The following is a 72,089-nucleotide window of genomic DNA, read 5'->3' on the forward strand; positions in this document are numbered from 1 at the left end:
TAAGCATTCAATCTAACGTAGATAAATTACTAATAGGATAAAAGTAAACTAAATATGCACTTGAGCCCTGATTTACCACCGTCCCAAATATTGTGTGCATGTGAACTATATAATACAGATGTTCAAGTTTAATACATCCCCTCCGGATGTATTAATCTGCACACACATTCACCATTGTCGATGTGAATTTCAGGTTTAGAAAATTGTGAAAATAATCTGTTTGCAGTGACACAGCTGTTTTCCCAAACTTTTAAGTAAAAACACATGCTAGCTAATCAGAAAATAGCGCTAAACTGTAACTTTTTTTTTATTTAAAGTACATGGAACATAATTCGTTTTTAGAGTAAAGCTTTAAAGCTACACTACATGTATCTTTCTAGGGAAAAACACACACATTAAAAGTACAAAATGAGTACCTTTTTAAGGGTAGTACCCCAGTGACAAGAAACGGTACAGTTTAGTACCTTTTTTTATTTGTTTTTTCTCTCTCCCCCTTTTCCTCTTAGGAATGCAGGATGACACATGAAATTAAATTTATTTTTCAACATTAAATTCAAAATATTTGTAGTAATATTTTATTACTGTTCACATACTTATCAATTGTTTAGTGGTTAAATGGCACACTTATATAGCGCTTTTATCCAAAGCTCTTTACACTGTCTTATTCACACCAATGGTAGCAGAGCTGCCATGCAAGGTGCTAACTTGCCATCGGGAGCAACTCGGGGTTCAGTGTCTTGCCCAAGGACACTTCGGCATGTGGAGTTATGTGGGCTGGGAATCGAAGCGCCAACCTGCTCAACCACCTGAGCCACAGCCGGTTTGGAATGAAAATGAAACAATGCCATGTGCATAAGTTTGGCTCCTGAATTGTACAATATTCTGAATATACAGTTTGTCTTCGTTATGGTACCATATAGAGTTTTGGGTGTATCATTTTTAATTTTACGAAAGCTACATGTTTACATGTACATGTTTATAATGCACGTTTATAATGCAACTAAAATAGGAATACTCCACTTCGATTTGTGTTTACTTCGAGTATGACTTTAGCTGGATTAAAGTAATCAGTAATTGTTGTTTACATGGCAGTTTCTTAATCAGAGTATTGACTTAATCGGGTTACTATCGGAATATTGTTGTCCATGTAAACGTACTGATTGTATTGCTGCATAATCCAGTTGCGCTTGAGTTTCAATTTATGGACTGAAGACCGAACATTCTCCTGTAGGATTTTCTGCTAAAGAGCGGAATTCATGTTTCCCTCAATTATGTCAAGTTGCCAGGCCCTGAAGCAGCAAAGCATCCCACACAATCACACTTCCACCACCATGCTTGACCATAGGTATGATGTTATTTTTGTAGAATTCTGTGTTTTCTTTATGCCAGATGTAACGGGACCCCTGTCTTCCAAACAGTCCCACTTTTGACACATCAGTCCACAGAGCATCTCCCAAAAGGTTTGAGGATCATCAAGGTGTATTTTGGCAAAATTCAGATGAGCCTTAATGTTCTTCAGAGTTAGCAGTGATTTTCACCTCACCACTCTTCCACTGTTGCCATTTTTGTCCAGTGCCTTTCTGATAGTGAAGTCATGAACCTTTATTGATGCAAGAGAAGCCTGTAGTTCCTTTGATGTTGTCCTTGGCTCTTTTGTGACTTCCTGGAAGATTAGTTGCTGTGGTCTTGGAGGAATTTTGGAAGGTCTGCCACTTCTGGGAAGGTTCACTACTGTGCTGAGTTCCCATTCCATTTGGAGATAATGGCTCTCACTGTGGTTCTTTGGGGTCCCAGAGCCTTTGAAATAGCTTTGTAACCCTTCCCAGACTGATGTATATCACCTTCTTCCTCATCATTTCTGGGATTTAATTAAATTTTGGCATAGTATGGGTCAAGACTGGGTAAGACCTTTTAACCAACTTCATACTCTTGTAAAAGTTCTATTTAAATGTTCACTTAATTGAACAGGGCTGGCAGTAATCAAGCTAGTCCAACTGAACCACATTATGAATGCAGTTTCATGGACTTGGGGAATTAGTAACAACAGGGGGAAATACATTTTCAAACAGGCCCAGTTGGTATTTGTACGTGAGCATCAAAGCCTTGAATTTGATGCGGGAGGCTACAGGAAACCAGCAGAGGAAAACAAAGAGGGGTGAGACGTGGGTCCTTTTCAGCTGGTTGAAAACAAGGCATGCTGCTGCATTCTGAATCACTAGTAGCTATGTGGCATGATCAGTGAGATAGGGTCTGATTTTCTTGATGTTGTACAGAATGAACCTACAGGACCATACACTTGTTGACCCCAAGATTTCTGGCTGTCCTGGTTGGCTTGAATGTGGTTGAGCCAAGCTCAACCAGTGAGGTTGTGGGTGATTGTGGGGCAGGTAGGGATGATGAGAAGCTCAGTTTTTGCCAACATTAGCTTAAGGTGGTGTTTCTTCATCCAGTCTGAGATGTCAGACAGGCAGACAGAGATGTGTACTGAGATCGATTGATCTTCAGGCTGGAATGACAAATAGAGCTGAGTGTCATCAGCATAGCAGTGATATGAGAAGCCATGAGACCCAATCACAAGCCTCAGATATGTAGTATAAATAGAAAAAAGCAGTCGACCCAGAACTGACCCCTAGGGAACCCCAATTGTGAGTTGCTGAGATTCAGATACCCCTCCCCTCAATGATACCTCAAAAGATCTGCCTGAGCGATAGGATTCCACCCCGCACAGGGTCGTTCCAGTAATGCCTAGACCGGGGAATTTACTTCAAGACTTATTCGTTCCTATACTTCTGCACAAGCAAATGAATTGGCCTTGCTGCACCAATAGTTTCAGAGGGGACTGTATATATTAACCTCTGCTTCCACACTAGATAACCAACATGCTGTCAGCTTCTGAATTCATATATCTAAATATATAATATAAAGTGGTTATTGAAAGCTTGGGAACCTTTTAGAATGTTCTATATTTTAGCATAAATATAACCTAAAACATCATCAGTCCTAAAAGTAGATAAAGAGAACCCAATAAAACAAATGAGAAAAAAATTGTATAATTGGTCATTTATATTTTGATGAAAATGATCCAATATTACATATCTGTGAGTGGAAAAAGTATGTGAACTTTTGCTATCAGTATCTGGTGTGATCCCTTTGTGCAGCAATAACTGTAATGAAACATTTCCAACAAGTTTTGATCAGTCCTGCATATCGCCTTGGAGGAATTTTAGCCCACTCTTCAGTACAGAACAGCATCATCTCTGGGATGTTGGTGGGTTTCCTCACATGAATTGCTTGCTTCAGGTCCTTCCACAACATTTCTATTAGATTAAGCTCAGGACTTTGACTTGGCCATTCCAAAATATGAACTTTATTCTTCTTTAACCAATCTTTGGTTGAATGACTTGTTGCTTAGGGTCATTGTCTTGCTTCCCCACTTTCTCTTGAGACTCAGTTCATAGATAGATGTCCTGATGCAGTGTTGTCCTTTCTCCATACATAACACTTCTCATTTAAACCAAAAATGTATATTTTTCCAATAAACTTCTGGCCTGTCCACATGAACTTTATTAAAGTGAAGATGGGCAGCAATGTTCTTTTTGGAGAACAGTGACCTTCTCCTTACAACACTGCCATGCACACCATTGTTGTTCAGTGTTCTTCTGGAACTCATGAACATTAACATTAGCCAATGTGAGAGAGGTCTTTACTTACTTAGAAGTTACCCTGTGTTCATTTGTGACCTTGTGGACTATTACACGTTTTGCTCTTGGAGTGATCTTTGTTGATCGACTACTCCCGTGGAGGGTAACAATTACCTTACATTTCCTCAATTTGTGCACAATCTGTTTAACTATGGATTGGTGGATTCCAAACTCTTTAGAAATGAGTTTGTAAACTTTTCCAGCCTGATGAGTGACAACTCGTTTTCTGAGGTCCTCAGAAATCGCTGTTTGTGCCATAGTATACTTCCACAAACACGTGTTGTGAAGATCAGACATTGATAGATCCCTGCTCTTTAAATAAAACAGGGCACTCACTCACACCTGATTGTTATGCCATTGATTGAAAACACCTGACTCTAATTTCACCTTCAATTTAACTGCTAAGCCAAGAAGTTCATATAATTGCCACTCACAGATATGTAATATTGGATCATTTTCCTCAATACATAAATGTATAAGACCAAGTATAATATTTTGTCTCATTTGTTTAATTGGGTTCTCTTTTTCTATCTGATGATGTTTTAGGTCATATTCATGCAGATATATAGACAATTCTAACTTTCAAGCACCACTGTATAAACCTTTATTGCTTTAATATACATTAGTGATCATCTTCCATATTTGAACACTGACCTGCTTAAATAATAATCTTATTTAAAATAATAATCTAATTGAAAAATATTAATCAGCTTCCACATTTATAGCAGGCCAGGTACTCATACCTTCCATACCTAAATATTAACAGCTTCCAAAGCACAATTATAAACAGTACATGTGAATATAAAGGAAAACACACCTAGCAGCAGACAGAGGCTGCATGAAACAGCTAACAGCAATCTCTTCACTTTTCTTCACTTGGTCATATGTTTGATTGCATGGTCAACTACTTGAGAAATCCACAAGTATGGAGCAAATGTAAGGTGACAGCAAATCTTTAATTCTATATGCTTGTATGTGTTTTCCAATGTGATAATTACCAATGGAGCAAGTTGTTTATATGTTTGCATATGGGTTATTTTGAGATTGAAGACACAGGAATACCTATGGCTAATGACTAATCATTATTCTTCCATATTCTTATAAATATAGTTGAGTTCTGCTACATATACGTTTTCAGTTTCAAAGGATGTTTCAGGTGGGTATACTGTTTTCCTGTCTGCACAGATAACACATGCTTCAACTCAGTTGTAAACTATAAAGTGTTTCCAAGCAGAATCAACTGTAACAAAGCAACTGTAACTGTCTCCTCTGTAACTGAGAGTGGGAAATTCATCTAGAAGACACACCACCAGACCTTGAGGAGCCTTACACTTTTCAATTAAGCATAGGCTGAGTGGCTGGTGAATTAGTAGTGGGAATTCCTTTACACTGGCGGTGAGACCACAGGGAAGAATGTGCTCATTGAGGATGGGCTCCCTTTGAGCTCCATTTGGGCTTAAAATGGGTGAGAGCAGAGAGAAGGATTAGAGAACAAAAAGATCCTTCTCTGTCATCAAAGCGGATCTTCTGCATGGCTCATCCCTGCCCTACTCCATGCCCACCAGCAAGTCTTAGTATTACTGGGGATGGAGTGTTGCCTGAGACACAAAAAGAGAGATGGGACAGAAAGGAGAGGGCATAAAGACTGAAAATAAAAATTGAGATTGAGAATATGTGTGAGAAGAAAGTAATACTGAGAAAAAGCATAGAGACCACATAAAACCAGACAGAAACAGAATGAGGAAGGAAAAGAGAGAAGTGGTTAAGAGGTGGGGTGCAGATTTCAAAGGTAATCTTTAATTCTAAGCCCTGCAGACAGACTGAATATCCCCTGCCGCTCTCTCTCTGCAGTTGTCTGGGCCAATATGTTGCTTTTTGCTCCCAGTAGTACTCCATTCTTCCTGCCCCTTTGTCCCCTAGGGCATTTTAGGAGCATTATTCATGGACTAGCTAAGCACAAGGATGGAAAAGCCTTTGAATGGACTCAAGAGAGGGCAACATCAACTCTGGACCCCTGAAAAACAAATACCTGCTTTGTGTGAACAGCTCATCATGCCGGGTCAGGGTCGCACACGTCTGGACTTGTGCAGTTATCCAATACAGTAGCATCAAATTGTAATGTGGTTACCCTTTATGTAATTCCTTCTGTAATTTCTCTTTTCTGTTTTATTAACTGGTATCATATGACTTCCTACAGATGTAAATGTTACTGGGGTCTCATTTAATATGATAGTTCTTACTATCTTGAATGAGATATAAGATTGCTCAGCTATAATGTTTCATCATGTTATGTTTCATCCTTTAGATAAGTACTAGTCCTTTTGACTTTTTTTTTTTTTTGAAGTGGAATGATTTATAAGACATCTGATTTAGTAGGAGTATGAGAGAAACATGACTGTTTTGTTCTGCTGTTCCTGACTTGTTCATAAATAGCAATACTTAAATACAATGAAGGCATAATACATTAGTCAGTAGATTCATTCATTCATTCATTCATTCATTCATTAATCTTCAGTAACTGCTTTATCTTGGGATTCCTAAGGTAATTTAGTGTAGTCAATCCACATACTGACAATGACCCAATTTCAGGATCAAACCTGGGACCTGCTGCAGAATGGTGCCACCCTAGTCAGTAGATTATTTCCATCACTGTCAGTTTTTTTCCAAGTCTTATGTTAAGAAAATTAATAGAATCAATAGAAAATGAATAGCAAAACTTTCACAGGTCTTGTGAAGCAAGAAAAGCACAGGACCTCTAAATGAGTAAACTGAAACTGAGTAATGCAGTAATATAATAATTCTGTTCTGTGCAGAAGTCACATGGAAAGCAAAGATTATTTCAAAAGAATTAAATGAAAGGTTTCTCTCTCTGTCTCTCTGTATACATACTCTTACTGTCTTTAATAGGAACAATGAAATTATATTTATATTATACAGATATATACACTCACGGTCCATTTTAATAGGAACAGCTGTACATCTGCTCATTTATGCAATTGTCCAATCAACCAATTATGTGATAGCAACACAATGCAAAAAATCATGTAGATACTGGTCAAGAGCTTCAGTTGATATTCAAATCAAACATCAGAATGGGAAACAAGTGTGATCTCTGTGACTAACCATGGTGCCAGAAGGGCTGGTTTAAGTATTTCAGAAACTGCTGATCTCCTGGGAACACATGAGCAGAACTCATGAAATCTTGAGCTGTATGAGTTACAACAGCAGAAGGCCACATCAGGTTCCACTACTGTCAGCCAAGAACAAGAATCTGAGGCTATCATCAGACTCACTGAAACTGAACAGATGAAGACTGGAAAAAAAGATTTTTCCCCTAATCTTCAACTGTCCAGTTTGGGTGAGCCTGTGCCCACAATAGCCTCCGATTCTTGTTTTTGGCTGACAGAAGTGGAACCCATGTGGTCCTCTGCTCTTGCAGCAGGTTTGAGGTTTTCTGTATACTCAGATGATTTTCTGTTCACCATGGATGTAAAGAGTGATTATATGAGTTATTATATCCTTCTGGCAGCTCAAACCAATCTGGCCAATTCACTCCGACCTCTCTTGTAAACAACTTACAGCCAAATAACTGTAGCTCACTCAATGTTTTTTGGTTTTCACACTGGTCTCAACTTAGATCAACACCGGTATAAATCAGACTACTGTGTGTGGAAATTGCAGCAGTTTATGAAATACTCAAACCAGCCCATCTGGTACCAAAAACCATGCCATGGTTAAAGTCACAGAGATCACACTCGTTCCCCATTCTGATGTTTGGGTGTGAATATTAACTGAGGCTCTTGACCAGTATCTACATGATTTTTTGCATTGTGTTGCTGCCACATGATTGGCCGATTGGATAACTGCATAAATGAGCAGGTGTAAAGCTGTTCTTCATAAAGTGAACATATATATCTGTATAATATAAATATTATATTTATGTGCTTTATCTTCATTTGAGGGAGCAAAACACAAATTTCCTATTGTAACTAAATGTTTTTACTGTTGCATTATTTTATTCCAATTAGCAAATTAGCAAAAATGTAACCCCCATCCCCACCCCTAGTACACACAAACACACAAACACACACAGGAATACAAACAATGGCCAATAATAACTGTTAAATATTAAATTCATTGAGGGATGAGGTTATGACCTTTGCTTGATACATTGTCAGAGGTGTTACTCTGTCTTCATTACACCCATCATTACAGATTCCAGTACACATTTACAGGCCACTCAAACAATGAAAACAATTTATGGCCCAATATAACTGTTAGGAATAAAGGCCTCTCAGTCTACTCAACCTCACAGTGAACTAAGCCAGAGTTCAGATCCAATTAAAGGGGTCAGTTGTGAGCACATCCTGCTCTTGGACGAAGGACACAAGCAGAAATAGGGCTAGAGAAGGGGTGGAAGTTGAAAGAAGAACAAGAGATTATCCTTGCCTGAGGCTGTGTACCAAATACTCATTTCAAAAGATTGAAATGTGTAAAATAGTAATTTAATTATTTCAAGAAGTAGTGCCTTGCTCCTAACAATAGTAATTAAACAGAAACCTGGTGCAACCTTAGTTTTTAATGGAGCTAAAATGTTTCTAAATTATATGAACATTTACAAATGTTCCATCCACTTAAGCAAATTCAACGTAAATCATATATAAAAGTATTCTGTGTCCTTTTTCATTTTACATGCCTATGCCACTTGGAACATTGACTTTCCACTTGTAGGTTTTTGAATTCTCTTAAATGTTCTTCATCACAGCACTTTCACCATCGCAATCAAATCCTGTAGGTTGCAGAACCTACAATACTTATTATTGGATTGAATTCAACTGAATTGCATTAACTATATTGGCCGTGTAAAAGCTTTATTAAACTTGATCATTTATCTGACCTTATAAATTATGAATAGGTACCTGAATAATTGTCACATCAAAGGTACTGTTAATCCCCAAAGTTCTGTATCTTATCTAAAACTATACATGACAATGTGCTGATTTTAAAGTCTTAGTAATATTTCTGATCACTGCACACTACACCCAACTTACTATTGGGAAAGGAAATGCAAAGGATTGTAGCACTAACCTTTTGTCTAGTGAATCTGCCATTGTGTTGTGTCTTGCCTCTGTGGCAGGATGTGTGTGTATCCTCTGCCTCCAAAGGCCATGTCAGATCAAAGAGCAGGTTAACTGGTCACTGTGTCATGAAAGGGGAAAGTGGGGTAAATGGTTCAGCCTGGGCATTACAGCCTGCAGCTACATCACATAGCATAGTGCTAACCTCCAGGGGAACCTAGGTTTTTATGCCTTTATGTTTTAGTCAGAGTATTTTTTATAGCTTTTTGCTCATTAATATTTTTTATTTTGTTTATCTATTATTTTAAAGCCTAATAATGAAAAAAAAAAAAAAAAAAAAAAATATATATATATATATATATATATATATATATATATATATATATATATATATATATATATATATATATATATATATATATATCTCTTTTTTAAAGTGTTCAATGGATGGTAAATGTCCTACCATATAATATACTATACACATAATATAATATCCATGGGTTATGAATTTTGTTGTTTGATTATTCTAAATTAATCCTAGCAAATATCTAAGGGTTTTTTTTTATTCAAATGGATAGTTTGTTAAGGGTGAGATTTTAACCATCATCCTACCAAAGTATTTAACATACAAGGACTACCGACTGGTGTCCCTGGGGACCCCAAGAATAAACTATTGTAATAAACAACCATCATAGCAAAATGTTAACTTATTTCTTCTTAAAACATTATTAGTTATGTAATTAATGTTATCTGAAAATAAAATCTGATTATTATTATTAATATAAATGTAATTCAAATTGAGATTTTTCAATTTGTACATAATGTAAAATGAATGTAAAATGAACTATGAACACCACATTCTACAGGCAGTTATAGCACAAGATTTGGCTCATGCTATGCTCAGTGCATACTGACATGTGACAAGAGGAGCAAACATTTGCTACCTTCCTATCTTTGTTTTGGGAGCAAAGCTTACTCCTTTTTCGAGTAGATTTTCCAGCCGATCATTGGACGTCCACAGCAGCAGGTGAAGTTTTCCTCACTCCCATGATGGTCATTGCTGCTCAGATTGGGGCTTGGAGCATGGCAGTATCAGCTCAACTCTTCATGTGTGGCATGACCATGGCATGCCCCAGCTTTCTCACGTAGATCCGGCGATGTCGGCCACGTTCTGAAAAATCTGGGAAGTCCGCCATCCAGATGATGAAGGCATCTGTGTCTGCTGCATCTGTGTCTGTCTCCTTCAAAATGACTAACAGAGTGCCCCTACCTATTTGATAGTTTCTGATACTTTAAATTATGACCTATGGGAAACATGAACTCAATAAATAGTTCCATTTATTAAAACTACGTAGGCGGAATTGAGTGCTTTTAACTGACAAAACATTGATAGGTTTAAAAAGCACTAATTAAAACAGAAACTGAAACCAATCTGATATGAAGTCATTATTAATAAATTGATTGACAAGGTCATAAAAAAATGGAATGATACAACAAAGCACCTGTAAGATATGACAAAAAGTACACCTCAGGTGTGTGCAAGTACCCCAGTCGGTAGGATGAGAGTTAAACGTCTTTAAGTTTTAAATAAGATTAAAACCTTTAACTTTTTTTCTAAACCTTTTCAAATTGATTTAATTTATGTTTAGATTGATTTATTTGGCAAATACTTTTAACAAAAGCTAGCAACAATGTATTCTACAGAATGTATTCTAAGCACAGCTGAGCAGTCGCGAGTTAAGGATTTTGCTCAAGAAGCCAACAGTTGCTCTCTGGCAGCTACAGGATCTATTTAATTATATTGTTAAAATATTATTACTTTGAATGTCATATTATTTGAATATTATTAGCACAATAGTGTTATATTTTTTGTTTTTAATTGACAATTCTTGAATAAAACTGATGACTAGTAGTTCTCCATGCGCAGCTAAAAGGCGATGTGAAGCCTGAAGGCGTGAACAAGCGGCACTGATTAGAATACAGGAGCTGTCCGTCAGCTGTAGTGCTGAAACTTTTCAGCGCACGTTATGAAGCAGTAATTAGTGGCATCTCTTCACAGTCATCTTATAAAGGTCTTGATGGGATGCACTTGATGGGGTTTTAAGTAAAATTTTTGGAATTAAAATCGCTTCTACTCAGTAAATCATGTCCACTTTTCAGTAGTTAATTCATTGGACTAGAGTTCATATTGCTATTCAGGTTGCAAACATAAACAAGACGACGTCGGCAGTTCGTCAAGATCCGAGTTTTCTAACGTTTAAAAATATCTGCGACCATATGCTTCCTTTAATACTATTTAACTCTCTACACTTACAGTTACGGTTATAAACAATGGAATGAAAACATAAAATGGGCATATTTTGGCATAATAAATATTTAGGCTATGTTGTTGATGCACAACATCAAAGCCTTTAAACCAGAAGCTTTGGGAGTTAAAAGTCAAGTCATGATTAAATACATAATTTCATGCTTGACAGAACGTTATGGCTATCTACACGTGGTGGGTTACATTTAAGATGAATACTGAATTAAAAAGTCAATTAAACATTATCATTATGAAGTATTAGACTGTTGAATAAAAAAATTCAATATTTGTACGCCACGAGCTTCATTGAGGTTGATGGCTGATTTTGAATTGACTCTTTGTGGCATGAAGGGCACCTAAGTCTTATCACTTATCTATTTCATTCATTATTTAGTCATCTCCAAATAGGTCTAATAGGGTTTGGAATAGAGGACGTGTGCCAGGCGTATGTGTCCTCCAGCGCAGTTTTGAGTTTCAAGAGGACATGTAGTCCTGTGTCAGAGATGTAAGATAGTATCATGGGAGAGGACTCAGCGTGGTAATTTAGACTTGTGTAAACTCTGTACTGTAGGTGTTAAATTAACATGAGGAGTTTTGCTGTGTATACCGCTCCTCGTTCAACTGTCTCATCGAATATTTTTCTTGTTTACACACGTCTTGGAGGAATTCGTTTTGTATACACTTCATATCGTCTGTAGGGATGTCCGTGCCTTCTTATCTACGTGTTGATCATATGGCTTCTTTTCACTTCAACAACTCTCCCCAAGTGGTCCCCTCTTCAACCACTGGCTCCAATCTATCTCTCTGTGGCAGGTGAATTAGCCTAAGTCTTGGTTAATGTATTTAAAAATAACATTCCGAGTCTTCTTTTGTAAGCAGTGGCAGTGGAAGAAATGTATAGCAAGATACAGTTTATTAATTTAAAGCCAAATTAAAATATTGATATCATAAATCATGTGCCGTATGTCATTAAAGTGTTTTAGTATGAGCTAAAATAAATATTTGTTAGTGTACATCACAACTTGCGACCTTTATTTTGTGTAATCTTTAAATTTCAATTTAGGGCCTAGGTGTTTGTCTTTGAGATATTTTCAATGCATTTCTGTGGGTTGTGGATCAGAATACCCATAAATATGGTGAAAAAGGTTCAACTTTATTTTTAATACTGCCAATATATGTAGGAGGTGTGTCTGTGGTAAGCGAATGTGTGGAATTGAAGAGAGAATCTTCTTTGTGGAGATTACTTTGGAAAAGGAGGATATTTATTCAGCCGCCGTATGCGCCCTCTACTGGTCGTAAGAGAAATTCAAGGTGTAGATCTCTTAAACTTGGGCTTTGGATGCAAATACTTCACTAATACAGCATTTTAGTGTGCTACAAAGATTGAAAGTAAAAACGATTTATTCGTCAAGCCAGACGGTAGGTCTACATATGAATTCTGACTTGGCAAACGATTGCAAGAAAATTGCATAATGCATTTACAAACTGGCCTTATCAGACTAGCCTATATGATCACTTTCTCAAAATTGCAAATTAGTACTAGCCACTTCGTATGAAGTTATTAATGGTTACGAAAGATTTGATTGTTATTTAGAAATATAGTGAATCTCGGGTGAGGTTGTTTAAAGCGCACTCGCAATGTCGCAGCTCACCGTGTCTCTGATGTTGGCCGCCTGTTGAGCGGATCTCTGCTGGACGCCGCACTCACCTGACGATTTAACCAGCAGCGCGCTAACGCCATGCAGGTTCACCACGGGGGCAATAAACTCACCCCATCCTGTAGAGCCACAGCCACATGCCCCCGGGCACAGACCCTACACCCGCTTTAGTCTTCACCTCCAAAAAGGCCTTTGCTATCTCTCACCCTCACTATCTCTCTCTTAATTTCCTTTGAATGCCAGTGTCAGTGGGTTATATAGCCCAGAAACACTGGAGCTGCGTTCGTAAGCAGCATGTAATTAAAACCGACAAGCGCACAGTTTGCAATGCGTTTTAGAGAATGGTTAGACATGAACGCACCGCTAATTGCTACAGTTGGAAAAGAGTGCAAACTGTGACTGATTCAGGTGCATGTGTTAAAAAAATACTAGCCATACAATGTTTAGCCTACATATAATTTTCTTTAGCCGAATTCCACGATACAGGTTAATTTAATCTTTGTGTATAAAAAATACCCAATAGGAAAAGTAGTTTTACTCGAGAAAATCATCACTGCATTTAGGAATCTTGTTTACTTAACATAAAAATCACAAAATAACATAAAACCGAATTTCATTATGCAGCTCGTCGCATGTGTAAGAGTAAGTGTCACCACAATAGTATCAGCACAGCAGCTGAGAAAATCAATTTAATAGGTCTAGTTAAAATTTTGTTACAGATTGTCCTTGCTTATAAAAAAAACTAATATTTTAATTTTGTGATTATTTTCGAAATAGACTCTCTATTGCAGGTTTTAGAAGTATAAACGTAGGCTAAATGTGAATAAGATCGAGTTCCCAATCAGGTCAACAGGCTATTGCCGTTTCAGTGATGTGTAACCTTACCTACAGACTGCAATCTGTTTTTGTGTGTTTGCACTAAAGAATTGAACTCAACCAGCTTCAATTTAATAACTGCCCTTCCAGGGAAAAAACCAACAGTGTTTGGTCGAGATTCAAGTTGAACCCGGCAGGTTTGCCTTTTTCTTCAACGTGACATTTGCCTCTTTATTTATGATGTTTATCCTCCCACTGACGGAGAAATTTTTTGACTTGGATTTTTAACTCGAGAATTGATTTGACATGGGTATCCAATATCCCTTTAAGCATAATCAAACGGACTTTCTGGCCATATCTCCCCCCACAGTTTCTGACGGAATTTAGTTACAGCTCTAGTCTGCTGTGCTTCATATCATCACAGCTTATTTTAAGTTGAACATATCATAACATACTTTATTAGCCATTGTAAGAGCACCATAGCAAAGAAAAATTAATATAAATCAGAAGTTGCGTACTGTAAACACTATATATAACCGGTTGATCTAAAAAAAAAAAAAAAAAGAAGAAAAAAGCCCACAGCCTACTAATAATACAATAAATGAACGCAAACATATTTTCATGATTATATATGTAGGCCTATAACCTGTACATATGTGCAGAACCGTTATGTAGACCAGAGTGTTCAATTCCATTCTTTTATATAAGGCAAAGAAAAATTACAACAAAAACAAACAAACAAAAAAAATGAGCTACATTCTATCACTGTTTACTTAACAGCATTAATATATATATACAAACAATACACTAACTCAAGAAATATATATATATATATATATATATATATATATATATATATATATATATATATATATATATATATATATATATATCCGTGACCCTGAAAAGGATAAAGCGGTATAGAAGATGGATGGATGGGTGTATGTATATACATATATAATTTCTTGAGTTAGTGTATTGTTTGTGCAACTCCTATATCCTATTTCATGTAGTGCTAATACATATTGGATACTGCAGTAGCCTATATTGTGCACTTTTTACGTGTTTATTTTCTATGTGGATCACAATTCACATTCGAAAAATGCAGCTTCGAATTTTATCAATATAAGACTTAATGCCCAACTTGGTATAAGTAACCTAATAAGTCGATAGCAGGGTAGTGTTTCTATAGGTATTTACAAGGCCTACACTTGGAAATCGCCTTACACGCTAGCAGGTCGATAGGCTACTCATACAACTAGACAGTGAACCTAGGAGTGAGTTGACAGAGTTCCAGTGTAACAAGGAAATCAGAAAGGTCACGGATGCCCCTTATATTGAATTAGTGTAGCATCACGAGGTGCCCTCTGAAGTGCTTCCCCTGTGAAGTTTGGTTTTTAGAATAAGAACAAGTTGCATGTTAGCACGTGAATGGCCTCCCGTGTTCCGGCCGCCCTTCCCTCCCGCGTGCCTTTGTCCCCACGGTGCTGCGCTAACACAACATTTGAAGTTGCTTCACATGCTCACAAAGACCGAGAGATGTTAATGTAGCCGATAACTGCTTAATGGGGACCTTATTTCCAACGCTCACTTTTGTTCCGTTTGCTCTCAATGATGTCTTCTGTAAGACTTTAGAAGCCATGCAACTAAACTTAATGTAAACAAGCAAACAAGTTACTACTGACAACAACAATAATAATAATGTCAACCGTAACAACAAAAACAATAATAACGACTAATATAACAACAACAACAACAACAACAACAACAACAACAACAACAACAACAACAACAACAATAATAATAATAATAATAATAATAATAATAATAATAATTATTATTATTATTATTATTAGTCGTAGTAGTAGTAGTAGTAGTAGTAGTAGTAGGCCTAGTAGTAGTAGTAGTAGTAGTAGTAGTAACATTCTTTTACATCTGCAAATTAAATAGCCTAATACATATTTAATCTACATATATAATACACTTATAATCTAAAATACATAACAGTTATGTGATTTGTGTCAATACATGTAAATACAGCGTGGATACGTTTACTATAATTTATAATACGCTGCTTGATCATTTTTTCCCAGCAAATACTTAAAAAAAAGTAAGGTTGGCCTTTTATTAGTGCATGACTTAATTTTCTCTATTCAGGCTTTTTTTGTATTTCAACGCGTCTTTGCGTACAATGAGTCTTATAAACCAGAAGATATAAATTCCATAGTTTGTAGGCTCTGAAATTCATTAAAAAAAAAAAAATTGGGCCCCAGTATGAATGAGTTCATAGCGATGCGTCGGTTGGATGTGTGACGAACTGTCCCCAAAATGGGAATTAAGTGGGTCATGTCTCTTGCGCTTTTTGTAGCTTGATCTGTACAGATTTGCGCGCTTTATCCGCGTCTCTCGACGCAACCCGTGCAAATTTGACCCATAATTCAGTGAGACTCTCAGACCCCGAGAGACCAGGGGGTTAGTTATTTAACTGTCGACACGTTTCTGTACAGATTATTACTGATGACAGCTGACGTATTTATCACATTAGTCCCATAAGTGGATAGGACAAAAAATAAATTGGGAAGCATTTATCGCAAGACAGATGTAAGCGACCGTCATTAAGAAGTGGGGTTATCTATAAATAATTGCACGCATAATGTCCAGGAAGTATTACTGAATTTACATTCTGTTGTGTCTTAGAGATAACGCACATTTATTCACAGTGCTAAGTAGACTTAACGTTGTGCTCCTGTTGTCTGTGATGAAGAAGGAAAAGATGGAGCATTGTTTAGTTGATAGCAGTCTTCCAGTCTAGTGATCGATCGGGAATTTTCAACGTACAGGACAGGATTTGACTGACGTGAGGATCTCAATGAGCTCTACAAAAAAAGAGGAACACTATGGTATAGACGACATAGAGCAAAAGAGAGCTTGCCCCCAACTCCAACTCACCTAGAAACAATCCATAAAACAAAGGTGTAAGTGTAAAGGTGGGATGCAGAGAAGCGAAAGACTGAGAGAATAAAGTGCATAGGCCTTCTGAATGTCACAAAGGTATAAATAAATACTCGTCACAATTGCATCCCTTTCTTACAGACACTTTTAGAGCCCTAGCGGCGTCATACCCTGCTGGGAGCCTCGCGTTGTTCTCCTTTCACCGACCTGTATTGCGACTCTACTCGTTAAAGACGTCAATACGTCCACTACACGCAAGATTGCTGTTCTTCGGATCTTATGCATAGGCTTTATTATATTGCTTAACTAACTATTTGAATTAGTTGACATGTATTTAATAATCAGAATACTTGTGAAAGACTTTATGGAATCAAAATAACGCACAGAATTTACCTATTCAAAGATCTATTCAACAAAACTTTTCCGAATTTATTGTGGATGATTTTATCAGTGTCACATCGCCTTGAACCCTCGAGGTCACTGCACGAGAAAACTTTACATATTTGGACCAATCAGAGAACGCAGTCGGACCTCAGGACCCTCCCTCTCCCAGCCAATCACAGGCCTCGGTGCATAGTGCGGACACAACTCTTCAACTGATAAAATGTTTCACTACCGAGCGCCGACTCAATCCACACAACAAGTGCGTCCAAACGGCTGCGGACAGCAGTGCTGACCTCTGAATTTTATTTCAGAAACAACATTGTTTCATCTAGTCTGGATATCACTCGCTAACTTCGAGGGACTTTTCTGAGTGATTTCTTCCCACGAAGTTGATTTTCTGAGGACGTATTACAGTGACATCTTGTCGGGATAAGAGATATCGGCAACACCGACACCTAACTTTAAACAGATTCCGTCTGGATCTCTAAATCCTACCGTTAATTCCACCGTTAAGTGGCCTCATTGCCGTTCCTTAGGAATTCGGGACATGGCCGCCTTAGCAGGGGGCATTCCCAGGATGGTGCGCCCCACGCCACCCCAAAACTACCCGAGAGGGGGCTATTCGCTGGAAGGTAGGGCATTAGCATCACTTGCTTTTATACAATAGACATAATTTTTAGATCTTTCATCGAAATAGCTGTTCCTATCAGTTGTTAATACATTAGATGTGGAGTGTATTTGCAGTCATAAAATGCCAGCACTTTTACAGTCAAATGTGACAATGTTAAATTTAGTGACATAAAACTTTTGGCAAATCCTGGAAGCGGCAGTGCAGTTGCTTTATTAAATGATTTTATGAAGCTTACTGCTTCTTACTGCATGTCGATAAAGAAAGTTCAGATTTTTTTTTTGCGTTACAGCAACATGATACAGTTTACAATGAAAAAAAAATGGTAGAATAGGCTATTATTGTTATTATTATTATTTTTATTTTTATTATTATTATTATTATTATTATTATTATTATTATTGTATATATTATATTATTGTTGTTGTTGTTAGTTTTGAGGTATTTCACATCTAGGCTATCACATTTGGGCTGCATTATAATGCTTAAATGATGACTACTGCAACAGAAGAAAATTGAAATAATAATGTAATATTTCTTGCAGTTTCCACACCATTAGGCCAGGGCCGAGTAAACCAGCTCGGCGGTGTTTTCATTAACGGACGCCCGTTGCCAAACCACATTCGCCATAAGATCGTAGAAATGGCGCATCACGGGATCCGGCCGTGCGTCATCTCGCGCCAGCTGCGCGTCTCACACGGCTGCGTGTCCAAAATCCTGTGCAGGTACCAGGAAACGGGATCCATCCGGCCTGGCGCTATCGGAGGTAGCAAACCGAAGGTACAACATTTGTGACTGAAGAGGTCTGGAATAATATTCCGAAATAAATCTTCAAAATATATGTGTATCAGATTAAACAAAGTTCCGGCTCACTATAAAGTTCATCGCGTGTGGTAACGTGTCATCCAAAATGTCAGCATCTCTACACAAGACGACCATTACATAATATCCAAGACACTTATATAATATTCAAGATACTTACAATGCAACAGAAAAGTTTCGTTTCATAGACATTGAAGATCTTTGCAACTAGTTTTTACGCATCGGTTTATCCAAATTTAATAGGTAGTATAGCGTTTTATCTCAACTCTATTTTAATAAAAAAAAATATATACATTATCACAACGGCACATCAAGCCTTAAATATAATTTGAGTAAAAATAACGGAAAAAACGTTCTGCTGAAAAATATAGATAAAATATTATCGAGGAGAATAAAGTAAAATTTTGTGGAAAGAATGCGAACTCTTTACTTCATTGCATCAGTGCAGTTTATATTTCAGTTTAGCTTTGTTGACACTGACAGTGATTTGCTGTGGAAATCTGATCAATTAAAGCAGAACACCAGTCCCGATGTGGATAAGAAAATCGAGGAATACAAGAGAGATAACCCGGGAATGTTCAGTTGGGAGATCCGAGACAAGCTGCTGAAAGACGGCATCTGTGACAGAAACAACGTGCCCTCAGGTACTCGGTCTATAATTATTTATGCTTTCCTTTTTATTTCTTTTTTCTGGCTGATAGCCTACATCGATTAACATGATGTAAATAATAAATTTCCGAAGCTTATATAAAACGATTAGACAATAGTAGTTAGTGATATTAGTAGTTAATAATAGTAATTATAAATTAATAGAATCGACAGCGTGTGTAAAAAGGTTGTGTAAAGCGTTGTGTAAAAACATAAAAGTACAGTTAAAGAAATAGGCCTAATACAAAATGCTAATAAAAGGAGAACAATGAATAACTTTTTGAAAATGTATTATTAGTATAGTTATCATTTCTATATCCACAGAGGTTTGTAACTGTTACAATCTGTTGCTCTCCAGTCAGCTCGATCAGTCGCATACTGCGCTGTAAGTTTGGCGGAAATGGAGAGGATGAAGAGGACGATGATGAAGTTGAAAAGAGGGAGCTTGAGGAAAACGAAAGACGTGCGAAACACAGCATTGATGGCATTCTTGGAGACAGATGTAAGTTTTTTATTTATTTCTACTTTTTTGGTGTAAGCGCAACGTTTTGCTGCTATAAATAGGGGCATAATGGTTTCCAATACAACTGTTATAATGAATACAGCAACGTGTATGCAGTCCTTTGGCAATACAATTTGACCACAACTATTATTAGCCCGATATTATTATTATTATTATTATTATTATTATTATTATTATTATTATTATTATTGTTATTATTATTATTGTTGTTGTTGTTGTTGTTAATGTTGACGTCGTCGTCATTGTTGTAATAGTAGCAGACTTGCCAGTAGTAGTAATAAGCCTAGTAGTAGTGCAACACATTGGTAATACAACTTGATCACAACTTACTCTATGACGATTATTATTACCCTTTACTGTTGTGTTGCTATTACTGTTATGTTATATATAATATAGATTATGTATTACAGAATATTAAAGATTGTAGATGTAGGTTACGTATGTGTTATTAAAATTTGCAGATGTAACTGCATAACAACAACAACAACAACAACAACAACAACAATAATAATAATAATAATAATAATAATAATAATAATAATGAGTTGTTCTTGTTAGTTAAATATCAGTTGCCTACTAGTACTGGCGGTATTAGTAGGCTAGTAGTAGTAAAAATCTTTTATTATTATTATTATTATTATTATTATTATTATTATTTTATTGTTGTTGTTATGCAGTTACATCTGCAAATTTTTATAATACATATGTAATGGTCACTGTTTGTTACAGTGTAGCCTATATTGTGTGATGATTAATTAATAATTAGTGGACCCCAAATTAGAGACTTCCGGCTAAGGCACATAGATTTGTAGCCCGCCGTGCTGTCAGTTGCAATACGTCTAGGCTTCAATTTGCACATAGTCAAATATAGGGCTTAAACGATTGAATCAGCACTGAGGTGATAAAAACCGCTCAGTGAAGTCACATTGTAACTTTTGTAGAATTTGGTTCGTTAGAGCTAAAGAAAACAATAAATAAATAAATAAATAAATAAATAAATAAATAAATAAATAAAAACAATGAATGAATAAATGCACCTGGAAGCTTCTAACCTATAACCAGAAGTGTATATATATATATTTACACATACACTTCTGGTTATAGGTTAGAAACTTCCAGGTTAACGAAACGGGCCAGGAAGCAAACTGTGCAGGAATCAGTTAATCAAACATTTGTCCAAGAGCTGCGCGCTGAAAGGTAGCACCGCGGTGCACAATCGAACACTTGAGGATGAACTTGAGGAGACAAAAGCGCGCGAGTCCATGAGCTTCACGCTCCGCTTTCACGTGCACAAAAGCGTTTCTTTGTGCAAAGGGCACTGAGCTTTATAAAAAAAATGCAGATAAAGGCAACAAAAAATAGCCTAACAAAAAGACGCTGAGAAGACATTATAGACTGCCGATGAGAGATGAATTATTCAAGAAAGGGCTTAAATGGCGAGCGGATTCGCAAAGCGCACGGCATCGACAAAAATGTCAGTTTTCGTCTACAAAATTTGTCCATTGAATCTTTTCAGCAAAACAGTTCAAACTTCAGTAAAGAAGTTAACAACAATACCTTTAGCAGGTAAACTAAAACAAACAAACAAACAAAAAAAGAGGTAAATCGTCCTAACACTTATTGAAAGCAGACCTGTTAGACAGGCATTTTTTTCTGTTTATGATCATAAGAATACATATTATTCAATAATAAGGAAATTGCGAAGCCTTTCCCATATTTCTTTGAATTCCCATTAAATATAAGCAGCAAACAATTGAAAAAAATGTCTAAACTATAGACCAAAATGTTTTAGGCATTTAGGCTTTCCATGTGTCACTAATTAGTGACATTAAAAGTTTTTGAGGCTTAGGCCTATCATGGATTTTACAAATTATATTTAGTTAACACAGGTTATTAATCCCAGACTCTTCTCTTAGATGTAAAGTGTAACTTCCTCTCAACCAGTAACAGCCAACAGGTAGTACTCGTTTCTTTTCACTGAAAAAAATCTCTCTGTTTAATCCTGAAACCTGATCCAGGCCCCGAGTTTTTCTAACCTCAAATTCTTTAGGTTCTCAGGTAGACGAGTGTGTTCTCGACTTCGGGTCTACATTAGACCTTTGTGATTAGGTAGGATCGAATCACGTTCACGAAAGCACCACGTTACATTCTATGATCGCCATTAAAACCCCTGCCCCTTGATTAAATCGAGCCTCTTTAATCGTCTCCACTTTCAAAGCCCGCCCTTTCGTCTCCGCCCATGGCGCGCGCTCTCTTTCTCTTTTGCATCACGCGCGGGAATCAGTTTCTAATTATTTCAACAAGCTTTTTTGCAGATACAAAATTGATAAGAGTCTATGAAAGAGCTGGACAAAGAACAGAACTTATTAGTACAGTTCAACAAGATTAGATGTAAAGGTCAAGCAAATTTTCATTGTTACATAGAATTATGGAGATAAAAAACCCTCCACAATAATGTTACCTCTCAGTACAGAAAACTTCTTATAGAGTAATGTATTTAGGGTTTCCAACGGTAAGCCTTTATAATTTTCTGAAAAGAAATTATAATGAAGCAAACAAACAAACAAAAACAGTAAAAAGTATAATGGTAAAGGTATAATGGTAGTCTATTTGTAATGTGTAGTAATGAGTATACATAACATACATATAACATGAATGTGAAAATAGTTTAAGTCCCATTGGACATAAGTTAGTGGTAATTCAACACTATTCAACACTATAAGTGTTTCTTTCTTTCTTTTTTTTTACTGAGTGACAAACAAACAATTAACTCTGCCCTTTTGTCCAAATGCAAATGTGGGTGCATCATAAAACTCAAGCCCTCCTCACTGTGTCCTGATCTCTACTGACAGACTGTAAAGTTTTTCCCTCTTTTGTCTTTTTAGCTTATTTACTGCGAGGTGGCTCAGGAGAAGCAGTATTTCACTCTGCTGTCTCTTTCAGTCAGGCTGCTAGTTGTTGCTCCTTTTTTTATGGTGCTCAATTAAAATCTGAAAAGGGCGTTTTCAGTATCAAGAGGGAGTGTTCTGACCAAATATTGATTAAGTAGGTGCTTGAGTCTATAGTTGTCAGTGAGAAGGCCCTGTTGGCCCGCTGCCCCCACTCCTCAAAAACCTATTGTTGGGGTCTCTTTAAGTGCTGAGATCAAAGCATGTGCCTTTAAGATTTATTTGTCTGGGAAAATTCAGGGATGTGGAGCAGCAGACTGAATCAGTGGAACATCACTGTACTGTAGCAGTGAAAGTTTCATTCACAAGATGCTACTGAGGCGATCTTTGCATATGAAACATCTTTGCATTTGGGAATAAATCTTTTAATTCTTGAGAAAATATAACTGTTTTTAAATTGTTGTCTATTTAGAAGAACCTCCTGCAGGATTTGTTGCCCATTCTTCTCTGTTTCTTTACTTAATAAATTCAGGAAAACCAAAATTATGGTTATTTTTAAATATTCCTGGGAGACAAAGCTTATAACATATTTAAATTAATTTAAGGAATTTTAAAAAGCCTCTTTTCCTCTTTAACCTGCTGGACTATGATGTGTAAATTAATACAGATTTTCTCACAAAGACAAGTTGCATGAGTGGGGCCACTCTTATAAGGGAAACCTTATACTATTAACTTTGGGAAAGCTGACAATTCTCGAGCCTCATTTAGCTAATTAAAAGTAACTAAAGTCATCAAAGAGCAATGGCCCCAGTTCTCTCAGACTTTCATTTTATGGCGGGCAAGAAAAGAAAACTCAGAAATACAAACAGTCAAAGGGATCAAGTTTTTTTCTTCTTTCTTTCTTTTTTTTTTCCGAAAGGGAGTCCTGCGGAGGCCAATTGAATAAGCTTAGTGCCTTCAGATGTGCCATGGTGAACGCAGTCAACATGTAATAATTAGTTTCATTGAGGAGCATTCCAACAATCTGCTGCCATTCTCCCGAGGCCATTGTCCCTCCCGCAGGCCAATAGCCAGGAAGACAGAGAGAATCAACTGCTAACAAAACATGAAAGAAAGCGAGGAGGACTTTGTTTGTGTAAATAAAGTGGGGGGTGCTGGCTCACCAGTATTCTGGCAAGGAACTCACTCAATAGATAGATAGATAGATAGATAGATAGATAGATAGATAGAGAGAGAGAAAGAGAGAGAGAGAGACATACCGAGTGAATGTATGAGAGAGAGAGAGACAGCAGATGATTTAAAAAGACAACATGCAACAAAAAGAGTGAGGTTGTTGTAGATATGAAAATAACATTTGCATCACTATAAAACTGAAACAGCCAGAAATATGTTATATTAGTACAACAGCTGACATGTTTTTTCAGATCTCTTTAAATTCTTTGTGCAGCTTTTGGGGGCGATTATTTGTTTCTAGTATGGTTGTAAATGCTTGAAGCATTTTTAGAGAACATTTGTGTACAAAGCGAGGGGGAAAAGAGGGAGAAAGAAAGACAGAACTGTGTTGGTCATCAATAAACAAGGGGCCTAGTCTTCCTGCTGGAATGCTTTTCTCAGTCATGACTCTGAAGCCCTGCAGGCAGAGAGATGCAGCAGTAAATTCATCCCTGTTCATCCCAGTGTCCGCTCTCTCTCTCTCTCTCTCTCTCTCTCTCTCTCTCTCTCTCTCTCTCTCTCTCTCTCTCTCTCTCTCCCTCCATTCTACATGTGGAATCAACTGAATGTCAAAGTACAGTGAGCTTCAGAAATATTGTTATCATTATGTGATTGAAGATAGCTAACATAAATTAAATTTTTTGTAGGAATTCATGCAATGTAACTAGTATGAAGCTACAAGTGATAAGGTTTAGTGTGAGAGATTTAGCACTTCCAGCTATTCTTAGGACTTTATTTTATATCAAAATAAATAGCTTTTATTGTTGATTTAGTCATAATGCAACTAATATGATCAACTTTGTGACTAGGTCGAAATGGTTTACTTTCTCCAAAGCACACTTATGAAATCAGGATCTGGTATTTTTGTATTAACAAAAACTATGCATTTACAACCTTTATAAATGGAGGTCTGTATGCTCATTGATTTTTTTTTTTTTTTTTTTTTTTTTTTGCAGCAGAGGAAATCACTGTGACCTGTGAGTCTAATTTTCATTACATTAGGAATTTTTGGGAAGTGAAGTTTACTGGCAGTACTTTCTAAGAATATCACGAAACATAATTCTGTCGTACTCTTCATATTTTAGGGCTGTTCTTTTTTTTTCTCAGTCTTTTTCTGTTTGTCTTTTCTATTAAGAAAGTACTCCTTTTGTGGTGCAACTTTAATGAAATAAACACACACTCACTCCCACACATACCCAGAGTTTATCTGCAAATGAATGCTTGACTCTATGCTTCATTGGTTCTTCTTTCTCTTGTGGCACCAGCATTGTGATCCTCTGATATTAATTCAAAGGACAATTAATGAATGCAGGCCATCTTTGAAGTGGGGTTCTGGGGTTGCACCAGGCCTGGCCCCTCTGAGCTGATGGACTCCCCTCTTTCACACCAAACTTCTCTCAGAGACAGTTTGAAGTGGCTGAAAGAGAAAGTGAGCAATGGAAGGTCAAGGAGAATAGCTGCTCCTCTCCAAATAGAGCTCTCTCTCTCTCTCTCTCTCTCTCTCTCTCTCTCTCTCTCTCTCTCTCTCTCTCTCTCTCTCTCTCTCTCCGTCTGTCTGTCTGTCACTCTCTGTGTTCTTTTGGAAGTGTTAGTGTGAGCAGAGGATGAAAAGGAGAGTGGAGAGGTCGAAGGGGTAGGGGCCAACCTATAAACACACACAATGAGATGGTTAATTGAGAAAAGCTAGACAACGTTGTCAGTCACTTAACTTGGGGAACTTCACTTCTCACTCTTATTTCTCTGAGTGATTGTGGAACTTGTGAGAAGCACAGACAGAGAAGAGAGAGAGAGAGAGAGAGAGAGAGAGAGAGAGAGAGAGAGAGAGAGAAGGAATTCAAAAGGTGAGAGAGAAATAAATAAATAAATAAATATATAAATAAGTGTGGTGTTTGTGAAATGGAAAGTAGATGCAAACAAATACCGTTTTTCTGCATGTTGTTTTTCTATAGTTTTGCCACAAGTATTTGTAGACAGGGTTTCTGAGACCTACATTATTTAAAGTCCCAATAAGAAGCATCTGATTTGAGAAAAAGTCCTAAAAAACTTATATGGTTTTTATTTGAGTCATTGTTAATGTGTTCTAACTATTGTGTATGCTTTTATTCATTAAGGGTTTTTAAATGAGGAAAACATAAAAAAAAAATCTAAAAGTGAAATACTGTTGATTTTAACAAAAATTACTTATAGGACAACAACTGCAATCTGCTGAATTTGGTTATTTAATCTTTCCTTTTGAAATCTTTATTAGGTGTGTCACAGAAAAAAGTACTAAAAAGTTCTGCCAACTCTCAGGTGTATTTTCTAACACAAAATGAGATTAAAACAATTTATACCAGAGCACTGTTTAATTCACTGATTGGTCTGAAGGTGCTGATTAATTGTCAGTGACAGCAGTTCTGACAATAGTACTGGCTGTAATTCAAATCACAGGTTTATATTAAGGAGTTTGTTATAATAGTTTAATGTTTCTAAAGTAACAACTAATTCACAAAGGCTTGTGTGGTGGAAGCCTAATACTAAACTGATTAAAATGTGTTGTTATTTAACAAAGGAAAAAGTCTAATCATTTATCTCATGAAGTTTTTTGTAAGGACACATATTCATAATTTATGGAAGTAATCTCAAGTGTCATTTGTTATTTTAAATTAAAATTTTAAGCAATAGCATAGTTTGTGATATTTTGCAGATATTTTGCATCACAGTAAAAGCTGTGATGTTTGTCTTACTAACTTCAAGAGAAAAGAAAGGGCCTGTTAATGAAACGGCTGTTTAACTTACCTTTTTTGCAGATGTTATACAGCATTAAATATACAGCATATAATATACTATAAACTGATAACAAAGTATGACATTGTTTAATTAAAAAATTATAAAAATTGCTTTGCCATAAGAGGAATAAAGCAGTTTGACTCATACCACCACATTCTTTGAGTATTTGCCTATAACAGCACACCACTTTATATATTCCTTACATACAAAAGAAAAAATAATTTTTTTCTGGATTAGTTAGCTTCCACTTTCAGTGAACTTCAATGTGGAATTAACTTTAATATATGCATTTGAACCTTCTTCATAATTAACCTACTTAATCTGTTTTCAGGAATAAGTACAGACAAATAGTTTAGTTTTAATAATGAATAATTATTTACAAATATTAGGAAGGTGTTTTTAAGTATACAAGAGTGTGTTGCGTGGATGTTTATGCCATTCTGCCACTGAGTGTGTAAAGTAGGCAGAGAATTAGGGAGCAGCGGAGGGCTGGAGGGTGCAGAGAGGGAGCACCGTGTCCACTTTCTGATCCCCAGAGAGTGTGCTCCATGCCTGTGCTGGGTCACAGATGAGCCCTGGGTCACTGGCTGAGCAAATGCCTTCTCTGTTGACAGTGAGGGTTATAATAATGTTTTGCCTCCCAATGACAGGTAAAGAGAGCTTTGGGAATAAGGTCTTCATGAGCACAGCAAGAGTTTGTTAATACAGTACAGGTTGTTTAAGCAGAAAAATGGTTGGACTGGTAAAAAATATTTAAAAATATAACTTTTTCAGATAGTGTATTGGAATGGTTTTGTGTGAACGCAGAAAAAATTGACCTTACACAGAAAGTGTCTACGGAGGACTTAATGTGTTTAGTCTATTTAAGTAATTTTAAATCATTTCAAATAACTGACAGAAAAATATGACATTAATATTAATAGGTTCTCTCTCGGTTACAAATAAACGGAAAATAGACCCTTATACCAAATGTACACATCAAGATGGAATATTTTAAATCTGGTAATTTAACTGTACCAAACAAACCTTATTTATTGCATAGATGTTTGTTGTTGTTGTTGTTGTTGTTGTTGTTGTTGTTTTTTGACAAAGTAAATTTTGCGATAAATGTACATGATATGCATTCCAAAGGCAATTCTTCCTCTCTTTGTTCCTGGGTGTGTTTTGTGGGGTATGTGTGTTCTCTCTGCATTTTATGGGTGCTGTTTTGCTAATGTGTGCGTTAATTAAACAATTCCATACTGTAATGCATGTTTCTGTGTAAATGTGAATATAATGTAGACTGCATGCTGTGTACCCACAATGCCTACTTTTTCCACTCTGTTTATTGCATCAAAACTATATGTTCTTTTTATTTATTTATGTATTTATTTTTTATTCATTCATTCTTTTTAAAAGGCCTGGTTACTTATTTAAATTATGGGATTCATTCTTGGGTGTTGCATTTATATCCTAATTAGGATCAAATGTTGTAAACATGTTTCCTTCAAATTTTTTTTCTTTACTTTTCCTATGGCCCCTCCTTACATCACTCTTTCTCTTTTTATTTTTTTCTGTCTCTCTCTCCAGCTGGAGAGTTAGTGTCTCTTTAGCAGGCCAAGTGCCTCCCCAGTTCCTCCCTCTTAACTAAATGCCAGCCGCAGATGGACTCATAATCAGTCTGTTAACCATTCTTTGCTCTGCATCTGCTGGCCATCTATATACTCCTTAATACACTCCAGCAGTGGCGCACGGGCCCAAGAGCCCAAAGGGCCAGCGCTCCTCCACTGAGCAAATAAATGCTTCATTTGTCTCTTCTGCCTTTTGTTTTGTTTGCTGAACACATGTCACTAGCTCAATTACCCTGCCATTTAACTGCCCCTCAGGAGGAGATGGCTCTCCCCCTACTAAGAGCTATAAACGGCCCAGATGGCTGCTCTCCCTCTCTCTCCTACTCTCTTTTTCCCTCCTTTCTCTTTTTGTTTTATTTTTTATTTTTGTTTTCTCAGCCTACTCCCACTTTCTTTTCTCTGGATATGAATCCTTCTTTTAAGCATTCTTTAATTTTTTTTGGCCTAATCTGCAGTGTCACTCAAACATCATTTTACTTGCTCTGTGAGGTTAACCACGTTTACTTAACATGTTTACAGAGAAAGTGTGACACCGGGTCTCTGTGCGGGTGTGCATAAAAATTAAAAGGGTTCTGTGTATGAGAGGCATGCTACCAGACAAACACTGTGTAAACACTGCAAAACTGGAGCTCCAGTCATGCTTCCAATAGTAACATGGCAAAGTTAACAGAGTCTCCTCCTGTTGCCATCACCTCTGAATGTTGTGCTCATGTTACTATTTGAATCAGTGTGGAATTCTGTCTGCCCCAGCTCTGCATTCTTATGTCCGCAGGTGGAACCCATTCAACAGGGTAGTTCGTTCTCTCTCCCTCTCTTTCTCTCTCTCTTCTTTAGTTCTCTCCTTCTACTCTGAGGGAGGGTTGATAAATAGTAAGGCTGTGTTTAGGTCTATAGAGTTTTTAACAGTTTTTGTCCTTTGTGTGCTGTGTGTTGTGTGCTGTGTGTTTGTGTGTGTGTGTTTGTGTGTGTGTTTGTGTGTGTGTGTGTGTGTGTGTGTGTGTGTGTGTGTGTGTGTGTGTGTATGCACACTCCAGGAGTGACTGCTCTGAATACAAATACCCTCCTCGAATAGAAGGCATGCACCTTGTGTCAGATTAATGAATAGCCTTGCACTGTGGCAGCAGGGGAAGTATTCTTATTACTGCCTCCACAAACACAGCGAGAAAGCCTGCATCTGTGGTACCAAGCCAAATCAGACTATACAGTAAGACTCTGCTACTTTCTCCTCCTAAAGGAAAAAAAAGTCTTATTCCTGTCTGGCAGTGCAACTTCATTTAAAAGCCCAATTTCCTCTTCTGTTTAAAAGTCAGGTGCAAAACACCATTTATCTTTGCTACTCTCCTAAGTGAGCTGACCTAGACTGATTTAGGTGCACATGAAAGACAAGAGAGAGAAAACATAAAGAGATGGAAATGGAATAAGATAGACAGAGTTCTTCGACTAGGATCTGTCTGGATCAGGAGTAGTAAGTGATGGAGGAGGCGTTCCAGTGAATTTCTGGTTTTGTAAGTAGGCAAAAACTCTGCAGGAAACCAGCCAGCACTTCCGATTTCTCGGATTGACCTCCTACCAAAGTCCATGTAAACACGCTGACACACATTCCATCTGGTGTAACATTAGTTCATCCATTAATCCATCCATCCACCATCCCATCATCACAAAATTATGTTTAATTTGAAGTTTTAGAAAACACTGGCATCTATGAGAGTGGAGTTCCCACAGGTGGCACAATGGACGAGTTGATAGCTAATGCCATTCCGTAAATGCCTTTTAAACATTCTTTGGATTCACTTTTCTGTTAGTGGGCTTCATTTAACATGAATTTTACTATTTAAACAACAAGAAGAACAGTAGCATATTTACAATACTTAAGATGATTCAAGATAATTTCATTAGCATGAAAATATAACATATGTAACATATAACATATAACGTATAGCTTACAATACTGCAGTATGTGAACGTATGACGTACAATACTGCAATATGTGAAAAAGTAAGATTTTAAAGAAGAAGAACAAGAAACACTAGACCATCTCATTTTCATTCTTTTCAGCTAGTCAAATACACTTTGTTGGCATGACTATAAAAGAAACACAGCATTACATGATCTATCCATATATATGCAAGTACACATACAAATACATTTATATATCCACATATCCACATACACTCTCTCTTACCTTCCCCTTTAAGCCCCCCATCCCCAAGTAAACCCCCTGGCGATGGTGAAGGAAGGATCGGGGGCGGCCCCCTGCAGTTCCCCCATTGGCCCCCATGTCCTGCCCCCATTGTGCCCCCCCATGCCCCCTCCCCCGCTGGGCAGGTGACAGCGTCCCTGAATGCCCGCCTGCCCAGCTCTGATGGATCCTACAGATGGAGCGTGGAAATCAGACTCCAAAGCCTTCAGCCACAGGCTTCTCCATATAGGCCAACAAAAGACTCCCAAATAACTCCCTGAGAAGGAGAGAGCAAGAGAGAGGGAAGGAGAGAATGGAGGATGACAAAAGTAACAGTGTCATTTACTATTAACTCACAGACCATGATGGAGTGTTTTTGCCACAGTCACAGATAATAAAAACTCAGAGAAGAAAGATAGGAAAGAAAGGGACAAGAGAAAGACAAGTATTGAGCTTTGAACTCAGTAGTTAACACACAGAGTTAGCCTCTTCTCCTACTGGTACTTTCCTCAAATGTTGAACCACCTCTACTTGTGAGCATTTGTTTTTATTTATAAGCTGCATGAAAAGAGCATTTGATGTAACTGCACTTGATCTAAAAAATCTCAAACGCTTTATTCCTTGCACAGCATGTGTTAGGCAAATTATCAAACCTGCTAGCTTCCATGTGAAAGTGATAACATGCTTCGTTCTGTCCTGCTCTCTTTCTCTCTTTTCTTCCTTTCCAATTTTCTCTTTGCTCTCTGTCATTCTCTTCTTTCTGTTCCAAATCCTTGTGAGATGCCTAGTGAGACCCATGCTGGCAGAAAGTAGCAGCATTTCCTGTGTGGCTCCATAAGCACAGCAGCTCTCCTGCTAGCGTGACTTCTTTCTTGCTTTTAATTAAAGCTCAAAACCTGGATCTCTCGCTCTCTCTCCTCACAAGGACTTGAGGAATTGAATTTATTTTTAGTTCATTTAATTTCTTATCAGGTCAAACATAAAGGCAAGATTAATTAATTACAAAGTTATAAGTATAAGTTATAAGTTAAACAAGTTTGTATATGATCTTTATTGTTGTTGCTAGCTAGCTATGAGATTATCAGTAACTCAGGTTGTGAGAATTGCTTTTAATATTGTCAGTGATAATTGCCAGTGTTAATGAATGCATCAGTTATGTGCGACATTCCCACACAGCATTTTGCTAGAGTAAATATAGTAATAATAAATATAGATTAGTATCAACTTTATAAGTATATGCTAGGTACTCATTTAATGCTGACTAACAGCAGTAACTGAAATATTTTGGCATGTCTACAGTGGGCAGTGACAATGTTTTTACATATTACGGTGTTATAATTTTCATCATTTAACACAATATGAGACAACATGTGTTAAAGACAACATTTGTAATATATTTTTTTTCTGTAACATGTTTCCAAGTGAGGATGTTTGGGTATGAAATGTATGGCTGAGGTTTGGCTTAACTGTAAAAACTGGAAAATTATGGTTCATTGACTGATGGCATTAATGCCATTTTTCATGCCCTTTTATGCATGGTGACGGTTTTTAAACTAGTAATAACACAAAAAAGTATATTGTTAAATAACACTTTTGTGTGCAGATTGTGGAATAGTTGGTTGATTGCATTGCAGATATTCAGCAGGTAAGATACACAAATCTCTATGATCAACAGATTTGATCAGGAATATCTATCAGCTATCATAGGCAGTATATCTTTGCTTGGTCAACTGTTCCCACTCGACTTGCAGGGTCAAAACATAGAGATATGGGGAGAGGGGCAAATGAAAGAAAGGAGTTAGAGAAAAGATATGGTTGGTGTCGGACGAAACAGATGCCATGTTTGTGCGTTGGGGACTGGGGATTTCGAGGCGTATTACTGCACAATAGCAGGCTGTCACGCTAGTTTGAGAGGCCTAATCATTATTTGATAGAGAGCCCCATCCCCGCCTCCTTGGAGATGTTGAGCTCCAAGCTCAAGGGCAGTCTGAATGACCCGTGAATAAACACTGTCCTAAACTTACAGCGAGCACACACTCAGTGTGTGATTGTGATTGTGTGTGTGTGTGTGTATGTGTGTGTGTGTGTGTGTGTATATGTGTGTGTGTGCGTGTGCGCATGTGTGTGTGTGTGTCCACATTCAAAGTGGATCTAATGATCTATGGGAAAATAGCATTATTATTTGCTAGAAAAGATAACAACTGTTGAGTCTGTGCAGTAAATCTGAAAGCACTGATTGCAGAATGTTTCTGTATGAGTGATTTTTGATATTTTTGAGTTGTTTTAACAAGTGTTTCATTTTGCCAGCATAGATAAAGGAATAGTTCTGCATTTTTACAAACTACTCATTATCTGTAGTGTATGTGTGATTACCATGGGCAGTAATTAGATGCACATGTTTAAAATTAATTTATATTGGAAATCTAAGAGCAGTTGTTAGATCAATTGATAACTATGTATGCGAAATATGAGCATCACTTTTATAAATTCTTCAGTCAAACATATTTTTGAATCAACTATAAATTATAAATCTGCATAATTTACCCATTTAGAGATGAAATTTTGTAGGAAAGTATTTGTAGTTATATTTGAAGTGAAGTGAAGCCAACACTTAGGACTTAGACCCACAAACAATACTTCGGGGAATATATAAGTAACCAGAATATTTTTGTACCAGTGTATGAATGTTAAACCTAATTTAGACTACATAATAATATATTTGGTAATAGTTTCTCTCATATTTGTATAATCCTATGATGTCTGATGTTAGAGTGTAAAAGTGTCATTCTAAATCCATGTTATATAGTCACTTATATTAAATATTTTTAATGGAATTCAAGAACTGCCCTTATGCTTCCATTATAAGTGAAAATGGAGTGAACAGTTTTCCATTTATCCTCAACACAATTAAAAGTTTAAATTCTTGTCATACAATTTAATTTCTTCCATCATAAAACTGAAATTCTGCCATCATGTTTACATAATGCAACTAATGTGGTACACAGAGATTAGTTTTTTTAAATGCTGTAAAACAGAATTGTGGATCTGCAACTGAAAATTTAAAACATAAATATATAATTCTTATTTGACTAAAGAGTACTTTGTCTGTATTATATATTTCTGTTGCTTTTATTAGGTTTCCTAACTTTTATTTTGTATACCAGATGAACACCAGTTTCCTCTATTCCACTGTAAGAAATCTGCAAAGGACTGAGGACTTAGTTTACATGTTTGATTCATGACATGACTGTACAATATGTGTGTTTTAGCGAGTCATTCGGACGAGGGTTCAGATGTAGATTCAGAACCAGGTTTGCCCCTGAAGAGAAAACAGCGTCGCAGTCGCACAACATTCACTGCTGAGCAGCTTGAGGAGCTGGAGAGAGCTTTTGAGCGCACACACTATCCCGACATCTACACACGCGAGGAGCTCGCCCAAAGAGCCAAACTTACTGAGGCGAGAGTACAGGTACACACACACACACACACACACACACACATTTTGTCTACCTTCTTATGAAATAACAAAGCAAAGCCAAAAATACTACCATTTATTAAATGCCTTTATTTAAAAGCTCTTTTATCCTGTGAAGTATAATCTCAGTGATTGGACTTGTTATTTATGTGATGTCATAATGTTTTGGGTTTTTTTGTATTGGTCACACAAATACACCACATCAAACAGTCTTTCACACACATGCTCATGTGTGGAATCTTACACAAGATTCTGCACATACACATATTCACATGCACACTGAAAATTTAGAGAAGAACAGAATGCAATATATTTCACTGAGTATACACACAGGACACATATTTCACAACTCATACATTTTGGTCCCACAGAAAAAAAAATTGCTCAGATACCTTGGTCATCACATTTATTATTTTTTTAAATTTTCATTTATTTATTTTTGGTGTATTGGTTTGTAGGTGTGGTTTAGCAACAGACGGGCTCGCTGGAGGAAGCAGGCAGGAGCCAATCAGCTGATGGCATTCAATCACCTGATTCCTGGAGGATTCCCTCCATCAGCCATGTCAAGCCTACAGCCTTACCAGCTTCCAGAAAGTCCTTACTCTGCATCCTCCATCCCACAAGGTGGGTCAGACACCACATTCTGGTCAAACTCCCACTTAGTCAGTACACCTGAAAAATGAAACACAGTGGCTCTATATATTGCTTAGTGTTGTCTTCTGCATTTATTAATGTATTATTATTATTATTATTATTATTATTATTATTATTATTATTATCATCATCATCATCATCATCATCATCATCATCATCATCATTATTATATGACAATAATAATAACAACAATAACAACAATCATCATCATCAATATCATTTATCATGTACCCAAGATCACTTTATCAAATGCAGAATTACACAAGGACAGAAAATAGCTATGAACATGTTGCACGAGTAATTAGACAGTTTGTGCTGACATGAACACACAAAAAAACCCACAATAAAATTATGTAACATGCATCTTATAGCTATAGCATATGCCCAAAAAATGGTTGTTTTTCAGGCAGCAATGCTTTTGACAACTTACATGTTAAATGACAGTTAAGGCAAAAATGCCTAATGTGAATACAACCTAACATTTCTGTTTTTTTCTGCTTTCTTTGCTGTCTTCCTCTTTATCTATCAGCAATGTCAGAACAGGCCAGCACAGTGCACAGGCCCCAGCCTCTTCCTCCGACTTCAGTGCACCAGAGCAGTCTGGCCACCGCCCCGGGAACCCAGGACGCTACTTCAGCCTACTGCCTCTCTTCAGGCCGTCACGGCTTCTCAGGCTACTCAGACAGCTTTGTGCCTGCACCGAGTCACTCTAACCCGGTCAACCCTGCTATCAGCAATGGCCTCTCAACACAGGTCAGTGATTTCCTTCTGAAATATAATAGTACATATATGGTGTTTCATTATTTGTTACAGAGAATTTTGTACATGTGTTATGACTTGTTTGTCTGGCCATAGGAATCAAATTTCCTATTCCGAACTAAATTTGAAAAAAGCTGTTGGTATCATGTAATAGTGTTGGTGTAACTTCATCATTGACCACAGATGATTTTTAGGTTGGCAAGTTTGAGCAAGTCTCAATGTGGGTAACTGAACAGGTTTGAACTTCTCATAAACTTCACGAACTCAGAGGAATGAAACAATGTTGTAATATGCACTGAATATAGTAATATGTCTGATCTAGTGAAGGTATGTGTTTTGGTTACATGTTTTAGTTATCCACCATTGCTTCAGTGGATCATCTCACCTGAATACTGTAGACTAATATCTTAAAACTGCTGGTGTATTCATTTACTTTTGAGTCTGGTTCCTCTCAAGGTTTCTTCCTCATGCCAACTCTGGAGGTTGTTCCTTGACACTGTTGCCGTTGGTCTGTTCATTAGGGCTCTAAATCTACATCCATATTTCTATAAAGCTGCTTTGTGACAATGTCTATTGTTAAAAGTGCTAAAATTGACTTGAATTTTAATTTCTGGCTGGGGATACCTGAGACCGACTGACAGTAAATGAAAAGTGAAGTGCTTTGGGCCTCCACAGCATGTTAAAGAATACTGTAAAAAAAACAAAAAAAACCCCCTCATATCATAGTGACTGACAGAGTAGCAGCAAATGAGGAAAGCAAAGGTTGAAGTGTAAGTAAACAAGTGGCAGAAGGGATGGTGATGAAAATGAGAAGTGAAAAGACAATTATGTGATTACACACTCGTCGGCTGCTATCTCCTGTGGTGAGCACCATGCACGTCTGTGCTAACAAGCGGAAAATTAGCTGCTAAGCACCTCAGAGGCACCTCCCTCTTGATCATATGTGTGATATTAGGAAGCACATGGGGAAGTCTACTATGTTGTTGATGACGTAAAAAGAATTAAACAAAGACCTTAAAAGTCCCATGGTGGGAAGCATAGATGGTGGGGGTGTAGAAGGGTGTTGAAAATATTGCATGTGATTCTGTTTATGCAGAAGAAATGAAGGGCCTCACGGGACTTTTTGTGATCACATACAAAACAGGGCGACAGAGAGCATATTTATGTCTAAATATAGAAATCCAGAAATAAAATAGTCATTGAATGTTGTTATTGTTTGGTCTAATAGCAGTGTTTTCTGTTTTGTCATGGCATACTTCCAAAATAACTGACTGATTGTAATGTTTGTGTGACTTCATTGTTCAACACAGATAACTGGAAACTTTGAGTGTAAAGTCCTCAGTATTGATGCTGACCCATCACAAGCCTTTAAACATGGGGTTGTTGTCTCTCACATTCACACAGAATATGGTATTGCCATTAGTTTTTTTTTTTTTTTTTTTTTTTTTGTGTGTGTGTGTGTGTGTGTGTGTGTGTGTGTGTGTCTGTGAGACCTAGGCCAGAGCTGATTAGTGGCCTTCTGATGCCCCTGGAGAGCAAGAGCCGCTGGGCATCACAATGAGGGCACAACTCTGTGTCTGTGATTGTAATTATGGAATGTTCCAGACCCTTAATTGATTGGAATGAGAGAATTTATCCTTTATAATGTACTGTGTAATTTATGGTAATGAGTCACTTTATTGCTTAATTGTTTCATTTATATATTTATTGAGTGGTTTAATGTAGGACAAAGCACAGACTTGGTTTGATTCACACTACAGAAGTTTCCTTATGGCTTAAATAATTTGAATTGTTAACTATTTACCATGTTTAATTTTTATGTATTATTTCAGTACTAACTGTGATAAATAAAAAAGAAGAGTATATCAGTTTCTAAAAGTCAAACAAAAGTATTTTGCTGTTGGAAAACTCCATTCAGACATTGTCCAAGGTGTGGAGAATTTGATCTGTCTCTTGTTTTTTTATTTTTATGTTTTATTTTAGCTACGTGGGCTGTGAACTGGATATTGAAGCCATTCTGGTCTTTAAAAAAACAGTAAAAATTAACATATTTATAAAATATATAGTAAATATAAACAAAGATCAAAATAGAGAAACTAGACAGAGATCCATGGAAATATTGTGAACTCCAGTTTTGGCTCAAGTGGGCCATTTGTGTAAATCCTATCTGGATGTATTATTGCACTGTGGGTGTCATGTATGTGTGTGTGTGTGTGCGTGTGTGTGTGCGTGTGTGTGTGTGTGTGTGTGAGAGAGAGAGAGAGAGAGAGTGACTGTGAGTAAAGTGGTGGAGTAGTCATGTGTTACAGCCTGGCTCAGCTCACTTGCCCCATGGGTAAAAATCTCACACGTCTGGTGTATAATCCAGCACATACCAGTGTTCTGTTCACACCAGGCCTGCAAAAACCACCCACATTCTCACGCTGTAGCAGATAAGCTCCGGAACCACTGAAAACCAGAGACACCAGAGATGTATAGACACACATTCAGTCACATTCTTACTCTCAGCCTTATGCCCATACACTTGCAAACATGCACTGAGATCTAACAATCTCTGAATTTGTGTGCCTATAAAAGGTCACAAACCACATGCATGCACGCACACACGCATGCGGACACACACAAACACAAACACGCACGCACACACACACACACACACACACACACACACACACACACACACACACACACACACACACACACACACACACACAGCTTAAATACAAAACAGTAAAATTAAATATTTCAAATACAAAATTTGAAAACACTACATGAAAACCCATATTGAGATAAAAAGATAACAATGTAGGATATAGAGCAAAATTTCATATATCAATCATTAGATTTGAAATGCATACAACCCTCTTTGTATTTTACCCGGATATAAATTTTCTACAGTTTACAAGTTTTTCTAGATCATGACTTTTTATTCAATGGTATTGTTACCTGTATTGCATCTTGTTTTGCCACTGTGATAGAAAGGCACTTTACACAATACATAGATTGGCTGGACTTAGCTTTCCACCTTAGTAACTCACATATATTCAAAATCTTATGATATGGGGAAGCTTTTTGTCAACGAACTATGTGTGTGCTTTTTGGAGTGTGCTTGAGAGTTCACCTTATGTGTAGACATGTCTCCCCCTGCAGCTAGGTGAACGAGGCTTTTTAACCTCCATGTGGTTTCCATTTGTAAAGCATAACACATCAGCATGCTTCTCTCACACACTCCGGATACCTCTGACCAGGAACCTGTAAATTACCTACTGTCAGTATGAGTGTGTGTGTGTGGCCTCCAAGGTGGGAAACACACCACTTCAGTTGAGTTGAGTGCAGGTTGTATTATAAAAACAACAACAACAACAACAACATAATAGTACAGCCAGTGTTGTGCTCTTGTATTGCTGAGATTGCAGTTATTTATAGTATTAGAATATAAAAAGATATACAACTAATTTAAAAGGCAATGTAAAGAATGATAAAAGATTTAATTAAATAGTTGAAGAGGTTGTCATGATAATTATAAAGATTTTTAGATAAGCCTATATGACGTTGTGCCCTGTTGGATCACAGATTATTAAGAAATTAATGACAAATAAAAATGAGAAATATAAATGTATTTATGTGAAAATGTGAAAACAGTCTTTTCTCCCCCTGTCTATTTCTTGGTCATGTGTGCTCCTCCAGCTGTTTAAGATGAATCACTGAAGGGATTTCACAACCCTTCACAGAGGTTGTAAAACTCTAAACTACATGCATTCATTCAACTAGACATATAAGCCACACACACACACACACACACACACACACACACACACACACACACACACACACACACACACACACACACACACACACACACACACACACACACACACACACACACACACACACACACACACACACACACACACACAGAGTCCTTCTGTCTCTGACATGCTGAGTTTAATTCACTCCGTTGCAGGCAGACCACAGATCTATGTCCACTCTCTCTTCCCTTTTCACTTCTCCACAATTTTCTTTTCTAAATGATGCACTCATATAAACACAAATACCCACACTAGCACACTCACAGAGGATCATTTTTAGGAAAATCTTAGCAGGGTAGAGAAACACAACTCCCAAGCATGCTCTCTCTCTCTCTCTCTCTCTCTCTCTCTCTCTCTCTCTCTCTCTCTCTCTCTGTTATATGGGAAATTATTTAAACAGGACCATGTGTGCGCTTGGATGGAGAATAATCAGAGTCTTATGGGCTGTGAGTGAGTGTGTGCTGGTGATCTCAGCTTTACCCAGACTGCTTTTCATTAATGATTAGCGGAGCGAGAGAGGGAACCTCCCTCAGAGCCAGGCCAAGCTTGGCCCATCAGTGCTGGCAGTGAGGGCCCTCTGGCACTGATGCCACAGTTAACATCCCAGCTTTCCAAATCTTGCTAACACTGAGCTAAATGGCTGAATTAGATATGAAGATGATTCGTTAATGTCCAGTGATTTATGACATTGTGGTTATGGTTTTGTTTTATCAATCCTTGTTGATGAAGAAAGGTGATTATGTGGTGAATGTTTTACTGCTGCTATATACTGCCTCAGCAGTTGGCGAAGATATAAATAATATTAATAATGTGAGTGAGAGATTTGAAGAGCTAAATACCTGTTTTCTCTCACTAAACTGGAATGTCTAATCAAATGAGAGGCATATGTACTGTACATGAAACAGGACATAGTATTGCTGGGTAGACAGTTAAATTTTAGAAGGTATCGTATCTCATTTTGTGATCTCGTGTCAATGTAATCCAATAATTTTCTTGGCTTTTCTAGACTATTCTAGCATGCCTTCCTATATTTGTGTGCTATATGATGCTCATGGTAACGACTTCTTTTCTTCTTTTCCCCTTCTTTTCCTGTCCTCTCCTCTACTCTCCTCTTTCTCAGGTGATGGGACTGTTGAACCCAGGAGGCGTGCCTCACCAGCCGCAGGGAGACTTCTCTCTCTCCCCTCTCACTGGTCCTCTGGAGCCCAGTGCTGGCATGGCTGCCAGCTGCCACTCATCACAGAGACTGGAGTCTCTGTCTGGACTGGCTAGCATGCCTTCTCTGCCCAGCTCACAGTCTTACTGCCCACCCAGCTACAGCTCGCCAGCCTACAGCGTCGACCATATGGCACCATACCAATACAGCCAATATGGGCAAAGTAAGGTGAATACCACTACTGTTTTCTGGTGTGTGTTTGTGTGGCTGCACTTAGATCTGTGTAGTGCATAAACTGAACCTATTCATGGCCATTCCATAGTACTTACTTTGAGGTCTATAAGGGTATAACAGTGTAGCACAGAAAAAATAATATTTCTACATTGTTTTGCTAAATTACTTACTAAAGCATAACATGAATTAGTTTGAACTTTTAGCAAACATTTTAGCAGTTTCCCTAAGAAAATAATTTGCTCTGGTGCTACATTATGTCTTTTAATTCAATTGAAGTGTTTAAAAGGTAAAGCTGTAAGTTGATAAATGAAAAAAAACAAACATGATTTTCAAACAATTCCATGCATACTTTGTCCATATTCAGTTTTCCACACAACTGATTTGAACCGGTTACATTCAAATTAAAACATGGTGTATTTCTTAAATTTCTGCGCTTTTCACTCTGGAGTGAAATGCTAATTTACCATCAGTTGATAGGGTTCATTTCTGAAATGCACTTGAACCTGGCTAGTGAGTGATTAGGATTATAATAGCCTCAATTTGGACAAGTAACAAGTAGATGTCATTATGGGTCACAACCCAGCATGCATGACCTTTCACGACCCATATGATGAGTTCGCTTGTCAACCTCAGGAGTCCATAAGCTAGCCATGAAATGACCTCTAGGGTAATGAAGATATTGTTCATTACACACACACACACACACACACACACACACACACACACACACACACACACACACACACACATGAAAGCAGAAATGAAAGGAGCAGTCAGTTGTTCATCACACACACACACACACACACACACACACACACACACACACACACACACACAAACACAAGTGAAGTCAGAAATGAAAGGAGCAGCCATCACAAAGTATGTTTGACAGATCCAATGAGAGGATAGGAATGGTACAGACCACATGTTGAATATGACGCCATCTTGAAATAATTAATTTGCCTCAGTCAATGATCCGTACACCAAACCAGGAATAGTGTGTGTTTGTGTGGTTTGGTGTGTAGATGTGAATGGGGGTTGTTGGTTGTACGTTTTTGTGAGTTGGGAAATGTTGGTGTGTGCAAATGTGGGTAGCGCTGGAGAATCGAGGGGTGTTTGTGTGTGCGTGTGTATGGGGAGGGGGCTGAAGAGGGCTTTAGCAGGAGTAAAATAGCCTGTGGCAGCTCCCTATTAGAACCATGTGTTTCAGTCAGAGGTCAGATCCTGAACTCTTATTGATTGTTGGTCGGTCTCCAAGCATCACTGGGTGGAGCTGTACAGTGTATTATAGCACTGATCAAGCTTACTCTAGTCACACACACACACACACACACACACACACACACACACACACACACAAACAATGGTACCCATCCTACTGCTTCAACAATCCATCTGAGCCTTCTCCTATCCAAGACAATACCTCCACCTACAGGCTGTCATGTGTCATAAAATTGTTACTAAAATACACTTTCTTGCTAACTCTCTCTCTCTCTCTCTCTCTCTCTCTCTCTCTCTCTCTCTCTCTCTCTCTCTCTCTCTGTATCTCAGGTGCCTTTCATTATCTGAAGCCCAACATCAGCTGAGCAGGAAGAAGTGAGCAGGAGAAAAGAGGGACCGTTCCGGACACTTTGAGAAAAACCACCTGCACTTCAGCTCTTCTCCGGACCTCTGACATCCACGTCCAGATCCATGCCTATACACAATCCCCCCTGGAATTAGGACAGTTCCAATCCAGCTGCACCACCCACCCATGCTGGGTTGGTCCTCATTCTGAGTGATTCAGGTTTAGTGTGGATAATAAGGACCAAAGGCCCTCTGTGGTTAGTGCTCCATTCCATGCCTTCAAACTTCTCCCAACACAAAGTTTACTCGACCATTCCCAAAGAACGCCATGTAAGCAGTGAGGGACACTGGGCAGTGGAGAAGGAGTTTAAAAAATTGAGAAATGAAATTAAAGACTTTTAAAGACTGGATATTTAACCTGAAATGACCAACAGGGAAATGAGTAGGGTCAAGCAGTTGAAATGCCTTCATATTTTAGGCACAACTTGTAAGTTCACATTACATCATCATGAGAGCTTGTTGTTTGACTCGTGATGTGTTTGGGGAAATAAGGGCTCCTTTTTGTGTGTGGGGTATGTGTATCGTCTATTGACTTCATCAACATTATGTGTGCAAGAGAAAGAAATAGAAAGAGTGATCTGGCTCCTATGCCCTCAAGCGTGGGATGGAATTTCACTCATGTCAGACACTACAGTGAAAAAAATATGTGTCATACTTACCCATACAATTGCAGTATAGTTAAAAGTAGACACTGAAACCTGAAAGCAACTAAAATTCCACTGTGTGAAGACATATTAAATATTTGCCATAGGAGAAAGGATGGGAGAGAATGATATAGTGTATTAGAGAAAGAAAAGACTAAAGTAGCACAAACTGAAATCCAAAGAAAGTGCAATATACACAATTTATACCTCATACACCAATCTCTTGATTTAATAATTCACATATACATTGTGAAGTAGCAATAGGGAGAGGTTCTTAACGGACATTATGAAACACTACAACATAATAGCACTCAGAGACAGTAGTTGTGGACCCTGAAATGGTAAAATGTCTTTCCATTCAACAGGACTCAGGTCTGCAAAATCTTACTCTCCTAACACTTTTCAGACTCCATAACCTGCCACACTGTCTTTTAAATTATCAACACATTCCTGCCAATATTCAAACATTTTAATCTTAAAATGGTAGGAATAATAAAATTAAGGCAAAAAAATGGAGACTTTATTGAAATGGGAACAGGTTGTATAATCAAAGCCGAGAGAAAAAATCCCAATTGTTAAGCGAAATGTAGAAAAAAGTGTGTACTGCTGCTTTAACAATAAACCATATTTTATTTGATATTATATAATTGGGGTTAGGGAAACAAGACAAGACAGTTAATTTGTTCTCTTACATCAGACACATAAATATAATTTTTTTCTATTTCTGAGTTGACCCATCTTGATTGTCAAAGTGATTAAAAAAAGTACTGTGTGCCTATAACACAACACCACCTGTTTTTAAGTCTTAAATTCCATGCCGAAGGTTATTTTTTACATCTGCTTTTTTTACTTATATGATTTTTTTCTTTACGACTGCATTCAATTGTTGTTGCAAAATGTCTTGTGTCAAATGCAGCACTATTTACTATTTATAAGAAAAAAATAAAAAACTAAAAAAGCATTCAAGCTTTGGTCATGTGGGTAATAAAAGGTATGTTTTCCATTTTGATTATTGTTCTTTTTCTCTCCCTCCCTTCCTTCCTAGTGACTTTCTTTGTTTGTCAGCATAAACAACACATTAATTTAGTTTTGCCTTATCCTGTTTCACATTAACATTAGTCCATACCCATATCCAGATCAGCTGTGCATGGGCAGACTTATTTGATCTTATTGAAAATTAAGAGACAATTGGCGTGACATAGAACAATAGCTATCAGGTTCTTTCTAACTGAGCACAGTGACCCTCTTTGTGCTTTAAAGAGAGTGCATAAATATATCTCGTTTCATAAACACTTCTGCTTGACAAATTCCTGCTCTCGGGGGAGCATTTAATGGAGTTAATGAGGAAAGCAGAGACCTGTAAACCTCCAAAGCACCTCAGAAAGTGGACATGGAAACACTCCCTACTGAGAACTGTGGTCCATAGTTCACGAGGTGACATTACACGCCCCCCAAAACACACACACACACACACACACACACACACACACACACACACACACACACACACACACACACACACACACACACACACACACACACACACACACACACACACACACACACACACACACAAACAAACATACGTACAATGTTGTACATGACTTCAAACATAAAGTATTTCATTGCCCTCCCTTTCACTGTCCCCTCTCATTCCTCTGTCAGATCAGGTGCCTGCAGCTGGTACTGCCATTCTTCTCTCTCTCTCTCTCTCTCTCTCTCTCTCTCTCTCTCTCTCTCTCTCTCTCTCTCACTCTCTCTGTGTGTGTGATTACTATGTTAGTATGTGTATAGATTTTTATAACTAGTTTTCATTAAATTAATCATACTATTTAAACAACTAGATGTTCCTTAAAACATAGTACTGTGTGCTTTGTCTCATTTCTATCATACTGAGACAAAGCATACAGTACTAACAACAATGCAGAAAATGTGGAGTGTTCAGTCTCTCTTTCAGCATAGATCTGAGTGGCAGCCAGATTAACACACATTGGAGACGACTTAACTTTTGACCCTGACACTCTTTGAAATTGCAAGAGCACTCCAGCAGAGCTGACAGGGTAAGAGTTACGGGTGCTCTCACGTCATTGGGAGATGGAGAAGGGTGAATGGGGAGAGTGAGGAGGTGGAAGGACAAGGGGGTATATCCTTGCAAGCATGAGAGAGAGAGAGAGAGAGAGAGAGAGAGAGAGAGAGAGAGAGAGAGAGAGAGAGAGAGAGAGAGCGAGAGAGAGAGAGAGAGTGAAGGAATTCAAAAGGCAAGAAAGAGAGAAAAATGCAACATGTATAAACTTCTGCACTTCAGATATGAACTGGAATGTACTTCAGAGAGGTTAAAAAGCATTGAATATGAAGTCACAAACAGCCAGTAATTTAAGGCAGTTTTAAGAATATATACATTTTTCTATTCTATTTTTCTATATATTTTACACAGCGATTTTAGTCTTGAGTGAGTTTCCGCTATGAATGGAAAACCTACAGAATTATCTTCACTAACCTAAGTCTAAGTCTAAACAGATTTTTTAAAACACTATTGTAACGGTATTTAAGTTTCTTAAATCAAAGACTATTTTATTCTTATAGATGTTTGTCATTTCCATCTCCATAGTAGTGTATCTTATCTAGCATTAATAACAGACAGGATGAATTTTGCAAAGTTATTTTTCCAAATATGTTTTTGGTATTGGTTTAATTGTCTCTTTTGCAAAGTGTCATTGGCTGTGAGGGAGGGTCTATAAAAATATGCTATCATAAGAATCATATTAACAACAACAACAACAACAATAATAATAATAATAATAATAATAATAATAATAATAATAATAATAATAATATTGAGTTGACGCATCTTTAAATGATTGTCAAATTGAGAAAAAGATGTGGCTGATAACCCAATGCCATTTATTGCCAAATTCCATGCTGAAGGTAACTTTTTACATCTTCCTTTTATACCTAAATATTTTTTTTCTTCACAACTGCATTCAATTGATGCTGCAAAATGTCTTGTGCCAAATGCAGCACTATTTACTATTTAAAATAAAGAATAAAAAACATTAATAATACATTATATCATAAATGTAAACTGGATGAAGAGCAGGTGAGTGGCATGTATCGATCTTAGAAATACCTCTTCATCTTGAGTGTGACAACAAACAGCAGACCAGGACAGCATTCCTTTCCAAAACCGTCTCACCAACTGCATTTTCCATTTCCCAGAGAGTCAACCTGTGTGCATGACGGAGACAGAAAAGCCATTGTACCTTCAGCTATACTTTATACAGCAGGATTTTTTTTCCTGACTAGAGAGAAGATCCATGCCAAGTTTATTGAACTGACCACAATCTGGATGTTGAAAGTAAATTTTTAACTTTGCCATAAGTAATGAGTGATTATTCCCAACATAACACATGCAACATGTGGCATTCCTTGACTTTTGTCCATGCTTCACAGAGACTCAGTGAATGATCAGAAGGACTTGTTGATGACTAATGGGTCAGTATGATTTCTGACTGCTATTTTTTTTGTTATTATTATTATTATTATTATTTACAAAAAGTGCAGTAAGATGTATGTGCAAATGGTTCCTTTGTTGTTAACTGCATGCTGGCCTGTCAGTAGTGATGCCATCAATAAGACTAAGCTACTTGCTCTGCTGACCAAGTGTAAGGACATCTTGGATGAACAGGATAATCATGAAAATTTCCTTGTGAATGCAACCACGGTCAACCCATGCCAGAAAATGGTCACTAATTCATCCAAGAAAACCTATGACAATGCTTATTTTTACATACTGTTTGTGATGTTTATCTACCCCTTCCTTGCGCTCACACTTTTTCGGACCTTTCTTCAAAATGAGAAAACAATGAAGGACCCATATGAATATTCTAGAAGCTCAGCTGATGCAATTGAACACATATACAGCAAGGGTTCTACTTCAGGGAAATTTGATTTTGAGGACGAGACGATCATCTGAGCAAGTCAGACGAGTCAGGCAGTGAAAGCTGCCAGGAAAACATCAACCTATAGAAAACTTGCACTGCCAATCAATTTTCACTAATCTTGTTTTTCAAATTTTTCCCTCCCATTGATGTTAAAAATGAAACCATATGCAAGCATGGTAACAGGGGAGTCTGTATCAGATATCTAGGTTACAATGGAAAAACTGAATAGGACAGTCAGTGACAATTATTTTGAAGATATCTGCCAGTGATATGCGTTGTGTTGAAGGCAGACACTTTAAATTGGGAAGTGCTTATAGTAAGTCTTAGGTCAACTGTATCACTCTCTAGTCACACAGAAGAATGCTGAACCTTGAAAATGTTTCTTTTACTTCAGTTGGTGGTTTCATTTCTTCCCTTAGTCACTTGAGTCAACTCAGGCACATCATTGTTTATATTTTTCCATTCTGAGAACTGGTGCAATGTCTGAATGTCATTATCAATCAAACCCAACACCAAGACCATCAAAGTAAGCTTGATGGGATTCAGTATAGAGGCAGTTACTGACTACAGTCATTTACTAGAAAAAACAAACAAACCATAGAGTAAAACACAGATGGTGAGCGTTTAAACTAATTATGAAACAAATCTTAGTAATATCTGCAATGAATAATAATGTGTTTTTGTGCACCTCTGTTGACATAATGCTATTTGCTCAGTTGCTGAAATGTTGAACACACCACAGCTAGATTTAGTCACTTACACAGTTTGATTCTATCATATAATTTTTTGGGGCTACTCATAAAGTTATTTTTTAAAGGTATATTATGTTTCAGGCTAAAGGTAACACAATTAGCTATGGTTGAGGCTTTGAAAAAACAACGTTTTTATATAAATCAGACTTTGAGGGGTTTTTAAAATTTTTTTTATTCCAGACTTTGGACCTGGAACGCCACTGTCTAACAGTGATAAGCTTTCTCTCTCCTTTGGTGGTCTTATTTAGCTGATGAGTTGTTGGTGTATGTTAAATTATGTAGAATGCTAAACTATGCAGTACTGTGGTACTTTGCCACTGAAGAGTCACAGACTAGGGTACAGTTACCATGCTAAATTGTTTTTGTGCATCTACATTCTGAAGATATAATTATCATTTATGATCTTGCTTCCATTTTAGATAACTCTTTCTGTGTCATTTACCTTTGCATACTTATTTTGGAAAACAAAATTATGCACAAAACCTTTTTTTTGCATTTTGGTGGTTGACATCTAAAACATCAATCTGAAAGTTCTGTTTGTTTTTCATCTATTTTTATTCCATCTTATTTCAGTTTCAAACCAAACACAGTTATTTTATTTCCACTGCTAAATAGTATGAAAATATGAATCTTTATCTATACTCAGCAAAAAGAAATGTCCTTCCAACTGTTTTTATTTCCAGCAAATTTCTTAACATGTGTAAATATTTGTATTAACATGAAAACATTCAACAACTGAGAAATAAACTGAACAATTTTCACAGACATTTGATGAACATAAATGGAATAATGAGTCCCTGAACAAAGGGGGGGGGGGGGGTGTCAATATCAAAAGTAACAGTCAGTATCTGGTGTGGCCACCAGCTGCTTTAAGTACTATGGTGCATCTCATCCTCATGGACTGCAAAAGATTTGTCAGTTCTTGCTGTGAGATGTTCCTCCACTCTTTCACCAAGGCAAGTTCTCATCACATCTGGGGGAACATATGGTTACATGTCATTTTCCACTGCAAGGACTAATAGCTGTCCTTCCTGTCTCGCTGTAGCGCTGTCTTAGGCGTCTTACATTACAGACATTGCAGTCTATTGCTCTGGCCACATCTGCAGTACTCATGTCTCCCTGAATCAGGCCTATGGCATGTTCACACAGGTGAGAAGGCACCGCAGGCATCTTTCTTCTGGTGTTTTTCAGAGTCAGTAGAAAGGTCTCTTTAGTGTCCTAAGTTTTCATAACTGTGACCTTAATTGCCTACCGCCTATAAACTGTTAGTGTCTTAAGGACTGTTCCACAGGTGCATGTGCAATAATTGTTTATGGTTCATTGAACAAGCATGAAAAACATTGGTTAAACCATTTCCAATAAAGATCTATAAAGCCTATTTGGATTTTACAAAACTGTCTTTAAAATACAGTCTCCTGAAAAAGGGACATTTCTTTTTTTGCTGAGTATAGTAACAATTGCATAACAATAGTGCCATATAGAACAATTGAAAAAGATTATTTAAATAACTATATGTGTATAACAGGTTTCAAGGTTTCATCCTCTCAGATGCTCTGTAGAACCACATTTTCTTAATTTAGTTTTTCCTTATTTTGAGGTTCCATTCATGATGATGAGACTACTTCATCAAACAGTTTTTCACTGTGTTGTTGCCCAGTTAATCCTTAAATATTGTTGTCAGACATTATGTGTAGCTTTCTGTATACATGGGTACATCTGCATGGGGCTAGAAGAGGTAATTGATTTTGAAAAGAAAGAAACATTCCCAACAAGCCTCCAGTGCAAACTTGTTGTCCACAATATGTTTTCCCTACTCAAACCAGTTTTGTTTATATGCAAATATTTTGCAGCACCTTGTATATGATGAAAATCGACATTCTTAAAAACATGTATTGTATATTAAATATGCATAGGAAACTTTCATTAGACTGTTCTGTCATATGCAACACATCTATGCAGATATACAGTCAGGTCCATAAATATTTGTACATTGACAAAGCTGTCTACCAAAGTATACTGGAATTCAAATCAAATAATGAATATGAGCTCAGAAAAAAAAGAAAAAGAAAAAGAAAAAAAAATCAGAGAGATAGCAAAATATTGTGTGTGGTCAAATTCCCTATTTTGTGCATTTTTAAAATAAAAATAAAAATAAAAATAAAATAAAATAAAAAGACAAAAAGCCCAAATAGTTCTAGAACTAGGCATACCACCTCATGTTATGGTGTGGGTATGCATGGCTGCCAGTGGAACTGGTTCACTTGTATTTGTTGATGAAGTTTACAAGGGTATATTATCTGTTCAAATTCAGCCAAATTCTTTAAAACATACTGGACAGTGCTTCACAATGCAGATGGACAATGACCTGAAGCAACCCAAGACTTTTGGCAAAGTCAGTCACCTGACCTGACTCCAATTGGGCATGCATTTCACTTGCTGAAGGCAATACACCTCAAGAACAAGTAGGAACTGAAGGCAGCTGCAGCCAAAGCCTGGCAGAACATTACTAGCAGGAAAAAACAGCATCTCTGGGATGATGTCCATAGGTTACAGACTTCAGGCAGTGATTAAGTATTAAAAGTGATCTTTGTGATTTTTAATTTTATTTTATTTTATTTATTATAATTCCCTTATAATTATTAAATATCCCTAAATTAAAGTCTGCATGTTACTTTTTTCAACTCCAATATACTGTAGTAGATAGCTAAAATAACAATACCATTGTCAATATCTAAATATTTATAGACCTGACTGTATAAAAACAAAACATTTAAATGTTATTTGATGTGTGATAGGGGTGGGCAAACACAATTATCACCAATTTGTTGGTTCAGATAAAGAAACTAGCTAGCTAGCCAATATTATAGCTTTCTAGTCACTGAATATGTAGGAAAAGTCTACAGTAAATGTCAAAGCACACATAATAGTAAGAGATGCAGGTTATGTTTGGAATTCACTTGTAAAAAGAAAGTAAAGAACCCCTGTGCATCCATCTTTAAAATAACCCTGTGAAGGCTACTGTAAGACAAAGAGAATCACAGGCCAAAAGTGCAGAAAAAACACAACAACTACTTTTAGCACAAATACTTCACATGATTTGGCATCCTACTTTTGTGTGTAACATTGACATCACCAGCAGACAGAAAGCAAATTTGATAATGATATGCTTTCAGATATTTTAAACTTGTTTACACAATGGTAAATTTTGATGATCACGCAGTTACCTTGAGATCATTGTAGATCTGTCTAGTTTGGATGAATCTTTTCCTAGGGAGTCCAGCAAAGGGCTACATGTCTTTAATGGAAACATCACCTATATAGGATTGAGAACAAAAGTCATGTGTATTAGTTACATATACAGACATTCCTATTTTATCTTTAATGTGTACCAATCTGTAAATACATGTGAAATACATGATGAAGTAACATTTGTTCTTACCAAAATTACTCTGTATTTTGTACCATTATAATTTAAGAAATGTCATATAATGTAAAATTCACAAAACCTTTTTTTTTTTTAATGAATCTTATTAATACAGCATCAATGAGAAGTAAAACCTCACATTTGTCTACATTCAGTCTTGTGCTTTTCCTGTTACATATATTTGTCTTTTCAAAGAAATCACTGTTTGCCTGTTTTGTTGTTTGTTTGAAGAGTCAGCATTTGGAGTGTAAGGTCCCATAAGGTAACGATGAATTGTGTGTATATGTAGTTTAAAAAAAAAAAAAAACTGGAACAGTGATGTTGACAGTGAGTCTTGTGCCAGCTCTGAAAAGATACATTTGTAGTGAAGAAAAAGTCCATTCAGCTCAGGCCCAATTCAATTGCTTTACCATATATAGCATATAGGTAAGGGCAAAAAAGGTACCTGATTTGAACAAGTCAGTGAGGTTTATGATTAAAGCCTCCATAAGAAGTTGGAGATGGAAGATAAAATATAATATGATAATATCATAATATTTACATATTAAGAACAGGAAATACAAACATTTGAATTTATTTGTTCACTATTAATATTTGAAAGTACACAATTTAACCATATTTTTTTTTCAGTGTGATGAAATAACATCTCTGAAAGCTAACATACAAAATGTTTTGTTATAACTCAACTTTGCCAAAATTAGTGAACTTTTTTTTTTTATTATTATTTATTTATTTTTTTTTTTTTAAGGCAAAATGATTAAGCACTTTTTGTAAAGTGTAGATGCATGAGTGAAAATAATATATTAACTTACCTTGAGTAGGCAAATGCCATAATTTTTATTGAACACACAAAAGAACCATTTATATTTATTTATTTATTGTGATAGTTCTATAAATCACTGCCTTTACCAAAGAAACCTTTAAGGCCAAGTTAAAAAAGAAATAGGCTAAATAAAGTAGCCTACTGAAAATAAATTGTGAAAACATTAGATTGTTTTATCAAGACCCGCAATGATAATCACATTACAATTTAAAATCTCTGATGCGTTTACTGCTACTGTTTCTCTAAGACCCCGTGACTGTAATGGCCATTTCGTCGTGCAAACAAGCTATCGTTATGTCAAATTATGCACTTCGTGACCTTCACGTGCCCGTGATGTTACACACAATTGCAAGGCGAATTTGCAAATTAACAAATGCCGTCACGTTTGTTTGGACAAAATCAGAATCGGTGAGTAAGGTAATACAACGGCCTCTGCGAACATTTGGTGTGGAGCTGGCAGATGTAATCAGGAAAAAAGTTGGAAAACTGGGGTTCAGTGTAGGGGGAGATCATTCCTTTACTCGAGCAATATGTAAAGCGAAAAAGGGACTTTCTGATTTTTGGCCTGCTGCTGACCCCGTGAGATCTTAAGCGTTCAAAGCAAACCGTGGGGGGAAGGGAGACAGAGCGAACCCCATAGACTTTATCGGTCTCGTGAATTAATGTCAATTGCATCTAGCAGGATCTCTGGGACGTCTCTAATGAGAGCATGCGGTTTTCATTTGGACAACATTCCGCCAGCGAGCTCATGAAAGCGAGGGCAAGGAACAAGAGAGAGAAAACTGAAGGCAACGACAGGGCCGACTTCATCCCGAGAGGATCTACCTACACCAATACCCCCGCCCCTTCTGTCCCAAGGTAGTGGTATCTCCTTTCATAGACGTATCAAATCAAGCACGGTCGAGTTCACTGGTTTACGGTGGCGCGGCGGGGGGCAGCTGAGGCGGAAGCGCTGTTTTAAGAAATACATCATTTGAGAGCGCGTGCCTATAAAGATTATTACGTTAGGCTCGAGCGATGGGGAGCGTAACGACAGCGGGGGTCAATTCTTCGCATATGCAGAGTTTGCTACAAAATACACTATTCTTTTAGGAAATTTTGAACCCTAAATTATGTCTCTCTGGGGCAAAAGAGTGTTCCTGTCAGAAAGCGTTCTAAGTATAAACGTTAATTATCCAATTAATCCTTCCAGCAGAAAATCTATTATATTATTTTTATTGCTTTTACTGGGAGTATTTTTTCTCGTGTCCACTTTAGCTGTCGGATTTTGGTTAACTGGGGCAGCCAATAAAGTAATTTAAAGATGGTTCTAGGTGAATTATCTTTAAAAAATGTCAAAGGTTTAAAACAACGATTAAATAGTACACACATTAATTGATATATTTTTACTAATCATGATAATACATAACAGAACAGAATCAAACGGTAAAACAAAGAAGAATCAAATGGTCAAACAAAGAAAGTAATCGAGGAACATAAGAAAAAAGACAGAGAACGGCAATGAACAAGATAACTTTAAATCAGTGGAGTGAAGGCAGGAACGATTAATAACACCATGTCTTAGGATGAAAGTGAGGGCATAAAAATGTCCAGTAGAATGCCCAGAGAAGCACCCTACTGGAGGGTCAAGGGCTGTGTGACAAGTTTACACCTTTGCTGAATAAAAATGTTTTAATTTTTTATATTCATGCATATTACAAGCAAAACAAATGATACACATGTATATTAAGTTCCCAGCATCACTCATGATTTTAAGAGTAAAAAAAAAATTATGTCCCACTCTAAAATGATCACGTGAAAAATTAAAGGTCAAATAAGCAGTCAAAAGAGAGTCAAAGAACTACAATTCTAACTGTGTTTGGTATTTCTTGATTTTTGGTTTTACATAGTTTAAGGGAGATTTTCAAGGGTATGTTGTTAGATTAGATGATGGCAAAAATTTACAAAAAGTAGTAATTTTTTTAAGTGTCCCACATTAGCAAAATTCACCCTATATCAGCCTATATAGCAAGGTTTTATACCTAAACAGCACCCCCCAAAAATTGTATATTATATTGATTAATCACAAGAGGAATCTGTAAATCTATTTCACATGTAGTGTTAGCATGTAGTGCATGCTCAAAAATTGCTAGAATTTGCAAGATGACATCAGGGATGAATTAGTATATGCATTTAATTATCATGATCATTTGCATATCAGAATGTGTTATATGAAGAAGGAATAATTTCTGCAAAATTCAGAACACGACAAAAAGAAGCAGTGGCAGTCAGTAGTTGGGTAATGGACACAAACGGAATAGTTGCAGACAAAATAACTCACTTTTATTTCTTGTAAATATAGTCAAGAAGAGAATTTAAAATTAAGAACAAAGAAATTCTTGGGTGGGACAAACAATGGAGATCAGTTATTGGTTGTTGGGGACAATGATGATCAATGATTGATTGTTGCTTACATAAGCTTAGTCAGATTGAAACTGCTCTTTCAACTTGTATAACCAACTGGTGTGATGTGAGCTGGAGAGCCTTGTCAAGTGCAGGTCAATTTGTTTGGGTGGAAATGTTTTTTGTACTTGTGCACTGTTGCCATTTTCATGGTTATATATTAATGGACATTTGAGTGGAGGGGTGCAAAAGTAGGTGGGACTTTGAAAAATAACTAACTGAGGGATTTTTGAAGCCATTTTGGTTAAAAAATGTGAGTGCCCTACTCTGTTCTGGGGCCCCGTGGTAGCACAACGACAGGGATAAGACTGAATTAATACAGACAATTTTCATGAAGCATCACTCACAAATTTTTATTAGCTTATTGTTTAAATCCACACCGGAAAAACACATTTGCTTTAGGCACACATAAGTGACATGTAAGCTCCATATATTGTCAATGTTACGCCACGGCCAGCAGAGGGCACTATGGCTCGGCTCCGGACGAGTCACATGACACTGTTTTGGTTCGCTCGCTTCCTGCTCAACATTGAGTGAAGTGACTTTCATTTGCCACAGGTGTTTATGTTTTGAGTTGATTATGTTTGGTATTTAAACGCATTGATTACTAAACACTTCGCTCAGTATTGTATAGTTTATATAGTTATATTGGGTGTAGTTTTGTATCGGTCGTAGCCATGCCGCGAATGTTCTCGTTTCCCGGTGAAGACCGCGTTTACTTTGGTTTTGTGTTTAATGTTTAATAAAGACTTTTGATCGGCACCTGCATCCGCCTCCAGTCCCAATACGTTACGGAATACTGAGCCTAACACGGAAGCAGCAGATCAGGCAGAAGATGAGCGCGGAGTTGGACCTAGTGTTCTGGGAGAAGCAAAGGACACTGGACGAAGCACTGGCGCGGCTCACTCACCAGATCGCGCAACAAAGACTGCTGCAGCGAGCCGGTCTATGCGCCACGCCACCATCCGCGTCGTTCGGGGAGCGCAACCAACAGCTCAGTGAGGAACTTGCTCGGCTCACGCGCATGATGGCTGGACAGAGAAAGCTGCAAGCTGTGCTAAGCACCATGCCCTTTACCCTGTCCCCGCCACCGGAGAACCACGCCGTGCAACGCAGCCAGCAAAGCGGCCAGAACATCTGGGTCTTCCCACTGCAGGGGAACTGTACAGCGCCATGCAGCCAGCAGAGTGGCCTGAGCATCTGGGGCTTCCCACTGCAGGGGAATTGCACCACGCTGCGCAGTCTAGAGGTGAAGGCTGGCCCAGAATTTTCTTGGGGGACAACAAAGACTGCAGAGCTCCAGCCTGAGGTCAACAGGGCGACCTCAGGGCTGCAGCTTGAGGCCTATGGGGAGGTCTCTGCGGGGGAGCTCCCGACAGCCGAGGAGGCCGTCCCGCTGCCCTGCCCAGCCGAGGAGGCCGTCCCGCTGCCCTGCCCAGCCGAGGAGGCCGTCCCGCTGCCCTGCCCAGCCGAGGAGGCCGTCCCGCTGCCCTGCCCAGCCGAGGAGGCCGTCCCGCTGCCCTGCCCAGCCGAGGAGGCCGTCCCGCTGCCCTGCCCAGCCGAGGAGGCCGTCCCGCTGCCCTGCCCAGCCGAGGAGGCCGTCCCGCTGCCCTGCCCAGCCGAGGAGGCCGTCCCGCTGCCCTGCCCAGCCGAGGAGGCCGTCCCGCTGCCCTGCCCAGCCCTCCAGTCCCGCTGGGGATGCTGCCCAGCCTTCCAGTGCCAGTGCTGCCGGGGGCGGTGCCTTGACTTTCAACCCCGGTGGGGGTGCTGCTCCGCCCATCTGCTGCCCAATGGAGGCTGCCTCGCTTTCTGTGGCAGCGAGAGACAGCTTGCACAGGGGCCCAGGACCCCTGTTGGAGGGGGGTTCTTGGTGCTCCGGGAGGAGCACCCTTTGGAGGGGGGTTCTGTTGCGCCACGGCCAGCAGAGGGCACTGTGGCTCGGCTCCGGACGAGTCACATGACACTGTTTTGGTTCGCTCGCTTCCTGCTCAACATTGAGTGAAGTGACTTTCATTTGCCACAGGTGTTTGTTTTGAGTTGATTATGTTTGGTATTTAAACGCCTTGGTTACTGAGCACTTCGCTCAGTATTGTATAGTTTATATAGTGTTATTGGTTGTAGTTTTGTATTGGTCGTATTGTTTCCATGCCTTGAATGTTCTTGTTTCCCGGTGAAGACCGCGTTTACTTTGGTTTCATGTTTAATAAAGACTTCTGATCTGCACCTGTATCTGCCTGCAGTCCCGATACATTAGTCCATCCTTCCTAATACATTATAGAAGTACAAATTTACTATATTACGTAACTATTTAATTAGTGCTACTAGAATACCAATAACATTATCAGATTTTCACTATACACAATGTCAGATAATCCTTCCTGAATGCTTATACAGTGCCCTTCAATAATATTGGCACCCTTGGTAAATATGAGCAAAGAAGGCTGTGAAAAATAGTTTTTATTGTTTAACCTTTTGATCTTTTGTTTAAAAAAAAAACACAAAAATACTCTGCTCTCATGGATATCAGACAATTGCAAACACAGGTTTATAAAAAATCTTTGCTAAATATATATGTGGCACAATTATTGGCAACCCTATGAATTCACATGAGAGAAATATATTTGAAGTATATTCCCATTGATATTTTACACTTTTTAATGACCTGGGTGACTAGGAACAGGAAATTGTTCAACCACAACTTCCTGTTTCACAGTGCTATAAATATGAGGTAACACATAGACTAAATTCCTTTAGTCATTTATCACAATGGGTAAGGCCAAGGAATATAGCTGTGATGTGAGATAAAAGGGACAAAATGGGAAGTGGCTATAAGGAAAATGGCAAAAGCACTGAAATGCCCATTTTCACCATCAGGGCTTTAATTAAGAAGTTCCAATCAACTGGAAATGTTATGAATCAACCTGGAAGAAGATGTGTGTCTAAACACACTGTGAAGAGGATGGTTTGAGTGGCCAAAACATCTCCAAGGATCACAGCTGGAGAATTGCAGTAGTTAGTTGCATCTTAGGGTCAGAAAGTCTCCAAAACTAAAATCTGACTTCACCTATTCACCACAAGTTGTTTGAAAAAGCCTCTACTCTCATCCAAAAACAAACTCAAGCATCTTCAGTTTGTCAGACACTACTGGAACTTCAAATGGGATTGGGTTCTTTAGTCAGATGAAACCAAAACAGAGCATTTTGGCAGTAAACACCAGAGGTGGTTTTGGTGCATAGAGAGGTAGTACCTCATGCCCATGGTTAATTTTGGTGGTGGCTCTTTAATGTTTTTCTGCCAGAGGACCTATCATAGACTCTATCAAATATCAACAGATATTAAATGAAAATTTGACTACCTCTGCCAGAAAGCTTAAAATGGGCCGTGGTTGGGATCTTCCAGCAGAAAAATTATCCAAAAAATACATCAAAATCAACACAAAAATGGTTTACTGACCACAAAATCAACATCCTGCCATGGCCATCCCAGTTCCCTGACTTGAAATCCATAGAAAACTTGGGTGAACTGAAGAGGAGAGTCCACCAGTCTGGACCTCAAAATTTGAAGTGTCTGGAGAGATACTGTATGGAGAAATGGTCTCAGATCCCTTGCCATTTATTCTCCAAACTCATCAGGCATTATGGGAGAAGACTCTCCTGTTGCCTTGGCAAATGGAGGTAGCACAAAGTATTGACTAAAAGGGTGCCAATAATTGTGCCACATATATATTTGACACAATTTTTTGTGATAAACCTGTGTGGAGTTTGCAATGGTTCGATATCCATGAGAGCAGAGTATTTTTGTGACTCTTTTGAACAAAAGATCAAAAGATTAATTAATGAAGACAAATTTTCACAGCCTTCTCTGCTCATATTTACCAAGGGTGCCAATATTAGTGGAGGGAACTGTAGAGACCTGTTCTCAAAGATGATCGTAACACCATTGAAATTGTACATACCCCTTTATAATACCACAACCTCACTGTACAACTCAGCTCAACCACACTCAAGCCAACCAGGATGGCCAGGAACCTTGGGGTGATTCTTGAGGACAGCTTGACCTTTACAGACCACATCTCAACGACTGCATGGTCCTGTAGGTTCATCCTGTACAACATCAAGAAACATCAGCCTGTTCGGTGTACCTCACCAAACAGGCTGCACAGATACTAGTCCAAGCTCTTGCCATCTCAAAACTGGACTACTGCATCTCACTATTCTTGGGCCTCCCAGCCAGCTCCATCAAATCCCTTCAGATGATTCAGAATGCTGCAGCATGCCTCGTCTTCAACCAGCCCAAGAGAACCCATGTCACACCCCTTCTTCATCTCCCTCCACTGGCTTCCTGTAGCTGCCCGCATCAAATTCAAGGCCTTCATGCTCACCTACAAGACCTTGTCTGGAACAGCACACTCCTACCTCAACTCTCTCCTGAAGGCTTACGTTCCCTCACGCAATCTGCGATCGATTAGTGACCGATGCTTAGTAGTTCCTACTTAGCATGGCTCAAGGTCCCTTTCAAAAACCTTCAAACTAACTGTTCCTCAGTGGTGGAATGAACTTCCAACCTCAATCCAGACCACAGAATCTCTCACCATCTTCAAAAACAGCTTAAGACCCACCTCTTCCGTGAACACCTAACCAACTCATAAATAAATAAATAAATAAATAAAAATATTGCACTTACACCTCTACTCTGCACACTTTACTTCTTTTGGAAATCAATTAATGGATCTTGTATGGTAGCACTACTTGTATTGTTCTCTGCTTGATATATCGCTTTGCTTGGATTTTCTCATTTGTAAGTCGCTTTGGATAAAAGCGTCTGCTAAATGAATAAATGTAATGTAAATGTTATAAAATTGCAAAAGGGTGAATGATGAAGATCAAGACTACCTAGATAAAGCTTTTAGGCTAGTGGTTTTTTTTTTTTTTTTTTTTAGGTACATCTTCAGAAACAGGAATGAGAATAAGCATGCTTGTAGGGTCAATATTATCATTCAGTAACATTAGCTAATAAAGGAGCTTTCTTGCAATGTGGTTGAGCTAGATTTAGGCACACTCAGCACCAAAGACATCCCAAGGTAATATCATTTATATTATGTTATGATACCAGAAGATAATAAAAATGCACAGTGCATCGGGAAAGTATTCACAGCAGTTCACTTTTTCCACATTTTGTTATGTTACAGCCTTAACTCAAAATGGATTAAATTCATTATTTTCCTCAAAATTCTACAAACAATACCCCATAATGACAATGTGAAAGAAGTTTGTCTGATGCTTAAGTATTCACAGTAGGCTGTGAATGTGGTTTTTTTTGTTTTTTATTTTTAATAAATTTGCAAAGATTTCTGGTAGCGAGGTGAAAAATAGTGTCATTATTTAAGTTGATTCAGTCCTAGAATAAGTTCTTATATAGACTTAAAGGGTTAAAAATATTGTGTGTGATGCTATCTTACATATGTATTTTCCGCGGTGTCATGTAATTACATTGCTAACTTTATGGATTATATTATTTACATGTTAAATAATGTTTTTTTTGGGAAAAATTACAGTCATAAGGAGTTAAATGCTAGAATAATACTTTGACGTGTGTACAGCGAAAAAAAAGGGATGTAAAGGTGTAAGTTTAAATTATTTGTGTTAATGGACCAATCAGGAGGGAGATACAGGTCACTGGAAGCTTGAGGAAAAACAGTGCGAGAGGGAGAGAGATGAGCGTGCATGTGGAAGGAGTTGTGTTTTTTCTCAAGTACCATCATTGTGAGTTAAGTGGTCGACCAGAGCACTATATGTGATATTTTACTGGTGGTATAAGCTATCTGTGGAGAGTATAACCTCAGAGAGACATATTACCGCGGAAAGAATATAATAGCTAAGATTTAGCTGTTAAGACTTGAATGGTAGTGCACACGTGGGCTTTGCTAATAAGTTACTGAACAGCCATCTGGATGGGCAGAGACTGTGTTTGTCATGGAGAAAGGAGCTGTGGACTTTGTGGATGACTACCTGTGTGTTAATCTCCTTTTCTTCTATCTTGCAACGACGTGAGTGTGACCCCATTCTTGATCAAGATACCATTTATTTGTTTTTGCCCTCGTGGTGAAGCAGCCATTTTGTTAGAGGCTTCTACGTACGTCAGCTACATTCAGGTCTGCAACGGGGAACTTGGTACTATTATTTTGTTTGTTTTATGGGGTAATGCCGGCTTTTGTTGGTTAATCTGGGCGAATAGCCTATATCTTTTGAGTTTTGAAACTTCTTAAGGGATTCTGAGAAATGTCTATAATGTAAAACTGAAGCTGAATGTTTGATAACTGAACTTTCTTGTTAAATACTTTGTCTACATTAGTAAAAGGTTTAAAGATTTAAACATTGGTTTGATTACTGGCTTAAAAGTTAAACACAAGTGTCTACACTTTAAGTTGGTCTATTTCCATAAGATCCTCTATACTTAATCAGTGATAAGAGATATCATGGTATTATTGGATATAGTGGGCATTTCATAAGGAGTATATTTACTTATTGGAAAATTCTGGAATGCATGTGGAACCCAAGGCATTAGCTGAGTAACATAAAACACAAAGAAGAGTAAGTATTTAGTATTTCTCTTGATAAATAGAAAAGAACTCAGGGTAGCTCCCTCCATTAAAAGGTATTACACCAAAGGGGCGCTACATTTCAAACAAACTTCTTTCGCGTTGTCATTATGGGATATTTTTTTTGTAGAATTTTGAGGAAAATTATGAATTGAATCCATTTTGGAATAAGGCTGTAACATAACAAAATGTGGGAAAAGTGAAGCGCAGTGAATACTTTCCGGATGCACCGTACATGTGACACACCAGTCTGTTAGCCAATATAGCTACTCCATGCCCTCAAAATGTCATGATGTCATGTTAAAGTCCCTATCTTCTCATAAAAGTACTGACTTTATGCAGTGCATTTGTTCTGATTTGTCCATGCAACTTCACTTTGATTTGTTGTTTCCAAATAACCAATATCTTCAATAATGTTAATAATCTAAAAAAAAAAATTTTTTTTTTTACTCAGAGATTTGTGACTGTCAGTTACAAACTCAGTTCATGGCATGTGCAAAAATGTGCAGGGGACAGAATCACTTTCTCAAAAAAGTGTATATGGTTACTTACTAAAACAAATACATGAATAACCAGAAAACTAACTTTGTTGCTAATTGTGGCTTTCAAAGCTGGAGCAGGCTGAACACAGACACAGGGAGACTGGAGTGAGGTGAAAAAGGGCTCTTTTATTTATAGAAGTGTGGTTGGGAGTGGGGAGTGCAGTGTTCTGGTGCGGCGGCAGATCAGCTTCGGCCTCTGGGGTTGGAGCATGAGGAGTAGACCACTGCAGGTGAGAGGCGGGACACAAGGAACCCAGTTGAAGTCCTCAGAGGCATCAATCTGGATGTGGATGCCAGGGAATATCCTTGTTGTCATCAGAGCTGTCTCTGCTTATTACATGAGAGGGAGAAAAATAAATCAGCCTACATGTGTGGGGGAACATTGCTCACATGGCTGTTGTTCTGATACCCTTTTATACTGCCCTTTTATACTGGAGGACGACTTGGGAAGCTTCATTGGGGAGCTGTGCTGGTGTATTGCTGTCCTTCCCTGCCTAGGTCTAAGGTGGTTAAGGCACATTCTATGGCCGCTGTCATTTCTCAGAGGGTCTTGGGGGCCCTCATAACCACAGCCTTCCACTCCTCAGGCAGCAGTGCTCTCAAGAATCGGTCTATGGCTACCTTCTTGATGACCTCTGTGGCAGTACGTTGGTCAGGCTGCACCCATCTTTTGGTGGCCTGAACAGGCTGTCCATCTGTGACCAAGGGGTGGCTTCAGGCCAGTAGGATCATCGATGGAAGTCTGTCGCCACGCTGGTTGGGGACAAACGACATTGGATCAGTACTTCCTGTTTTAGCAGGTCGTAGTCTTCAGCCACGTCTGAGGTGAGTACACAGTAGGCCACGTGAGCCTCCCCCGAGAATGGAGGAGTGAGGATGCAGGTTCAGTCCTCTTCGGCCCATCTTTCCCAACAGGTGATGTGCTCCCATGGTATTACTCAAGGTTCAGTTCTTGACCCACTGTTATTTATCATATATAGTATATGCTCCCTCTTGGCAATATCAACAGGTGGCATGGCTTGCAATTTCATTGCTATACTGAAGATACTCAGATATTTAGTGCATACATACTGACCCCTAACACACACTGCCTCCTTTAGCCCTAGTGGATTGTCTGATGAACCTAAAGACTTGGATTAATTCTAACTTTCTGAGGCTTAACAGTAACAAATCTGAGGGCATACTGACCATCCACACTAAAAAAATGAGGCACTACTCATTATCTATCCAAGGTTTTATTATATCCAACTCAGCTCACATTCAAAACCTTGGGGTCACATTGGACTCCAAATTCTCATATCAATCACACATTAAAAACATTACTAAAACAGCTTTCTTTCACCTTTGGGACATTTCAGGATTGGACCCTCCTTTTCCCCCTCTTCAACATATACATTCTTTTGTTACTACCAGGCTCGACTATTGCAATGCTGTTTTTTACAGACTCCTTTTGAGGGTCTTAACAAGCTACAGTATGTGCATAACCCAGCTGCTAGAGTTATCACCCACACAAGACCATGAGGACACATTACACCCCCACTCCAAACATTACATTGTCTCTCTATTCTCTTTCATATACAGTACACGATACTTCTTTTGGTATTTGAGTTCTTTTGGTCTACTTATCTAGCCTGTACACAACTGTACAGGCTACAGTTTCTGTTTCTCAGAGGCTCAAATGATCTCATCTAAGGTGATGGGGCTGTCAAGTTCAGATGCCAATAGAGGGTCAACTTTGGGAAAACCAATATTTCTAAGAAAATGGTCCATGTTACCTGAATTGTCAGGAGCTCCAGCTGTGTATAAAGACGAGTAAAAGCTTTTAAAAGTTGAATTAATTTCTACATGATCCGAGGTTAATGCACCACTGGACTGCATAATTTGAGTAATAGAATGCGAAGCCGCTCGGCTACACAGTTGGTGAGCCAACAACCGACCGACCTTATCCCCATATTTATCATAATTGCCACTCATATGTAACAAATGCCTCTCTGCCTCACCTGTCGATAACAAATCGAACTTCACCTGCAAATTAAACCTTTGTTTATGCAGCTCAGGGGTCGGGTTGAGAGCATATTTGTCGTGAATAGCTCGAATATTATCAGATATCTCTTTTTTCTTATCCTTACGTTTCTTATTGGCATGAGCAGAATAAGAGATTATCTGTCCCCTTAAGAAGGCCTTTAGAGTTTCCCAAAGTAAAGAGTAAGAGATTGAATCAATTTTATTAGTAAGAAGAAAATTATCTACTGAAGTAGAAATATACTTGCAAAATGCTGAATCGGTTAAAAGTAGAGAATTAAGCCTCCATGGTGGGCGAAAGGCCCAATGCAAAAGTAGAAGAATGTCAAGACTTTAAGGAGCGTGGTCTGAAGTAACAATTCATAGATATTCAGAGTTTACAACCCAAGAAATTAGAAAGTTATTAATAAAAAAGCAATCAATGTGAGAAAAAGATTTATGTACGTGAGAATAAAAAGAATATTTTCTCACTGTGGGGTTAAAATACCTCCACAGATCAATGTGTCGCGTTACAAAGATTTCAAACTTTTAATAAACAAACAGACAAAAAACAAAGACACAATAACACAAGGCAAAATACTGTGGCAAAACTAAGCATCGAAGCGTGGACAAAAGCATGTATAGACAATGATGTAGTATGGTGCAGTGGCTGCTGGGAAATGAAGTCCAGAGTTCCCTCCTTGATACATGAGAGAACCCCCCAAACGGTGCTTCTCCCAGAGAACCCAAAATGCACTCCCTCCCTCTGGTGGTCCTGGCCCCCTGGGCAAAATGTCCCCAGCTGAACCAGGAGACTGAGTGGCGTCCTCAGCGGAGCAAGAAAGCAACGCAACATCCTCAGTGGAACAGGTAAGCAGGGCGACGTCCTCTGCGGGGCAAGACAGCGGGATAACTTCCTCAGTAGGACAGGAGAGGGGAGTGATGTTCTCTGCGAGGCCTGAGGGAAGCTCCAAGATTTCTACAAGGCCATAGAGGAGAGCGAGGTTCTCCACAAGGCCAGAGAGGGGAGCAAGGTTCTCTGTGAGGCCAAAGGGAGGAATGATGCTCTCCGCGAAGCACGAGGGGGAAACGATGCCCTCTGTGTAGCAGGAAGGAGGATTAACATACGGCATGCAGAAAAGAAGAGGAACGACGTCTACAGCGGAACATGGAGGCAGAGTGACGTCCTCAGCAAAGCAGGATGGCAGAGCGACGACCTCAGCCGAGCAGGATGGCAGAGCGACAACCTCAGCCGAGCACGATGGCAGAGCGATGACCTCAGCCAAGCAGGAAGGCGGCGCAAAGTCCTCAGCCGAGCAGGTAGGCAGAGCGATGTCCTCAGCCAAGCAGGAAGGCAGAGCAATGTCCTCAGCCAAGCAGGAAGGCAGAGATGTCCTCAGCCGGGCAGAAAAGCGGAGTGCCTTCCTCAGTGGAGCGGTAAAGCCGGGCAATGCTCTTAGCGGTGCAGAAAACAGGGCGAGTTCCTCAGCAGAGCAGGCAAGCACAGTGGCATTGTGCACAGGGTTGGCAAATTGAGGTGAGTACTCGGGTATGTCGGGACATGGAACAACGTCTTCAGCCAACCAGGGCAACTGAGCGACGTCCTCAGCTGATCCGAAAGGCTGAGCGGCGTCCTCAGACGAGCAGGGAGGCTGACTTACATTCTCTGCTGACTCCGTTTGCTGTACTAGATCCATAATAGGGGAGGGAGGGTGGGAGATGGTACCAGCCCAATAAACAGGCTCCCACTTGTACCAGGACTCCTCTATGTCTTCCTGCTGCTTATGTAGCACAGCTTGGCACTCCTCCTCCTGTTGGCATAGCGTAGCATAGTTCTCTGCAAACATAGGTGGCAGAGTGAAGCCCAGGTATTTCATGTTCATCTGCTGCTTCCGAGTTTTAGGTCTTATGTTCTGTCACGTTACAAAGATGGTTTCGGAAGCAATCGCAGAGTTCAAACATTTAATAAACAAACAGACAAAACCAAAGATACAATAACATGAAGCAAAATACTGTGGCAAAATTAAGCATCAAAGCATGGACAAAAGCATGGACAGACAGTGATGTAGTATGGTGCAGTGGCTGCTGGGAAATGAAGTCCAGAGTTCCCTCCTTGATACATGACACAATGTAACCATTCTGAACCATAAACTCAGAGAATACCTTTGCCATTGCAGAGGGAGCCTGTGCAACAGTACTAGATTTGTCCAAAACTAGGTCAATAACCCAGATTAAATCTCCCCCAAATATCAAGAGATGTGTGTTCAAAGCAGGAATTTTTGACAACAAATTCTGAGCAAAAGGAGTGTAAACATATTCGGGGCATATACATACGCTGGGGGAGGGAGTGTATTTTGGCGCTTTGGGAGAAGCGCGTTGGGGGTGCTTTGGGGGCGCTTGGAAGCACCCTGGGTGGGTAGGGGGGTTCTGTCATGTCACAGCAAACCAGTGACTAACTTTCCCATCCTGCACTGTGGCCTACAAACATGGCCGCCATGGACTGCAATTCCCAGAACACTCACATTCATGCTAATCACGCACACCTGCTTCAAATTCACAGCACTCACAACCATAATATAAAAAGACTGTTTGAACACTGTTTGTTCCTCTCTCCAGGAACCATCACCTTAACGTGGTGGAGAGGTTTGTGTGTCCCAATGAACCTGAGGGCTGTGTTGCCTGGAGCCTTCTGCTCCTGGTAGGGTCTCTCAAGGCAAAGTGGTCTCAGGGGAGGGGTCAGACTAAGAATGGTTCAAAGAAACACTCATGAAGAAAGCAAAGAGAGGAGGAGTTGCCCTGCCCGGAGGAAGCCCGTGGCCCCCGTCTGGAGCCAGGTCCAGTCAGGTCCAGGGGGGCCTGACTGCGAACGCCTGGTGGCTGGGTTTGCCACAGAGCCCAGCCCGGCAAAGCCCGAAAAAGCAACATGGGACCCCCCTCTCCATCCTATGGGCCCTCCACTCATGGGGTGAACCGTGGGGGTCGGGTGCGCTGTTACACGGGTGGCAGTGAAGGTCAGGGGCCTCGACGGACCAGAGTCGGGTGGCAGAGGCTGGCTCTGGGGATGTGGAACGTTACATCTCTGTGGGGGAAGGAACTGGAACTTGTGCGGGAGGTGGAGCGCTACCAGTTAGATCTGGTGGGGCTTACCTCTACGCACAGTCTCGGTTATGGAACCATAATCCTGGATAGGGGATGGACTCTATTCTACTCTGGAGTTGACCAGGGTGTGAGGCGCCAGGCAGGTGTGGGGATACTCACAAGTCCCTGGTTGAACTCCGTTACGTTGGAGTTTACCCCGATGGATGAGTGGGTCGCCTCCTTATACTTACTTTTCTGAACCAAACACCAGTTCAGAGTATTCAGCCTTCTTGGAGACCCTGAATGGCACCCGTAGGGGACTCCATAGTTCTGCTGGGAGTCTTCAACGTGCACGTGGGCAATGATGGAGATACCTGGAGAGGTGTGATTCGGAGGAAAGGCCTCCCTGCTCTAAACCCGAGTGAGTGTTTGTTGTTGGACTTCTGTGCTAGTCATGAATTTTCATGACTACATAAGTGTACGTGGTACCAGAGCACCCTAGGCCGAAGGTCAATGATCGATTTTGTAATCGTACCATCTAATATGAGGCCGCATGTTCTGGACAATCGGGTGAAGAGGGGGCAGAGCTGTCAACTGGGCAGTCTTCATTCCTACCCTCACCTATGGTCATGAAGGCTGGGTAGTGATCGAAAGAACTAGATCGCGGGTACAAGCGGCCGAAATGGGTTTTCTCAGGAGGGTGGCTGGCTTCTCACTTAGAGATAGGGTGAGACGCTTGGCTATCCGAGATGAACTCAGAGTAGAGCCGCTACTCCTTTGCGTTGAAAGGAGCCAGTTGAGGTGGTTCGGGCACCTGGTAAGGATGTGCCCAGGGCGCCTCCCTAGGGAGGTGTTCCAGGCACGTCCAGCTGGGAGGAGACATCGGGGAAGACCCAGGACTAGGTGGAGAGATTATATCTCCACAATGGCCTGGGAATGCCTCAGGATCCCCCAGTCAGAGCTGGTTAATGTGCCTCGGGAAAGTGAAGTTTGGGGTCCCCTGCTGGAGCTGCTGCCCCCACGACCCGATTACGGATAAGCGGTTGAGGATGGATGGATGGATGGATGTTTGAACACAATGATTTCACATAGTATTAAGTGTTCTTACCTTACTGTTGGAGACAAAGGAATCTCAGATTATGTCATTCAGCCCTCCATCAGCCTTTCAGCCTTTTATTTCTTTTAACTCTTAGTTCTGTGCTATGAGCGAGAAAGTGTGATTTACCACAGAGTATTCAGGCGCCTGGAGATTCTAAATGTACACACACTGACACAATGCTGTTCACAGAGACATCCAGTTTATTTCATCTAGAACAGGAGTATTTATACACATAGATAACAGCACTGCATAGGCAGGTTTCTACTTGTACAGGTGCTAGACAGATTTAGACAAAACACACAGCACACTACAAAAATAAGTCTTTTCAAGATATAGAAAATACATTTGTCAGCTATAATAAAGGATGGCAGTTGATCAGCTTATTCAAAGAGGTAATTAAATGAATACATTCATCATAGGTATGTTTTTGGACCATGCTTTGGATTACTGATTTGGATTTGTCTGCCTATATCTTCTTTAGTAAAACTCTTATCTGCATTTGCATCCGCCCATACCGTGACATATAGCGTATAACTGTGTCATACTTGATCTCATTCCCATTCTCATCTTGTCAGGGAGGTAGTATAGCACTCTGATCTTTACTGCTTAATGTTTACTTTTAGACTTTTCTTGCCACATGCATAGAAAAGATGTACTATGTTGTTTGTATCAGCAAATAGCAGTTATGCAGAGTACTGATGCATAGTTTGTAAGATGTTCATATCTTTTAAGCTATTTAGGCAGGCAGGCCCAGATGGATTTGAATGATGGACAATGATTATATTGTTTGTGAGAATCTGTACCAATTTACAGAGCCTTGCCCTAACTGAAGTATAATGCCAACAACTAAGCATGGAGCTCACAGACTATACTGACTTTTCATTAACCTTCCTCTGACATGGCATGGTTACAGCAGGGAGTAAAGTGAACAGCTGACACAGCTGCGGAGCCCCTAGGAAGAAGAGAGAGTGGAGGTGGCGACAGTGCTAACAGCCCACCATCAAAGCATTCTGATGAACAGAGTGTAACGTAGAAGTGTGGCTCAACATCTGAGAGTAAAGAAAGGTTGGAAGAGCATCTCAACAGCAGCATATTAACATCCTTAAAATGACATCTGTGTAGCTTTTGCTGCAATATTTTTTAGGAACCCCTAAGGGAGTCATAGATAATGCAGACCAACAACAACATGGTGTTTTACATCACCAGTCTTATGAGCTGCCTATCTATCGGGGAGAATCAGATAGCAGATGTACTGTCAGAGCAGACAGATTACTGTCTGTCCAATGTGTTTCACAGACATGGTAGAGAAAAATGGCATACTCTTGTGTCTGCACCATACATACCTGTTGTATGCAGGCAAGTTGTAATTTTCCTCACTAAAGTGTGAAACACTGGGCATAAACCCCTTATTTGCACAATGAATTATATTTTTGAGTCAGCTAGAATCATCTCTTTCTGAGTCTACCCTACAAGTGTAGTGGCAGCATTGTCTTCGTAACAGGGACAGATGAATGAAGGAAGATTCAGTAGTGCAGTGTGCAGTGTTTAAAGAATTTTCTCATCTCATGAATTTCAGTAGCAAACTGAGATAAAAGCAAGAATAGTTGTTTATTGCCTTTTATTTAGGCATCTAACAACTAACAATGAGTATTAATATATTTTGTAAGAAGGCTGTTCAGGTCCATATACTTGTAGAATCTGTGAGCCTTACTTGACATATTTTTACTTTATCATATAAAGTATGTTGTTGTTTGTAGGATCCACTGCGATTTGGAACAGAGTACATATTTTAGTGGAGAGGGTTGACTACCACTTATGGATGGAGGGTGAAGTCGCAATAGTACATAGTACTCATATCTAAATTATAACTTCATAAAAATAGCATAGAGATGCAACAAAATTATCCAAATGTGATTAGCAGTAGAACAGTGTGTGTGTCACGTTTTGTGACGCAACGGAGATATGACGGATGCAAGTGCAGTATGAACATTTTTATTGAGAGACACGCAGGCAGGTAAATCCAAACAGTAATCCAAAACGTAATCCACAAACGTAATACAGTAACATGCAAAGTTCAGACGATCGGCAAACAGGCATACACAGGGCGAGGCAGGAATCAAGGTCGTGGTCACGGAAAACAGGGTCGAGACACAAAACATGAAACATAAACAATGGTGAGATACTGGGAGCGGAGAAACCAGCGTGAACTAAACAGACGAATCTAAACAAGAACCATGAAACATGACATGAACTATGACTGTGGTTATCTATCGTAAGGAATCTAAACTAATCTACTCTACTATATTGAATCGAATCTACTCTAATATTCCGCCCTGTGTGCTGGGAGGCGCGCGATATATATATGAACCTAATCAGCCTTGTAATGGCTCACCGCTGAGGGCAATTCAGACACATGTGAAACCATAGCCAATGACAGAACAGGGAGGAGACATAACAAAACATAACAAATGCACGTTTGTCAACAACGAAAAAGCAGGTGCTCGCGCACCATGCTCGGCAGCGTGCACTCACATGCTCTGCAGCACGCTGCTTAAAGGGGAAGTCGTGACAGTGTGTTATTATATATCATGCTTGTTATCATGGTTGTGTGTCAAACTTTTATCTCACTTAGATGCTCATTTTGCTTAGAATATTGCATAATCGGACACACACAGGACTCTATAACTCTTAAAGAACTACTTCACGCCTAAAGAATTACTATTCAATGTACCATTGTAGGGTTCTAGCTTAGATTCTCTTGGGTTTCAAGATGTAATTATTTACTATATTATAACATATTTAGAGCATGTAGTTACAGTAGCTTAATGTACTCATTGATTGCTCGGTTGCACTAGAAAAATGTTAATAGCCAAATTAATTTATATGATAATTTAAAACAGTATCCTTGATGAATCCTTGATGAATTAAAGTTTCAGTATAACCTAGAAACTTTGCAGGTGAATTAAAACAGAAAATGTATATGAAGTATGCAAACATTAGTGAAGTCTGTGAAACACAAACAAATGTTCAAGACACCTTTCAGAATTTATGTACAATTGTATATTACTAGAAAATGTATATTCATATAAGGTGGCCTGGGGCACAGTTGGCATTCTAGCGCATACGAAAGGTGTTCAGTGGCATTGAGGTCAGGGCTCTGTGCAGACCACTCAAGTTCTTCCACTCTGACCTTGGCAAACCATGTCCTCATGGAGCTTGCTTTGTGTACGGGGCACTGCCATGTTGGAAGAAGTTTGAGCTAGGCGCTTTAGTTCCAGTGAAGGTAAATCTTAATGCTACAGTATACAAAGATATTCTAGACAATAGTGCGCTTTGTGGTTTCCACAAACTTTTGGCCATATTGTATGAAGACATGGAGGTCACGTGGCTATTAATCACCAGGATCAATCTATCATAAAATTATTTTGACCTTTATTGTTTGATCAATGCTTGAGTCTGACTTGAGGCTAATAAGCTGTAGAATGTTTCAGGCTCAAGAACAGATTTTTCACAAAAAACCTGAATGAAATTTAAATAATAACTAGAAAATTAGGAGTGTGTTATTGTGAATAATTGGAAGCAAGCACAAGCTGAAGGTGAGTTATGAAATATCCACAATGATTTTCATGTGTATGTTGCTCTCTACAGATGACTCCAAAGTACTGCAGCACAATTGGGTTGTCTGTGGTTAAAAATGATTTTTATTATACTGGAGAACAATGTTTTACATAAGTGTTCCTTCACAAAAAAAATTATGATCCTTCCAGAGCTCTTCAAACTGAACATAAAAATGATTTGATTGTTTGTATCATGTAAACAAAACGGGAAATTTACTTTTTTGTAAAGTAATGAATTTAATCACAATATTGCTAGCACATTGCACTAGTTTCACTGATTTAAAAATGCTTTGATAACACATAGGATCTCTTGGAGAAAGGTAAGGCTTAGCTTTTGGGAATTAATCTCAATATGATCAGTTCTTAATCAGTGTCATGTCACAGCAAACCAGTGAATACCTTTCTCACCCTGCACTGCGGCCTACAAACATGGCTGCCATGGTCTGCAATTCCCAGAACACTCATTCATTCTAATCACGCACACCTGCATCCAATCTCACATACAATCACACCACAGTTTAAAAGGACTTTTGAGGCTTTCACTCTTTGTGAAGTATTGAGTATTATCACCATACCAAGAATTTGTACCTTGTTCCTCATTTTGATTCATGTTCTTTGATCTTGTTTCTGGTTTCTCATTCTCGATTCTTGTCTCGCCTCGTTTATGCCTGTTTGCTGATCGCGTGACCCATTGCCTGTTTTTGACCACATTATCGTCTAATGATTTGGATTTGTCTGCCTTCTCTCTTTATTAAAAGCTCTTATCTGCACTTGCATCCATCCTAAACTTCATTACGTTAGTAACAAGACAATCAGTAGCTATTATACAGTAGCCATAGTTAGCTAGTCATTCTGCAGGAGAACTATAAGGCTTAGTAATAACCTAGTAATTCTTAGTTGTTTAAAGGTGTAAGATAAGTGTTCATGAAGAATGACATATTTGTTCCTGCATAATTACCTATGAGTTGTAGAACACTAGTTTAATGTTACCAATGTTTTGGTGATTCTTCCTTGTACGCAGTGTCTGACTCTTTTCATTTATGTGTCCAACAATAATCTGCCAACATTAATTGATTCCAATTTGCTCTGTTACCATTTTCCATACCCTGTCCAGGGTGTACCCCGCCTTGTGCCCACTGCTTCCTGGGATTGGCTCTAGGTTCCCCCATGACCCTGAAGAATGATGAGTGGTACAGAAGATGGATGGATGGATGGACCATTTTCCATTGTCACCAATGTCTT

At 38.7% G+C, this 72,089-nt stretch overlaps 1 protein-coding gene across 2 annotated transcripts; it reads left to right on the forward strand.

Annotated features, from left to right (window-relative positions):
* Positions 1 to 16,987: 16,987 nt before the first annotated feature.
* Positions 16,988 to 43,506, forward strand: pax3a (paired box 3a). Of its 2 annotated transcripts, none has more exons than XM_017495048.3 (9): positions 16,988 to 17,526; positions 18,067 to 18,302; positions 18,859 to 18,988; positions 19,351 to 19,494; positions 33,443 to 33,642; positions 34,107 to 34,272; positions 34,832 to 35,055; positions 39,991 to 40,249; positions 41,812 to 43,506. In XM_017495048.3, the coding sequence occupies exons 1-9, from the start codon at positions 17,442 to 17,444 to the stop codon at positions 41,844 to 41,846; spliced, it is 1,479 nt and encodes a 492-aa protein (XP_017350537.1). In that variant the 5' UTR covers positions 16,988 to 17,441; the 3' UTR covers positions 41,847 to 43,506. The 2 variants fall into 2 exon arrangements, with proteins under 2 accessions (XP_017350537.1, XP_017350539.1); XM_017495050.3 differs by having other exon boundaries at positions 16,989 to 17,526; positions 39,991 to 40,254.
* The last annotated feature ends 28,583 nt before the right edge of the window (positions 43,507 to 72,089 follow it).

This window comes from Ictalurus punctatus, chromosome 20, assembly GCF_001660625.3.
Source record: "Ictalurus punctatus breed USDA103 chromosome 20, Coco_2.0, whole genome shotgun sequence".
In the NCBI taxonomy this organism is placed as follows: Eukaryota; Metazoa; Chordata; class Actinopteri; order Siluriformes; family Ictaluridae; genus Ictalurus; species Ictalurus punctatus.

Coding starts and splice junctions, on each gene's coding strand:
- pax3a (XM_017495048.3), top strand. CDS start 17,442: ATGGCCGCCTTAGCAGGGGGCATTCCCAGGATGGTGCGCCCCACGCCA. Junction 17,527..18,066: donor AGGGGGCTATTCGCTGGAAG/GTAGGGCATTAG, acceptor TATTTCTTGCAG/TTTCCACACCATTAGGCCAG. Junction 34,273..34,831: donor TGCATCCTCCATCCCACAAG/GTGGGTCAGACA, acceptor TTTATCTATCAG/CAATGTCAGAACAGGCCAGC.